Consider the following 72,089-nt stretch of genomic DNA (forward strand, 5'->3'; position numbering starts at 1 on the left):
CTGGGGGGCGAGTTACCTTGATAAAATCAGTACTAGCATCCATCCCCAACTACTACATGACATGTTTCTTATGGCCCAAGCAGTCCATAGAAAAGTTGGAACAAATTTTAAGAGGCTTCCTTTGGCAAGGAAAAAACTCAACAAAAGAGGGGCACTGCTTGGTTGCATGGGACACAGTGATTACGCCCAGGTTGAATGGAGGCTTGGGAATTAGGGACCTCACGACACATAACATGGCAATGATTTGCAAGCTCACGTCTAACATTCTGCAACACAACGAAGTTCCATGCTTTACTTGGTTCGTCACACAGTATTGCCAGAAGGAGATCTCAGCTCTCCGGCGTAGCAGAGATACTACCATGTGCAAATGTTTGAAATCATCACCGCACCTCATTCTTCCCTCAACACAATGTAAGCTAGGTGATGGCAGTCGGATCTCCTTCTGGTTTGACCATTGGCTTCAATGCGGCAGGCTGAAGTTTCCTTTTCCTATGCTTTTCTCCTCCGCTTCTTACAAGCACTGCACAGTGGTTTCGGAATTCAGGGAAGGGTAGTGGTCTCTTCATATGCACCCCAATTTATCCAGCACAACCTCAGTAGAGCTTGAAACTTTGCTTGGCTTCCTGCTCTCCGTGCAAGCAGACTTATATAGAGGAGATACCAAGACACCTACGGCAATGAATGGAAGGCTTTCGACCAAATACTTCTTAGATCTTCTTGCCTTCAGAGGAGTGGAGTGCCCACTGGCCACAAGCATTTGGGATCCTATCATCCCCCGTAAGAACAGAGTGTTCTTATGGATCGCTCTTAGAGGCAAACTGAACACCAGGGATAATATGATGAACAAGCATTGGACGGCCATTGCGCCACATAATGGTTGTGATGTCTGCCCAACAGTGGAAAGCATTGATCATATCATCCTACGATGTAAGCTTGCGGACAAAGTTTGGGGCAAGATGGGGCTTCTTGCGACTGCCACTACATCATCTTCAATGAAGGATTTCCTAAGCTACCGTGCTTCAGCTGATTCTTATGGGAAGCTTTGGAACGTTTTGCTCGCGGCGGGTGCTGTTGGATTATGGAGAGCACGGAACGAACGGGTTTTCGATAAGGAAAGCTGGCATACTGCACGTGCACTCCATGAGATTTCTGAGCTTCTTAGGCTTTGGAGCTCGCATGCCAGAGTGGCTGATGATCGCTGCATGATTTTAGGACGGGTTGACTTTCTTGTAACTCCTTAACACTACTCCCCCCAATCTCTCCTCCCCCTTTATTGTAGTCTCTTCCTAAACGGCTCGGTGGTGGCCTGCTGCACTCTTAGTGCACGTTTACATCACCTTCATGTAATTGGCCTTTGGCCTCTCGGGTTTACCCCGTTTTGAATGCATAAAGTAGACTATCTCTACCTTTTCTTTCAAAAAAAAAAGAAATACGGAGTATCTAGGAGGGGAACATGCATCATCAGATGGTTTGGACCCACACCTCATGGGCGGGCTTCGCTCGATCTATAAAGCTGTTCAGTGTACGTGTGGGCCGGCGCATCCAGACCAGATATTGGAGTGTATTGAAGGAAATATGCCCTAGAGGCAATAATAAAGTTATTATTTATTTCCTTATATCATGATAAATGTTTATTATTCATGCTAAAATTGTATTAACCGGAAACATAATACATGTGTGAATACATAGACAAACAGAGTGTCACTAGTATGCCTCTACTTGACTAGCTCGTTAATCAAAGATGGTTATGTTTCCTAACCATGGACAAATAGTTGTTATTTGATTAACGGGATCACATCATTAGTTGAATGATCTGATTGACATGACCCATTTCATTAGCTTAGCACCCGATCATTTAGTATGTTGCTATTGCTTTCTTCATGACTTATACATTGATTCCTATGACTATGAGATTATGCAACTCCCGTTTGCCGGAGGAACACTTTGTGTGCTACCAAACGTCACAACGTAACTGGGTGATTATAAAGGAGCTCTAAAGGTGTCTCCAAAGGTACATGTTGGGTTGGCGTATTTCGAGATTAGGATTTGTCACTCCGATTGTCGGAGAGGTATCTCTGGGCCCTCTCGGTAATGCACATCACTTAAGCCTTGCAAGCATTGCAACTAATGAGTTAGTTGCGGGATGATGTATTACGGAACGAGTAAAGAGACTTGCCGGTAACGAGATTGAACTAGGTATTGGATACCGACGATCGAATCTCGGGCAAGTAACATACCGATGACAAAGAGAACAACGTATGTTGTTATGCGGTCTGACCGATAAAGATCTTCGTAGAATATGTGGGAGCCAATATGAGAATCCAGGTTCCACTATTGGTTATTAACCGGAGATGTGTCTCAGTCATGTGTACATAGTTCTCGAACCCGTAGGGTCCGCACGCTTAACATTACGATGACAGTTATATTATGAGTTTATATGTTTTGATGTACCGAAGGTTGTTTGGAGTCCCGGATATGATCACGGACATGACGAGGAGTCTCGAAATGGTCAAGAGATGAATATTGATATATTGGAAGCCTATGTTTGGATATCGGAAGTGTTCCGGGTGAAATCAGGATTTTACCGGAGTACCGGGAGGTTACCGGAACCCCCCCAGGGACATAATGGGCCTTAGTGGGCCTTGGTGGAAGAGAGAGGAGGCGGCCAGGGCAAGGGTCATGCCCCCTCCCCCCTAGCCCAAATAGGACAAGGAGAGGGGGGCGGCGCCCCCCTTCCTTCTTCTCCTCCACCTCTTTCCCCTCTCAATCCTAGTCCAACAAGGAAAAGGGGGGAGTCTTACTCCCGGTAGAAGTAGCACTCCTCCTGGCACGCCCTCTCCCTTGGCCGGCCGCACCCCCTTGCTCCTTTATATACAGGGGCAGGGGGCACCCCAGAGACACAATAATTGATCTGTTTGATCTTTTAGCCGTGTGCGGTGCCCCCCTCCACCATAGTCCACCTCGATAATACTGTAGTAGTGCTTAGGCGAAGCCCTGCGTCGGTAGAACATCAACATCGTCACCACGCCGTCGTGCTAACAAAACACTCCCTCAACACTCGGCTTGATCGGAGTTCGAGGGACGTCATCGGGCTGAACGTGTGCTGAACTCGGAGGTGCCGTGCGTTCGGTACTTGATCGGTCGGATCGTGAAGACGTACGACTACATCAACCGTGTTGTGCTAACACTTCCGCTTTCGGTCTACGAGGGTACGTGGACAACACTCTTCCCTCTTGTTGCTATGCATCACCATGATCTTGCGTGTGTGTAGGAATTTTTTTGAAATTACTACATTCCCCAACAGTGGCATCCGAGCCATGTTTTATGCGTAGATGTCATATGCACGAGTAGAACACAAGTGAGTTGTGGGCGATATAAGTCATACTTCTTACCAGCATGTCATACTTTGGTTCGGCGGTATTGTTGGATGAAGCGACCCGGACCGGCATTACATGTACGCTTACGCGAGACTAGTTCTACCGACGTGCTTTGCACACAGGTGGCTGGCGGGTGTCAGTTTCTCCAACTTTAGTTGAACCGAGTGTGGCTACGCCCGGTCCTTGCGAAGGTTAAAACAGCATCAACTTGACAAACTATCGTTGTGGTTTTGATGCGTAGGTAAGAACGGTTCTTGCTAAGCCCGTAGCAGCCACGTAAAACTTGCAACAACAAAGTAGAGGACGTCTTACTTGTTTTTGCAGGGCATGTTGTGATGTGATATGGTCAAGACATGATGCTAAATTTTATTGTATGAGATGATCATGTTTTGTAACCAAGTTATCGGCAACCGGCAGGAGCCATATGGTTGTCGCTTTATTGTATGCAATGCAATCGCCCTTTAATGTTTTACTTTATCACTAAGCGGTAATGATAGTTGTAGAAGCATAAGATTGGCGAAACGACAACGATGCTACGATGGAGATCAAGGTGTCGCACCGGTGACAATGGTGATCATGACGGTGCTTCGGAGATGGAGATCACAAGCACAAGATGATGATGGCCATATCGTATCACTTATATTGATTGCATGTGATGTTTATCTTTTATGCATCTTATCTTGCTTTGATTGACGGTAGCATTATAAGATGATCTCTCACTAAATTTCAAGATAATAGTGTTCTTCCTGAGTATGCACCATTGCCAAAGTTCGTCGTGCCCAGACACCACGTGATGATCGGATGTGATAAGCTCTATGTCCATCTACAACGGGCGCAAGCGAGTTTTGCACACGCAGAATACTCGGGTTAAACTTGATGAGCCTAGCATATGCAGATATGGCCTCGGAACACTGAGACCGAAAGATCGAGCGTGAATCATATAGTAGATATGATCAACATAGTGATGTTCACCATTGAAAACTACTCCATTTCACGTGATGATCGGTTATGGTTAAGTTGATTTGGATCACGTGATCACTTAGAAGATTAGAGGGATGTCTTTCTAAGTGGGAGTTCTTAAGTAATATGATTAATTGAACTTAAATTTATCATGAACTTAGTCCTGTTAGTATTTTGCAAATTATGTTGTAGATCAATAGCTCGCGTTGTTGCTTCCCTATGTTTATTTTGATATGTTCCTAGAGAAAACTATGTTGAAAGATGTTAGTAGCAATGATGCGGATTGGATCCATGATCTGAGCATTATCCTCATTGCTGCACAGAAGAATTATGTCCTTGATGCACCGCTAGGTGACAGACCTATTGCAGGAGCAAATGTAGACGTTATGAACATTTGGCTATCTCAATATGATGACTACTTGATAGTTTAGTGCACAATGCTTAACGTCTTAGAATCGGGACTTCAAAGACGTTTTGAACGTCATGGACCATATGAGATGTTCCAGGAGTTGAAGTTAATATTTCAAGCAAATACCCGAGTTGAGAGATATAAAATCTCCAACAAGTTCTATAGCTAAAAGATGCAGTGAGCATGTGCTCAGATTGTCTGGGTACTACAATCGCTTGAATCAAGTGAGAGTTAATCTTCCAGATAAAATAGTGATTGATAGAATTCTCTAGTCACCATCACCAAGTTAGTAGAACTTCGTGATGAACTATAGTATGCAAGGGATGATGAAAACAATTCCCAAGCTCTTCGCAATGTTAAAATCGGCGAAGGTAGAAATCAAGAAAACCATCAAGTGTTGATGGTTGACAAGACCACTAGTTTCAAGAAAAGGGGCAAAGGGAAGAAGGGGAACTTCAAGAAGAATGACAAGCAAGTTGCTGCTCAAGTGAAGAAGCCCAAGTATGGACCTAAGCCTGAGACTAAGTGCTTCTGCTGCAAAGGAACTGGTCACTGGAAGCGGAACTACCCCAAGTATTTGGTGGATAAGAAGGATGGCAAAGTGAACAAAGGTATATTTGATATACAGATTATTGATGTGTATTTTACTAGTGTTCATAGAAACCCCTCCGTATTTGATACTGGTTCAGTTGCTAAGAGTAGTAACTCAAAACAGGAGTTGCAGAATGAACAGAAACTAGTTAAGGGTGAAGTGATGATGTGTGTTGGAAGTAGTTCCAAGATTGATATGATCACCATCACATAGTCCCTATACTTTCGGGATTAGTGTTGAACCTAAATAAGTGTTATTTGGTGTTTGCGTTGAGAATGAATATGATTTGATCTTGTTTATTGCAATACAGTTATTCATTTAAGTTACAGAATAATTGTTGTTGTGTTTACATGAATAAAACCTTATATGGTTACACACCCAATGAAAATGGTTCGTTGGATCTCGATCGTAGTGATACACATATTCATAATATTGAAGCCAAAAGATGCAAAGTTAATAATAATAGTGCAACTTATTTGTGGCACTGCCGTTTAGATCATATTGGTGTAAAGCGCACGAAGAAACTCCATGTTGATAGAATTTTGGAATCACTTGATTATGAATCACTTGATGCTTGCGAACCATGCCTCATGGGGAAAGATGACTAATAATCCGTTCTCCGAAATAATGGAGCAAGCAACTGACTTATTGGAAATAATACATACTGATGTATGAGGTCCGATGAGTGTTAAAGCTTGCGACAAGTATCGTTATTTTCTGACCTTCACAGATGATTTGAGCAGATATGGGTATATCTACTTGATGAAACACAAGTCTGAAACATTTGAAAAGTTCAAAGAATTTCAGAGTGAAGTGGAGAATCATCATAACAAGAAAATAATAGTTTCTACGATATGATCGCAGAGGTAAAATATTTGAGTTACGAGTTTGACCTTCAGTTAAAACAATGTGGAATAGTTTCGCAACTCACTCCACCTGGAACACCACAGCGTAATGGTGTGTCCGGACGTCATAACCGTACTTTATTAGATATGGTGAGATTTATGATGTTTCTTACCAATCTACCACTATCGTTTTGGGGTTATGCATTAGAGACAACTACATTCACGTTAAAAAGGGCACCATCTAAATCCATTGAGATGACACCTTACGAACTATGGTTTGGTAAGAAACCAAAGTTGTCGTTTCTTAAAATTTGGGGTTGTGAAGCTTATGTGAAAAAGTTTCAACATGATAAACTTGAACCCAAATCGGAGAAATGCGTCTTCATAGGATACCCAAAAGTTACTATTGGGTACACCTTCTATCACAGATCCGAAGGCAAGATATTCATTGCTGAGAATGGATCCTTTCTAGAGAAGGAGTTTCTCTCGAAGGAAGTGAGTGGGAGGAAAGTAGAACTTGATGAGGTAACTGTACCTAATCCCTTATTGGAAAGTAGTTCATCATAGAAATCTGTTTCTGTGACTCCTACACCAATTAGTGAGGAAGTTAATGATGATGATCATGTAACTTCAGATCAAGTTACTACCGAACCTCCTAGGTCAACCAGAGTGAGATCCGCACCAGATTGATACGGTAATCCTGTTCTGGAGGTCATGTTAATTGACCATGACGAACTATGAGGAAGTGATGATGAGCCCAGATTCCGCAAAATGGTTTGAGGCCATGAAATCTGAGATGGGATCCATGTATGAGAACAAAGTATGGACTTTGATTGACTTGCCCAAATAACCAGCGAGCCATTGAGATTAAATGGATCTTCAAGAGGAAGACGGACGCTGATAGTAGTGTTACTATCTACAAAGCTAGAATTGTCGCAAAAGGTTTTCGACAAGTTCAAGGTGTTGACTATGATGAGAGTTTCTCACTAGTATCTATGATTAAGTCTGTCCGAATCATATTAGCAATTGCCGCATTTTATGAAATCTGGAAAATGGATAAACAAAACTGCATTCCTTAATGGATTTATTAAAGAAGAGTTGTATATGATGCAACCAGAAGGTTTTGTCGATCCTAAAGGTGTTTACAAAATGTGCAAGATCCAGCGGTCCATCTATGGACTGGTGCAAGCATCTCGAAGTTGGAATATACGCTTTGATGAGTTGATCAAAGCATATAGTTTTATACAGACTTGCGGCGAAGCCTGTATTTACAAGAAAGTGAGTGGGAGCACTACAACATTTCTGATAAGTATATGTGAATGACATATTGTTGATCAGAAATAATGTAGAATTATTCTGCAAAGCATAAAGGAGTGTTTGAAAGGAGTTTCTTTTCAAAGAAAGACCTTGGTGAAGCTGCTTACATATTGAGCATCAAAATCTATAGAGATAGATCAAGACGCTTGATAAGTTTTTTCAATGAGTGCATACCTTAACAAGATTTTGAAGTAGTTCCAAATGGAACACTCAAAGAAAGAGTTCTTGCCTGTGTTACAAGGTGTCAAATTGAGTAAGATTCAAAGCCCGAGCACGACAGAAGATAGAAACAGAATGAAAGTCATTCCCTATGCCTCAGCCATAGGTTCTACAAAGTATGTCATGCTGTGTACCAGATCTATTGTATACCCTACCACTGAGTTTGGCAAGGGATTACAATAGTGATCTAGGAGTAGATCACTGGACAACGGTCAAAATTATCCTTAGTGGAATAAGGATATGTTTCTCGATTATGGAGGTGACAAAAGGTTCATCGTAAAGGGTTACGTTGATGCAAGTTTTGACACTGATCCGGATGACTCTAAGTCTCAATCTGGATACATATTGAAAGTGGGAGCAATTAGCTAAAGTAGCTCCATGCAGAGCATTGTAGACATAGAATTTGCAAACTACTTACGTATCTGAATGTGACAGATCCGTTGACTAAAATTATCTCACAAGCAAAACATGATCATACCTTAGTACTCTTTGGGTGTTAATCACATAGCGATGTGAACTATATTATTGAATCTAGTAAACCTTTTGGGTGTTGGTCACATGACGATGTGAACTATGGGTGTTAATCACATGGTGATGTGAATTATTGGTGTTAAATCACATGGCGATGTGAACTAGATTATTGACTCTAGTGCAAGTGGGAGACTGAAGGAAATATGCCCTAGAGGCAATAATAAAGTTATTATTTATTTCCTTATATCATGATAAATGTTTATTATTAATGCTACAATTGTATAAACCGGAAACATAATACATGTGTGAATACATAGACAAACAGAGTGTCACTAGTATGGCTCTACTTAACTAGCTTGTTGATCAAAGATGGTTAAGTTTCCTAGCCATTGACATGGGTTGTCATTTGATTAACATGATCACTTCATTAGGAGAATGATGTGATTGACATGACCCATTCCGTTAGCTTAGCACACGATCGTTTAGTATGTTGCTATTGCTTTCTTCATGACTTATACATGTTTCTATGACTATGAGATTATGCAACTCCCGTTTACCGGAGGAACACTTTGTGTGCTACCAAACGTCACAACGTAACTTGGTGATTATAAAGGTTCTCTATAGGTGTCTCCAAAGGTACTTGTTGGGTTGGCGTATTTCAAGATTAGGATTTGTCACTCCGATTGTCGGAGAGGTATCTCTGGGCCCTCTCGGTAATGCACATCACTTAAGCCTTGCAGGCATTTCAACTAATGAGTTAGTTGCCGGATGATGTATTACGGAACGAGTAAAGAAACTTGCCGGTAACGAGATTGAACTAGGTATTGAGATACCAACGATCGAATCTCGGGCAAGTAACGTACCGATGACAAAGGGAACAACGTATGTTGTTATGCAGTCTGACCGATAAAGATCTTCGTAGAATATGTGGGAGCCAATATGAGCATCCAGGTTCCTCTATTGGTTATTGACCGGAGACGTGTCTCGGTCATGTCTACATAGTTCTCGAACCCGTAGGATCCGCACGCTTAACGTTATGATGACAGTTATATTATGAGTTTATATGTTTTGATGTACCGAAGGTTGTTCGGAATCCCGGATGTGATCACGGACATAATGGGGAGTCTCGAAATGGTCGAGACATGAAGATTGATATATTGGAAGCCTATGTTTGGATATCGGAAATGTTCCGGGTGATATATTGATACATGAAGATTTTACCGGAGTACCGGGAGGTTACCGTGTAACGCCCTCGATGCGGCTATATCTCCCACGTGTCGAAGCACGACTTAGAGGCATAACCGCATTGAAAGCAATGTCGCAAGTGAAGTAATCTTCACACAACCCATGTAATACAATAGGGAAAAAAGATACATAGGTGGCTTACAATCGCCACTTCACACAATTACATGAATAAAGCATTACATCATCCAAATACAATCAAGGTCCGACTATGGAACCAAAATAAAAGAAAACTACCCCAAAAGCTACACAGATCCCCGATCGACCCCAACTAGGCTTCACTACTGATCAACTAGAAAGAAACAACATCAAGGATAAGATCTTCAACGAGCTCCTCCTTGAACTTGGTTGCGTCACCTGCTTTGTAACATCGGCACCTGGAAACTGGTTTTGGAAGTATCTGTGAGTCACGGGGACTCAACAATCTCACACCCTCGCGATCAAGACTATTTAAGCTTATGGGTAAGGTAAAGGTATGAGGTGGAGCTGCAGCAAGCGACTAGCATATATGGTGTCTAACATATTCGCAAAAGAGAGCGAGAAGAAAAGGCAAAAGCACAGTCGATGAACTATGATCAAGAAGTGATCCTAAAACAACCTACGTCAAGCATAACTCCAACACCGTGTTCACTTCCCGGACCCCGCCGAGAAGAGACCATCACGGTAACACACGCGGTTGGTGCATTTTAATTAAGGTCAACTTCAAGTTTTTCTACAACCGGACATTAACAAATTCCCATCTTCCCATAACCGCGGGCACGGCTTTCGAAAGTTCAAATCCCTGCAGGGGTGTCCCAACTTAGCCCATGTAGCGACCAGACCTCAAACGGTCTAATCTCTGTGCTCCGGTGTCATCCCTGGATCAGTAATGCTGACACCACACAGTACTCGGAGGATTTAGAGCAGAGTAGCAATCACACACTTATTACATCGAGTGTCTCAAAAGAGAACTTATTACAATAAATATGGCTTAAGGCCATCTAATAACGATAACAGCGGAAGGCTTGGAAGATAAGTGAGTCCATCAACTCCAACGGCATCACTGAGTATAGAACCACGACCTAAAAACTCCTTAATCATCGTCTGAAAAGTCTGCAACATTAACGTTGCAGCCCGAAACGGGTCAGCACATGGAATATGCTGGCAATGTAACACATAGAGAGTAATGGAAAGAAACAGCTATACTATATGCAAATTTGGTTGGTGGAAAGCTCTATGGTTACAGTTTTTGCGTAAAGCCAATTTTTCTACTTCAAAGGAATAAATTTATTTAACTATCATGGTAGCGGTTAAACATTGAGAATGGTTGACAGCATTCTCAATCCCAATTAAGCATCATCATTAAACATAATCCAACAAAATTAATTTAGAGTAACATGTTGAGATTCACATGAAAATCCAAGTACTAGATACTCAAGATGTCCATAACCGGGGACATGGCTAATCATGATTAGTTTATTACACTCTGCAGAGGTTTGCGCACTTTTCCGCACAAGACTCGATCGCCTCCGTTTGGTTTCTCGCACTACACGGTGTTTGAGAAGACGGATGACCGAGACATAGTCTTTCAGAAGCGCTAGCACCTTACGATCGGGTAGACCGTACCACCTACATCCCCTACATCTGCTAGTCTATCACTGTAAGAGTTCGCACAACTTAGTCAACTATGCTAGAGCCCATAATAGCTTGTGGCTGCACACGGAAGTTTCTAGTATGAATAGTCTCATGATCCCTTTGAGCCTGGGTGGCGGTCCAAAAGAAAACAGGCAAGTCCTGGAATACCCAGGTGCCTCAATCCACCCAGATGTGTGTTTAAGTTGCCACCTTAGATAAACCATTAATTAACAATCTCACATCTGTCATGGATATCACTCACCCAATCCACGTCTACTAGCATAGCATGGCATAATAAGCAAACGTAGAAGTAACTCCCAAAGGTTTGATAATAACAGGTAATAGGTACTACCTCAACTACTTCCCATCCCACAATTTAATTAGATCCTAATCATGCAATGTGTGAGGATTGATCTAATGCAATAAAACTGGGTAGTAGAAAAGGTATGATCAAAGTGTTACTTGCCTTGCTGATGATCCGCGAAACCTAACGATTCGAAGTAACAAGCGGCGCACTCCGGGTATTCTATCGCAGACAAACAAACAAGCATACAATAAGCACTCATCTAATGCACAGGTAAAACTCAAATAAGAGATCTAACCAAAAGGTTCAACTTAAGAACTCCGGTTGGCAAAAGAATCAAATCGAACGAAGCAACGAAAGTCAAACGGCGAAAGAAAACAACTTCGTTCTAGTAATCTAGATCTAGGGAAAATTTTACAGTAGCAAAATCTTGTTTAAGTTGGTTAAACGGATAGAGGGTTTCGAGACGAAACTCTAGGCGCTTGAATCGCCTGATTCCGAAAAATGAGCGAAAAGTTAGACTAAAACGAAAATCGGATCAGGAATCGCGATCAGAAAAATTGCGGATTTAATCCGAGAAAAAGAAAAATGACGAATGCTTGCTAGAACGAACGAACGGACAACCGCTCGCTAATTAAATAAACCGTAAAAACCGATCTATTTAAAAAAACCGAAACAAAAAAAATCGATGAAAACCGATTTTTTTTCTAAAAAAACCGTTGGCATGGAAGTCGAGGCGGCGGCGAACCTCGGCGGTGGAATCCGGCGGGCGGTGGCGGGCAGCGGTGGCATCGGCGCGGGTGGCGGCTGGGGCGGGGTCGGGTGGCTGGGCTAGGGTTTCCCCTGGGTGGGCTGCCCCGGCTTATATACCCTAGTCGGGCCGGAGTCCTAGTCGGACACGGCCCGTTAGGTCGGTTCGTTTTTTTAATAATTCCGCTCGGAAGAAAAATAAAAAGAAATACTAAACGGACTCCAAAAATTCCAAAATAAATTTTCACGGGCTCTAAAATCAAGCCGCACAAGGTGAACATTTATTTGGGACCTAAATGCAATTTTGAAAAATGCACATTTTTCCTAAATTCAAATAAAACACCGAAAAACTCCGAAATAAAATCTTATTTGATTTTATTATTAAATCCTCAATATTTCTGTATTTTTGGAAAGTCATTTTATTCCCTCTCTCATATTTTTGTAATAGAAATAATTGATGATAAAATAAATAAAATCAAATGATCCTATTCTCAAAATTTGAGAAAACTCAAATATGAAAATAACAAAATCCCCAACTCTCTCCGTGGGTCATTGAGTTGCGTAGAATTTCTAGGATCAACCAAAATGCAAAATAAAATATGATATGCATTGATGATCTGATGTATAACATTCCAAATTGAAAATTTGGGATGTTACAAACCTACCCCCCTTAAGATGAATCTCAGCCTCGAGATTGGGGTTGGCTAGAAAATAGGTGATGGTGGTCTTTGAGCAAGTATTCCTCTCGCTCCCAGGTGGCTTCATCCTCTGTGTGGTGGCTCCACTGAACTTTGCAAAACTTGATAACCTTGTTGCGGGTAACTCGGCTGGCAAATTCGAGGATCTTAACTGGTTTCTCCTCGTAGGTCAAATTGTTATCCAACTGAATTGTTTCCAATGGCACCATGTCTCTCGAAGGTATGTCAGCCATCTTCGTGTGACACTTCTTTAACTGAGAAACGTGGAACACATCATGAACTCCTGACAATCCTTCGGGCAATTCCAACTTGTAGGCCACTTCTCCCATACGTTCCAAAACTCGATATGGTCCTACAAATTGTGGCGCTAACTTCCCTTTAACTCCAAAACACTTTGTTCCTCGAAGTGGAGATACTCGAAGATAAGCTCTATCTCCAACTTCATAAACTGTCTCCTTACGTTTAGAATCTGCATAACTTTTCTGTCTGGACTGGGCTATCTTGAGCCTATCGCAAATCAACTTCACCTTCTGTTCAGACTCTTTAATCAAGTCAGGACCAAACAACTGGCGGTCTCCAACTTCGTCCCATGATAACGGTGTCCTGCACCTTCTTCCGTACAAGGCTTCGAAAGGGGCCATCTTTAAACTGGTTTGGTAACTGTTGTTGTACTGCATATGGCAAATTATCGTCCCAACTAGATCTGTAATCTAGCGCACAAGCTCTCAGCATATCCTCCAAAATTTGATTGACTCTCTCGGTCTGTCCATCTATCTGTGGATGAAAAGTTGTACTGAATTCTAGCCTGGTACCCAAAGTTTCGTGCAACTGCTTCTAGAACTTTGAGGTAAACTGGGTTCCTCTATCTGATACGATACTCCTCGGAACTCCATGCAAACATACGATCCTGGTCATGTATATCTTTGCCAACTTAGCACTGGTGTAAGTGGTCTTTACTAGGATGAAATGAGCTACTTTCGTCAATCGATCGACTACAACCCAAATCGAGTCATAGCCTGAACGAGTCCTGGGCAATCCCGTGATAAAATCCATACCTAACTTATCCCACTTCCATTCAGGTATCGGCAATGGTTGTAACAATCCCGCTGGCTTCTGATGCTCTGCCTTTACTCTCTGACATACATCACAAACTGCTACATACTCCACAATATCCTTCTTCATTCCGAGCCACCAGAAAATATCCTTCAAATCCAAATACATCTTGGTATTTCCTGGGTGAATCGAATATGGTGAATCGTGTGCCTCTTGCAAAATCAACTTCCTGATCTCCAAGTCATTGGGCACCTAAACGCGGTCTTCAAACCATAGGGTGTCGTGCTCATCCTCACGAAATCCTTTAGCTTTTCCTTTGCTCAGTTTCTCCTTTATAGTGGCAATCTCTTTGTCAGTTTTCTGAGCTTGTCTGATTCTATCCATCAAAGTTGACTGAATCTCCAATGCTGCTACATAGCCTCTCAGAACTATTTCCAAACATAGTTCACGAAGATTTCCTGCTAACTCCTTGGGTATTTCTCCCGTCATTACCGTATTGACATGGCTCTTACGGCTTAATGCGTCAGCTACTACATTAGCCTTTCCGGGGTGATAATGCAATTTCATGCCATAATCCTTGATAAGCTCCAACCATCTCCTTTGTCTGAGATTCAACTCCTTCTGTGTGAAAATGTACTTCAAACTCTTATGATCCGTGTACACCTCACAATGATTTCCAATGAGGAAATGTCTCCATATTTTCAATGCATGCACTACTGCTGCTAATTCCAAGTCATGCGTGGCATAATTCAACTCATGAGGCTTCAGTTGTCTTGAGGCATATGAAACAACTCTCCCTTCCTGCATAAGCACTGCTCCAAGTCCTCGACGTGAAGCGTCGCAATACACCTCATAATCTTTTGTCTGGTCTGGCAAAATCAATACTGGTGAGGTAACTAAGCGTTTCTTCAACTCGTGGAAACTAGCCTCACATTCCTCTGTTCATATGAACTTGGTATCTTTCTTCAGCAACTCCGTCATAGGCTTCGCAATCCTTGAGAAATTCTCAATAAATCTCCGGTAGTATCCTGCGAGTGCAAGAAAACTCCGGATCTCTCCAATGGTAGTTGGTGCTTCCCACTTGGTCACGGTATCAACTTTAGTGGGATCAACTGCTATACCTTCTCCAGATATAACGTGTCCGAGGAATCCTACTTCCTTCAACCAAAACTCATATTTGCTGAACTTGGCATACAACTGATGTTCTCTGAGCTTCTCAAGTACTAGTCGCAAATGTTCCTTATGCTCCTCTTCATTCTTCGAGTAAACCAGGATATCATCAATGAACACCACGACGAACTTATCCAAAAACTCCATAAATACTTTGTTCATCATGTTCATAAAATAGGCAGGTGCATTAGTCAGACCAAAAATGACATAACGATATATTCGTACAGCCCATACCTGGTGGTAAAAGCTGTCTTCGGAATATCCTGTTCCTGAATCTTCAACTGGTGGTATCCTGATCGCAGATCGATCTTGGAAAATACCTTAGCTCCTTGCAATCGATCAAACAGATTGTTGATCATTGGTAGTGGGTACTTGTTCTTGATCGTTACTTCATTCAATCCTCGATAATCAACAACCATCCTTAACGATCCATCCTTCTTCTCCACTAGTAGTACTGGCGATCCTCAAGGCAAAGAACTTGGGCGAATATATCCCTTATCTAGTAACTCCTTAATTTGTTTCTTAATTTCCACCAAATCCTTTGCTGGCATCCTATATGATCTCTTTGATATTGGCCCTGTGCCTGGCAATAGCTCAATCAAAAACTCAATATCTCTATCGGGTGGCATGCCTAGCAACTCCTCTGGAAATACATCAGGGAAATCCCTTACCACTGGTACTTCCTCCTGCACAACTCCTGTTAAGCAATTTACTTGAGTCCTCTTTGGCACATGCCGGGATACATACTTGATCCTTCTCCCTTCTGGGGTGGTAAGCAAAATTGACTTACTAGCACATTCTATATTCCCTTCATACTTTGATAACCAATCCATGCCTAATATCACATCCAATCCTTGGGATTCCAATACTATTAGGTCCGAGGGAAAAACATAGTTACCAATCCTTAATGGTAACCGATCACACCATAGACTAGCCACATACTCTGCTCCGGGCGAGGTTACTAACATGGGTGACCTAAGGGCTTGGGTTGGTAGGTTATACTTATCCACAAATCCCCTTGAGATGTATGAATGCGATGCACCAGTATCAAAAAGAACGAGTGCAGTAAATGACTTAACCAAAAACTTACCTATTACTGCATCGGGCTGAGCTTCAACCTCCTCCATGCTAACGTGGTTCACCTGTCCCCTATTGAAAGGGTTTGGCTTCTTCCCAGAACTTCCATTGCCATTTTGGCCTTCAGGACATTCATTGGCATAATGTCCGGTCTTCTGACACTTAAAGCAAGTGACTTGACTCAAGTCCTTCTTGGCTGGGGTTGATGGGTTGGTCGGTTCTGGCCGTTGCTTCCTCCATTGCCATTACCATTCTTGGTGCCATTGTGATTGTGCGAGCTACCTCCTCCATGGGTATGCTGAAAATGTCCTCCCGGTCTAGGGGTAAAACGTGGCTTCTGCTGAGCTCCTGAATTGTACTTTCCTTGTCCATACTTCCTCTTGCGGTTCTCAATCTGCTGTTGCTTCCCTTCAATCATAAGAGCACGATCTACCAACTCCTGGTAGTTGTTGAAGGTTGCTACCATCAACTGCATGCTCAACTCATCATTCAGTCCTTCCAGAAACTTCTCCTGCTTAGCTGCATCCGTAGCGATGTCATCTGGTGCATAACGTGCTAACTTACTAAAATCCTCCACATACTGGCCAACTGTCCGTCCTCCTTAGCACAAGTTGCGAAACTCACGCTTCTTCATGGCCATAGCTCCTGCTGAAACATGGGCAGTATGAAAAGCCTACTGAAACTGGTCCCATGTGACAGTGTCAACAGGGAAAGTGGCGGTGAAATTCTCCCACCATGATGCTGCGGGTCCTTCTAGCTAATGTGCAGCAAACTTCACCTTCTCCGCATCTGTGCATCTTGTTGTTGTCAACTCCCTAGCTGTCTTGCGGAGCCAATCATCTGCTACTATCGGCTCGGTGCTACTGGAAAACACCGGCGGATTCAGCCTAAGAAAACGGGCTAAGTGGTCAACAGGTGGTGGTGGTGGTGGTGGGTTGTTGTTGTTGTTCCCTTGATTCTGATTCTGGACTAGCAACTGCATCAATGTGTTCTGCTGCTGGATCAACTGGGTGAGCTCCGGTGGAAAGGCAAATCCGGGGTCATGTCTCAGAGGCATCTGAGGGTTTAGAAAATATGAGATATAAGAATGGAGGGGGTCTAAAGAGAAAACACTACCCATATGCACATGAGGCAAAAGCAAACAATTCACTTCAATCAATCAAACAAAGGCATACAATCGATCTAACTATCGCAAAAATGCTCGGACTACTATATTTACATGGTGGACTACTACTACTAATGGGGTGGTCTACTAGAAATATTCTTCGGTTGCAGACTCCATGATATCTACTCCAGCTTCATCAACATAGTCATCATCGCTACTATCTGGTTCCGAGTCGGTGCCGTTGATGATGATGTAGTCTTCCGGGCTAATTTCCTTGGGTTCTTCGTCTTCATCTACTGTCATAGGGCCTCCCATAAATATTCCAATCTTCTTGATCAGGTCGTCATTCTTCTCCACCAATACTTCAATTTCCTCTTCATAATCTTCACATGTTGCCTTTAGTTCTTCCTCCAGTTCCTTGATTCTTGTCTTAGCCTTCTTTAGATCTATCATGTCGACGCACATCTGGTTCTCCTGTCGTCGAATGTGCTGGTTTAACTCCTGGATAAAAGCTGCGATTGATCTATCCTTCCTGGTGCTGATCATCTCCCAGTGCTCATCTCGGCGCCCACAAATCTGGTAGATAGTATCCTTGAGATCCTTGCGGTAGACTTCTCCAATGCGTCCCATGGCAATGTGAGCTGCCATGCTCTTTCCTAGACTCCAAGTTGGTGCATCAAAAGAAAACTCTATGGGCTCAGTGACTGGCATGAACGTCCTTCCTGGAACTTGAACTTGAATCATCCAGCGCTCTTCTTCAGGTAAAGTGGCGTTGTAGGTTCCCGTGAAGCTTGGTACTCCTATGTTCAGGTATCTAGTGACTTCCTTCATGTGTCGTCTAAAGGGTGTATCTTCATCCGGTTGTGTGAACTTGTTCCTTGCATCCGCCATCCTAAAGAGTAAAAAAGATGAGAAGTCAGAAGAGAAGAGAGTGAATAGTGATCTAGGTCTCTAACTTAGTGGTCGTGTCCTACAGTCAGCGTGTGCTCTGATACCATCTCTGTAGCGACCAGACCTCAAACGGTCTGATCACTGTGCTCCGGTGTCATCCCTGGATCAGTAATGCTGACACCACACAGTACTCGGAGGATTTATAGCAGAGTAGCAATCACACACTTATTACATCGAGTGTCTCAAAAGAGAACTTATTACAATAAATATGGCTTAAGGCCATCTAATAACGATAACAGCGGAAGGCTTGGAAGATAAGTGAGTCCATCAACTCCAACGGCATCACTGAGTATAGAACCACGACCTAAAAACTCCTTAATCGTCGTCTGAAAAGTCTGCAACATTAACGTTGCAGCCCGAAACGGGTCAGCACATGGAATATGCTGGCAATGTAACACATAGAGAGTAATGGAATGAAACAGCTATACTATATGCATATTTGGCTGGTGGAAAGCTCTATGGTTACAGTTTTGCGTAAAGCCAATTTTTCCCTACTTCAAAGGAATAAATTTATTTAACTATCATGGTAGTTGTTAAACATTGAGAATGGTTGACAGCATTCTCAATCCCAATTAAGCATCATCATTAAACATAACCCAACAAAATTAATTTAGAGTAACATGTTGAGATTCACATGATAATCCAAGTACTAGATACTCAAGATGTCCATAACCGGGGACACGGCTAACCATGATTAGTTTATTACACTCTGCAGAGGTTTGCGCACTTTTCCCCACAAGACTCGATCGCCTCCGTTTGGTTTCTCGCACTACATGGTGTTTGAGAAGACGGATGACCGAGACATAGTCTTTCAGAAGCGCTAGCACCTTACGATCGGGTAGACCGTACCACCTACATCCCCTACATCTGCTAGTCTACCACTGTAAGAGTTCGCACAACTTAGTCAACTATGCTAGAGCCCATAATAGCTTGTGGCTGCACACGGAAGTTTCTAGTATGAATAGTCTCATGATCCCTTTGAGCTGGGGTGGCGGTCCAAAAGAAAACATGCAAGTCCTGGAATACCCAGGTGCCTCAATCCACCCAGATGTGTGTTTAAGTTTCCACCTTAGATAAACCATTAATTAACAATCTCACATCCGTCATGGATATCACTCACCCAATCCACGTCTACTAGCATAGCATGGCATAATAAGCAAACGTAGAACTAACTCCCAAAGGTTTGATAATAACAGGTAATAGATACTACCTCAACTACTTCCGATCCCACAATTTAATTAGATCCTAATAATGCAATGTGTGAGGATTGATCTAATGCAATAAAACTAGGTAGTAGAAAAGGTATGATCAAAGTGTTACTTGCCTTGCTGATGATCCGCGAAACCTAACGATTCGAAGTAACAGGCGGCGCACTCCGGGTATTCTATCGCAGACAAACAAACAAGCATACAACAAGCACTCATCTAATGCACAGGTAAAAGTCAAATAAGAGATCTAACCAGAAGGTTCAACTTAAGAACTCCAGTTGGCAAAAGAATCAAATCGAACGAAGCAACGAAAGTCAAACGGCGAAAGAAAACAACTTTGTTCTAGTAATCTGGATCTAGGGCAAATTTTACAGTAGCAAAATCTTGTTTAAGTTGGTTAAACGGATAGAGGGTTTTGAGACGAAACTCTAGGCGCTTGAATCGCCTGATTCTGATAAACGAGCGAAAAGTTAGACTAAAACGAAAATCGGATCAGGAATCGCGATCAGAAAAATCACGGATTTAATCCGAGAAAAAGAAAAACGACGAATGCTCGCTAGAACGAACGAATGGACGAACGCTCGCTAATTAAATAAACCGGAAAAACCCGATCTATTTAAAAAAACCGAAACTAAAAAAACTGATGAAAACCGATTTTTTTTCTTAAAAAAACCGTTGGCACGGAAGTAGAGGCGGCGGCGAACCTCGGCGGCAGAATCCGGCGGGTGGCGGCGGCAGTGGCGGCGGCGCGGGTGGCGGCTGGGGCAGGGTCGGGTGGCTGGGCTAGGGTTTCCCCCGGGTGGGCTGCCCCGACTTATATACCCTAGTCGGGCCGGAGTCCTAGTCAGACACGACCCGTTAGGTCGGTTCGTTTTTTTAATAATTCCACTCGGAAGAAAAATAAAAAGAAATACTAAACGGACTCCAAAAATTCTGAAATAAATTTTCACGGGCTTCTAAAATCAAGCCGCACAAGGTGAACATTTATTTGGGACCTAAATGCAATTTTGAAAAACGCACATTTTTCCTAAATTCAAATAAAACACAAAAAACTGTGAAATAAAATCTTATTTGATTTTATTATTAAATCCTCAATATTTCTTTATTTTTGGAAAGTCATTTTATTCCCTCTCTCATATTTTTTGTAATAGAAATAATTGATGATAAAATAAATAAAATCAAATGATCCTATTCTCAAAATTTGAGAAAACTCAAATATGAAAATAACGAAATCCCCAACTCTCTTCGTGGGTCATTGAGTTGCGTAGAATTTCTAGAATCAACCAAAATGCAAAATAAAATATGTTATGCATTGATGATCTATTGTATAACATTCCAAATTGAAAATTTGGGATGTTACAGCCCATCACAAGCTCTCACGGTCAACGAAGGATATTCCTTCTAGCGGGAAGACCCGATCAGACTCGGCATCCCGGTTACAAAACATTTCGACAATGGTAAAACAAGACCAGCAAAGCCACCCGAATGTGCCGACAAATCACGATAGGAGCTGCACATATCTCGTTCTCAGGGCACACCGGATTATCCAAACTTCCGGTAAGCCAGCCCAGAGTTGCCCCTGGTGGCCACCGGTGGCTGACAAGGTGGACCAACACTCAGAGGAGCACTGGCCCGGGGGGGTTAAAATAATGATGACCCTTGACAGCGCGACTCCCAAGGGAAAAGAAAAGGCTAGGTGGCGAATGGTAAAATCAAAGTTGGGCCTTGCTGAAGGAGTTTTATTCAAAGCGAACTGTCAAGGGGTTCCCATTATAACCCAACCACGTAAGAAACGCAAAATCCGGGAACATAACACCGATATGACGGAAACTAGGTAGGCAAGAGTGGAACAAAACACCAGGCATAAGACCGAGCCTTCCACCCTTTACCAAGTATAGATGCATTAATTAAATAAGATATATTGTGATATCCCAACAAGTAAACATGTTCCAACAAGGAACAACATCTCCATGTTCCAACAAGGAACAAATTTCAATCTTCACCTGCAACTAACAACGCTATAAGAGGGGCTCGGTAACATAGCCAAACAACGGTTTGCTAGGACAAGATGGGTTAGAGGCTTGGTTCAACAATATGGGAGGCATGATAAGCAAGTGGTAGGTATTGCATCATAGGCATAGCAATAGAGCGAGCAACTAGCAAGCAAAGATAGAAGTGATTTCGAGGGTATGGTCATCTTGCCTGAAATTCCGCAAGGAAGAAGAACGAGTCCATGAAGAAGACAAACGGACGTAGACGAACAGGTCCTCACAAACGCGACATTACCGGAACCAACCCGAAGAAGCAACACCGGAAAGAAGCACACAACATAGTAAACAAACCACACATGAACATGGTATGATATGCAGGATGCGGTATACGGTGCATATGCATGATTTGCAAAGGAATGATTGAACCTGCCTCAACTTCAAAATCCAAGAGTGCCACTGTAAAGAGGAGGTGATTTCGGTTGAAATCGATATAAAGATCACCGGAATCGGATGCACGGTTTGGAAATGGCAAGCAAAACAAATATGGCACCGGCTGCGATAATCAGCAAGTGACCAACTAAATGCATCAAGATAAATAAGCTACTGCACTCAAACATGGCAACAAAATACATGGCAGGGGTCCACTCCAGATGCTTGACAAAAGATGAACACTGAGCTACGGCTAATTCATCCATTAACATGTTCAAACAAGCATGACAAAAGTGCAAATGATAACAGGTTACAGAGTTAGTGAAATTAACACAAGTCTGGAATTTATCATCAGGAATCACACTTTAGAGCATTAAAACTACAAGCTACAGGAACTTGACATGGCAAGGCAAGGCATGGCATGAAGCTACTCAAAGCACTTAACAAAAGTCCCTTAGTGACCTTGAGCCAAAAGGGATCAGAAAATACAATTGCAAGCATGTGAATATGGCAAAAACATAATCAGATTTCAGACTTAGAAAAAAACTAGAGCATGCAAATCAGTTAACGAGTAGGCATGTTTACGAGCTCGAGGCACTCACTACAGAGCATGGCATGACAAACTAAGCATACACCCATCAAGAATACATGGCATAGAAGCTAGACATGGCAAGAACAACATCATAGCATGCACGGATCAATAGCAACATCCTCGGCAAAATCGCTAACAAGTCAACAATCTGCCAGGATTCACGAAATAGTAAAAGTAGAGCTCGATTGACTCAAGCTAGGGTGCTCCATAAATGCAAACAAATACATTAATGGATAGAGCACCACAATATTAACAAAACATCCCTACTGATCATCCTCAAAAGAGGCACGGATCACTAGAAAACAACATGAACATATGGCATAACGACAAAATCAGGACAAAGACTTAGTGAAATTCTAAGTCCCTGAAATCAGCATTACCGAGTATGCTACTTTGCAAGCTTGTGCTAGTCACCACACATATCATAAAAATACGTGGTAAGCACCTCTGTAAAGATGGCATGGCATATAACAAAACACATGTAGATCTCAGGATCATAGCATGCACACATTAATCATGGCAAAAATGACAAAATGCCATTTGCTGAAACAGATCTGACAAATTACTCACATAGCCCTCTTCCAATATCATTTCGGGCATTAAGATGAGCTCAAATGAAAATGATGCAATGAGATGAAATGATTTACTTGTCGAGACAAACATTTTGATATGCTACACGCGCAAAACGAAGCTACAAATGCAAAGTTATGACATGATGAACTTGGGCATATGAATTTGGAAATTTCGGGGACTTAGTGAAATTTTACCCTCGCAAAAAAATACAACGGGCCGGGGAAGTGGGCCGGCGGGGACAGATCTGGGCCACGAGGAGGGAGACACCGGGCCATGGCGAGGTCGACCCAGGAGGAGGTCAACGGAGCCGAGCGGCGGAAACGGTTGGATCGGGCTCCTCCCGATCCATGGCGGCGGCGCTGTAGGACTCCGGCGAAGAGCAAGCTCCGACGAGGCGCGGTGGTGCACGCGAGGACCGGGGCGCGGCGCGCAGAGCAGTGTGGTGGCGGCGGGCGACGACCGGGCGCCGGCGAGGCAGGCGACGAGCGAAGCGGGCGCGCTGCGGTGGGGAGCTTCCGGCAAGGACCGGTTCTGGCGAGCGCGGTGGTCGGCGCCGGCGTACTGCGAGGCCGCGGCGCAGGTGAAGGGCGGCAGCTGGGCGCCGGAGAGGTGACAGGCAGGCGGAGGCACGGGATCTGGCCCGATTCGGCCCCGCGCGGGCCGGATCTGGGCCGGCGGGTGGCGCGATGAAGTGGGGAGTGGGGAGGTGAGGTGGCGGCTCCGGATTGGATAGCGGCGGCGGCGGGGATGACGTGGCGAGCTCCGATTCATCGGAGTGAGGTGGCGGTGGCGGTGGACATTGTCCGGCGCGGAGGAGGAAGTTAGGGTTCCATCTGCGCGAAAAATCTGGGAGGGACACATATTTATAGGTAGAGGGAGCTAGGAGAGTTCAAATGAGGTGCGTTTTGTGGCCACGCGATCGTGATCGAACGACCGAGATGATAGAACAGGTTTAGGTGGGTTTTGGGCCAGCTAGAGAGGGTGTTGGGCTGCAACACACACGAGGCCTTTTCGGTCCATCGGTTAACCGTTGGAGTATCAAATGAAATCCAAATGGCATGAAACTTGACAGGCGGTCTACCGATAGTAAACCAAGGCCGCATGACAAGTCTAGGTCCAATCCGAAAACGTTTTAAAACCCGCACACGAAAAGAGGTAGAAAGAGACACCGAATGACATAGGAGCGCCGATTACAAAACGGACAACAGGGAAAATGCTTGGATGCATGAGACGAACATGTATGCAAATGAAATGCACATAATGACATGATATACAAAGCATGACACGCAAGCAAAGACAATACAACAACAACGAATAACTGGAGGACACCTGACACATCGGTCTCGGGACGTTACATACCGGAACCCCCCGGGGACATAATGTGCCTTAGTGGGCCTTAGTGAAAAAGAGAGGAGGCGGCCAGGGCAAGGGCCGCGCCCCCTCCCCCTAGTCCGAATAGGACAAGGAGAGGGGGGGGCGGCGCCCCCACCTTCCTTCTTCTCCTCCACCTCTTTCCCCTCTCTCTCCTAGTCCAACAAGAAAAAGGGGGGAGTCCTACTCCTACCGGGAGTAGGACTCCTCCTGGCGTGCCCTCTCCCTTGGCCGGCCGCACCCCGCTTGCTCCTTTATATACAGGGGCAGGGGGGCATCCCAGAGACACAGCAATTGATCTGTTTGATCTTTTAGCCGTGTGCGGTGCCCCCCTCCACCATAGTCCACCTCGATAATATTGTAGCAGTGCTTAGGCGAAGCCCTGCGTCGGTAGAACATCAACATCGTCACCACGCCGTCGTGCTGATGAAACTCTCCCTCAACACTCGGCTGGATCGGAGTTCGAGGGACGTCATCAGGCTGAACATGTGCTGAACTCGAAGGTGCCGTGCGTTCGGTACTTGATCGGTCGGATCATAAAGACATACGACTACATCAAACGCGTTGTGCTAACGCTTCCGCTTTCGGTCTACGAGGGTACGTGGACAACACTCTCCCCTCTCGTTGCTATGCATCATCATGATCTTGCGTGTGCGTAGGAATTTTTTTGAAATTACTACGTTCCCCAACATGTATCTCTACTACTATTAAACAAGCGGACTTTTCTCTTTCCTAAGCGCACCTCGCCTAATGTACACAGAGTAAAACAAAGCACTTAGAGCCTCACGATTAGGCCCAGTGATTCACATCTAATCGTCAATTATAACTAATGGCCTCATGAAAAGTAGGTTTAGCAATTTGTGGAGGCGGACGAAAATTCTGTCCTCCGCATCGTACCTGTTCAGCTAAAAAAGTCACCCTGCCCTATGCGCACGACGAATCTTTCTCAATCTTCTTCGCCCATCGTGCAGCCGTTGTCGCCGGCACCTCCTCCGCCCACTCAGCTCTCCAGGAGCTCAGCCCGGGCTCCGACCACGGGATGGTCGACTCCTCTCGCGCCCTCATCGTAGCCGTTGTTGCTGCTGGCCGTCCTCATCGGATCACTAAGGAGCACCTCGAGGAGTACCGCATGGCGATGCATTGGTGTGCATGCCAGCGAGGCCCGCCTCCTCCTGCGCCTCGCCCGCCCTCTCCCTCGGCTTCCGAGAGCCCAACCTCCCCGGCAATCCCATGCTTACGTACGACAGTGTCGTGCAGCTGCACGCCCTCAAGACCTTGGTCGTGCCGGAGCCCAAGACCAGCTACCACAACTGGGAGAACGAGGCGGCCTTCAATATCCACCAGATTCTTTAATCCTGGTCGTATGTGTCTCTTAGGTTCTCACCTGCCTGAGCAACCGGATCCAATCGAAGGAGTGGGTGGCGGCGGCCGATGATACTGGAGCAGATCTAGAAGCTGGTTGATCGAGGACCTACGGCTGATGGACCAGGACGATCTCCTGCGGCTCTAGAGCTAGCACGTGATACGGCCGTGCCTGAAGGCACTGACTCTTCCTTCTGTCTCCTATCCAGATCGATCCCTGCTGCACGCCGCGAACACCACGAGAGACATCAAGAAGCCGGTGCCGTGTGTCATCGGCTTCGAGGTGAACCCCAAAGGCGGGCTAAGGGCGCAAGAGATGGCCACGAGGCTGTACCATGTCCGGAGGCGCCGGAAGGCGAGGATCCCCACAAGATCGAGCTGCTGTAGGGCGGATCCAGTCTGGAAATTACCCGATGTCCATATGAAAGAACACATGCCTACATGTCAAACAATTAATGACCTACACACTAAATCAATGGATTATATTAAGCAAGTGCATATTGTACCCGGTGCCAGTGACACCGGCTAGCTGTACATAGCTTCGCCCTGCCTGTAGGCTTTTTCCAGTCCATGTAGGCGACCGTGCGGAGCTTCTTCTTCGTGTACCGGCAGGTCATGGCGGCGGTGTGTGGCATGGTGGAGGCGTCAGTCAACTGGGCGCTATTCGTGCCGGCGGAGGGGAGGGACCCCTTGTGGCAGATGTTCCTCCGCCCACACCAGCAAACGCCGCCCATCACTGTTAGACTATGTATAGCTTCTGTACTTATCTACGTATTGTAACACAACCATTATATATAATGAGATAAGCCATCCCTAGAGGGTTGTGCTGGTTCCCCAAAACTTATTGTCTTACATGGTATCACGCTAGGTTACGATCGCTTCCGCTTCTAAACCCTAATACCCGCACCGCCGCCGCAGCCGCCGCCGCCTTCACCGCAGCCGCCGCGCCACCGATCGCGACGCCGCCATGTCGAGCGCCGCCACCACCGGTTCCACTGCTGCGGGCTTCCTCCCGGCCTCTCTTGCGGCTCTGCTCAACCTCCCGCTCGATGCCGTCTCCGTTCCGGCTCCGATCGGGACAAGGAGCATCGGCTCCGTCTTCTCCACGCCGCCGGCGCCCTCGCTTGGGCGTGACCTCGTAGTCCACACCGCGGCGCCGCCGTCCGCTGCGGACTCCGCAGGCGTCGTCTCGCCGCTCCTGCCGCAAGCGGATCACACCGCCCCGCTGGCGGGGTTGGCGGCGTCCGCCCCGACCGCCAGCCTTGCGGCGTCCGAACCGGCCGCGAGCTTTGCGGCGCCCGCCCTGGCTGCGGTCCCGCCTCCTCCCGCATCGGCTTCGGTGCCTCTGGCTGCCTCCATGGTGTTTGCACCCCAGGCAGCCTCCTCGATGGGATCGTCTTCGCCGCCGCCGTTTCACTTCGGTCATCTCATCACCATCAAGCTCTCCGCCGACAACTACATCTTCTGGCGTGCGCAGGTTCTCCCGCTCTTGGGGAGTCACTACCTGCTAGGCTACGTCGACGGATCGCTTCCCTGCCCACCCGCGTTGGTAGACAGCGTGCACGGTCCGGTCTACAAACCGGCCCATCGCGTCTGGACGGGGCAGGACCAGGCGAACCTCTCCTCCATCCAGGGGTCGCTCTCGCCGGCAGTTGCCGGCCTTGTTGTCTTCGCGAAGACGTCTCATGAGGCCTAGACCATCCTTGAGTGCACCTTTGCAGCGCAGTCCCAGGCTCGTGTCTCTGCACTCCGTCGTCAGCTTGGAGAGTGTCAGAAGCTTGACTCCACTGCCACTGAGTTCTACAACAAGGTCAAGGGCCTCACCGACACATTGGCCTCCATTTGACAGCCCCTCACCGACTCCGAGTTCAACTCGTTTATTGTCAATGGTCTTGATGAGGAGTATGATGCCTTAGTCGAGATCATCAACGAGCGGGGCAACTCGACACCCATGCTGGCACACGAGGTTTTCTCTCGGCTCCTTCTCACTGAGCAACGGGTCGAGACTCGCCGCACCAGGGGCACTGGCTCCCTCTCGGCCAACGCCGCCACCAAGGGTGGCTGCTCTTCTTCATCACCCCGGTCTCCCTTGGGGCTGCCACCGTCGCCCGCCTCGGCCCCCCCACCTACTGCGACCTTACCGGGGGCTGGCGGTCCACGTGTGTGTCAGCTTTGTGGCCGCGATGGGCACTGGGCCTCCAAGTGTCATAAGCGCTTCCAGCAAAGCTTCCTTGGTCTTGGCAATGACGGCAAAGATACACGCAACAATGCCCGTCAGGTCGCCATGGCTGATCGTCCCGCGCCGCAGAAGCAACAGGGACACACTCAGTCCTACTCCATCGATCCACACTGGTACATGGACTCTGGGCGACAGAGCATCTGACCAGCGAGATGAGGAAGCTTCACACTCGTGAACCCTATCATGGCTCCGACAAGATCCACACCGCCAATGGAGCAGGTATGCACATCTCTCATATTGGTCAAGCATCTCTTCTCACTAGACATGCCAATAGGAATCTTCAGCTTCGCAATGTTCTTCGAGTTCCATCTGTGACCCGTAATCTTCTTTCAGTTCCTAAACTCACACGTGATAATAATGTGCTTTGTGAATTTCATCCTTTTGATCTTTTTATTAAGGATCGGGGCACGAGGGACATTCTTCTTAGTGGGCGGTTGTGCCAGGGCCTCTACCGTCTGGAGCATCCTGGCGTCGCTCGCGTTTTCAGTGGAGTTCGGGTCTCTCCGTCACAGTGGCATGCTCGTCTTGGTCACCCGGCCACACCTATTGTCCGTCATATTTTGCGTCGTCATGAGCTTCCTAGTTTGTCTAGTAATAAAGATGTAGCAGTGTGTGATGCTTGTCAGCAGGGGAAGAGTCATCAACTTCCTTTTTCGGAGTCCAGTCGTGAGGTGAAACATCCTTTAGAACTTGTGTTTTCAGATGTATGGGGTCCTGCTCAGACTTCTGTCAGTGGTCATAATTACTATATCAATTTCGTTGATGCTTATAGTCGCTTTACCTGGCTTTACCTTATTAAACGCAAATCTGATGTGTTTGATATTTTTGTTCAGTTTCAAAAACATGTTGAACGTCTTCTCAAGCACAAAATTGTTCATGTCCAGTCGGATTGGGGGGCGAGTATCGCAACCTCAACTCTTTCTTTCAGTCGCTTGGGATAGCTCATCGTTTAGCATGTCCACATACACATCAACAGAATGGTTCAGTCGAACGTAAGCATCGTCATATTGTTGAAGCTGGTCTTACTCTTTTGGCCCATGCATCTGTTCCGTTTCGGTTTTGGAGTGATGCTTTCACCACTGCATGCTTTCTCATCAACCGTACTCCTACTCGTGTTTTAAACATGAAGACTCCCATTGAGGTTCTCCTTAATGAACAACCTGATTATACCTTTCTCAAGGTATTTGGGTGTGCTTGCTGGCCGCATCTTCGTCCATATAACAAGCGCAAGCTTGAGTTTCGTTCTAAGAAGTGTGTTTTTCTTGGCTATAGCTCTCTTCATAAAGGTTACAAATGTCTTCATGTTCCCACTAATCGTGTCTATATATTTCGGGACGTCGTGTTTGATGAGCATGTTTTTCCCTTTGCCAACCTTCCTGTGTCTACTGTCGAACCACCATCCCTGCCTTCATCCTCTGTTGCTTCTGACCAATTTGATGATGTTGCATACTCTCCTTTGCTGTTACCTAACCATGGTGCAGGAACCGGACGTGGAGCTCGTTTGGAGCTATTGGAGGATTCACCATCATCATCGTCGTCTTCTGGTGGGCACGTCGATCGCCCTATGTTGCATGGCGTCGATTCGCGTGCTCATGCATGGTCACCCGACGAGCCCGTCGCGCCGAGCATCTCCACTGCTCGGTCCGCTACGCCAGCGATCGCCGAGTTTCCAGCGGCTCGGCCTTTTTCGCCAGCGGCCGCCGAGTCGCCCGCGGCTCGACCCGTCACGCCGTCTTCGCCTGCGGCTCGGCCCGTCACGCCGTCTTCGCCCGCGGCTTGGGTCCTCACGTCGCCTTCATCCGCGGATCGGCCCGCGACACCGGCCGCGCCACGACCCACTATGCCGAGCTCGCCAACGGCCCGGTCTGTGATGCCGGAGTCGCCAGCTGCTTCGTCTGCTCTGCCGGTTTCGCCGGTGGGCCGGCCTTCTTCGTCGACCGAGTCCGAGGCTACCGTGACTGGCTCCTCGTCACCGGCTGACTCGTCAACGTCGCCGTCCTCCAGCCCGTTGCAGGCTGCTCCGTCGACCTCGGTGGTTCCTGTGTCCCGACCACATACACGCAGTCACAGTGGCATTTTCAAACCTAAGGAACGTAAGGATGGTACGGTTGCTTGGTTGGCTGCTTGTTTGGCTGCTGCTGTTGCGGATCCATCTTCTGAGCCTCGCTCATATCAGGCTGCCCTGCGCATTCCACATTGGCGAGAGGCTATGGAGCAGGAGTTTCATTCTCTTCTTCGTAACAAGACATGGACTCTCGTTCCTCCACCACCACGGGTAAATGTTATTGACTCAAAATGGGTATTCAAAGTGAAGAAGCATTCGGATGGATCTATTGAGCGTTACAAAGCGCGACTTGTTGCTCGCGGTTTTCGGCAGCGTCATGGTCTTGACTATGAGGACACCTTCAGTCCTGTCGTCAAGCCTACCACTATTCGGCTTCTTCTCTCCATTGCTGTTTCTCGTGGTTGGTCACTTCGTCAACTTGATGTGCAGAATGCTTTTCTACATGGATTTTTGGAGGAAGAGGTTTATATGAAACAGCCGCCTGGTTTCTCTGATCCTGATCGTCCTGACTATATCTGTCGTCTTTCCAAAGCACTATATGGTTTGAAGCAAGCTCCTCGTGCCTGGCATGCCCGCCTTGCCTCTGCCCTTCGTGCTCATGGGTTTGTGCCGTCCACTGCTGACACTTCATTATTTCTTCTACAGAAGCCAGAAGTCACTATGTACCTTTTGGTATATGTCGATGATATTATCCTTATCAGCTCTTCTCAGTATGCTGCTAATGCTCTTGTCTGCTCTCTTGATGCTGATTTTGCGGTCAAAGATCTTGGGAAGCTTCACTACTTTCTTGGAGTTGAGGTCACTTCTCGTGCTACTGGTCTTGTCCTTACGCAGAAGAAGTACTCCTTGGAGTTGTTACAAAAAGCTGGCATGCTGAAGTGCAAACCGACCACCACACCCATGTCGTCTACCGACAAGATAACAGCTGTTGATGGTGAGCTTTGGTCTCCTGCGGATGCCACAGAGTACAGGAGCATTGTTGGTGGACTTCAGTACTTGACGATCACGAGACCAGATATCTCTTATGCTGTTAACAGGGTTTGTCGGTATCTTCAGGCTCCCAGAGATACTCATTGGGCTGCTGTTAAACGCATTCTTCGTTATGTTCAGTTCACCCTGACATTTGGTATGCATATTCGGCCGACTTCCTCTCGGGTCCTTTCGGCCTTCTCTGATGCAGATTGGGCTGGTAGCCCAGATGACAGGCGATCCAGCGGGGGGGTATGCAGTATTCTTTGGCTCTAATTTGATCGCCTGGAGTGCTCGGAAACAGGCTACTGTGTCACGTAGCAGTACTGAAGCTGAGTACAAGGCTGTGGCTAATACTACTGCAGAGATTATTTGGGTGCAGTCTTTGCTTCAGGAGTTGGGTTTGTCTCAACCATAGCCTCCTATTCTTTGGTGTGATAACATCGGTGCTACATACCTTTCTGCAAATCCAGTATTTCATGCCCGAACGAAACACATTGAAGTTGACTATCACTTTGTACGGGAACGTGTATCGCAGAAGCAACTCCAGATCAAGTTTATCTCATCTAAGGATCAACTTGCAGACATCTTCACTAAGCCTTTACCGCTGCCACAGTTTGAGGCTTGTAGGTGCAATCTTACCCTTCTCAGTTCTTTAGAAAGTGGCTAAGATTAAGGGAGGGTGTTAGACTATGTATAGCTTCTGTACTTATGTACGTATTGTAACACAACCATTATATATAATGAGATAAGCCACCCCTAGAGGGTTGTGCTGGTTCCCCAAAACTTATTGTCTTACAATCACTGCCGTCCCAAGCAGGTGTTGCCTCACCGTTTTCTGGCTCTTCTACCGTTTGGTTATGAACAGAAAACTGAGGCGAGTTGTGATTTTCTGAATCTGGGAAGGGAATTAGAAAAACTTCAAAGGAAGTAGGAGGCGTTGTTTAAGTATACTGCCTTCAACCTGGTCAATATGTTCCTCCTTGCATTTGCTCCATTACATGAAATGAAAATCCCGCAATGATGTAAAAGACGTAATTAGTAAACTTACGTGTTTTTCATTTGTAGATGCCTTTTGACTCCTATAAGTTTCATAAAATATATTTTCCATCAAACACTATGTTTCTTGTGCATGAAAAAAGATACGCAACTCTAGGGAGAAAGAGTGCACGTGATCGCTGGAGAGTGGAGACAGTGGATAAGGTGTGAACCACGTGATCATTGCAATGCTTTGCTACTTACCATTTGCATGTGGAGGATGCTCCCGCGTGATTGGCAATGCATGCTAATTAGTGTAGAAAATTATAAGATGATAATATTCGTTGTATTGATCTGACCCTTGTGTAGGGTATATATAGAAGTACATGTAAGGAAGAGAGACTTGGAGTAGAGGTCAAGTCATACATGATTTAATATATTGTATCTCTAACTCTTATCTCTATCTCAAAAACAATATACTTCTAACATTCCCCCTCTGTCGTAGCGGGAGTGAACCAGATGATTATGACTGAATTTGAAGCCTTGCGCTTTCGTCCTCTTCTTCGCTGTGCCATCATCAACCGCATCTCTGATGGGTCGACACTTAGGGCGGTGACTGCATCCCCTTCTGGTGCCTCCCTTGACTCGCCCTATTCCCTCCCGCAGTCATAGCGGGAGTGGGGTGGACGCTAGTGACGACGTGGACGTTGTTGACTAGAGTTATTGCCGATGAGTTGCTATAGATGTAGCCATTAATGTCGAGGTAGCCGATCATGGTGATGTAGCCGTGGTCGATATGGTGTGGTCGTCGTGGATGATGAAGCCGCACAAAGCCGGAGGCGCAAAAAAATGCGCTATGACGGAGCTGCAGACGTGGAAAATGCACCTTGCGGATGTCAGAGGGTGCCGTCGGTGATGAGTCCACCGGTTTTGCCAAGACTGGAGGAAGCCCATCGAGCACACATCGATTTTGCCAGAACCGTGTGGTCGTGTAAGGTTATCACTGTAGTGATGCTGTGTCGATGCAGTCATCTGTCATGGATGACGCGGTCATTGCCGTCGTCGAAGTCGTGTCTTGCAGAAAAGTCTGTCAGAGGACGCTAGGTGTCCATCTTGTGGACGAGGCAGCGGCGTGTTGACGAAGATGTTGGTGAAGACCAGGTTGATGAAGACCTTGACGATGAAGTGTCGGCAATGGCGTTGCAGCGGCGTGTCGACGATGATGTCGCTTGAAGGCGTCCCTCGTGGCGATGATGTGTCGATGTCATGTCACGCCGGAGAAGTCGATGAAGAATTTGCAGTCTTTTTCCACACTGGCTTGGCGTGTAGTTGGCGCTGTTGTCGCTTCTCGTGCTTGACGTTGATCTTGACTCGTAGTCTGTTATGGTCATACAACTTGATGTCGTGGTTCAGCCCGGTGTAGTTCGGCTTGATGCAGCGCAGATTGTTCAGTCGCTCGGTGCAGTTTGCCGGCTCAGTGGCCCGATGGTCGACAACGTGTCACAACCGAGGCTGGAGATGCGTGCCTGTCGCAGGTCAACGAAGGCTCGAAGGGCTTGATGTAGAGACTGGTGCTGAAGTCTATCGATGCATATATGCTCATGCATGTGGTGCTAGCTGCACGGGAACGTCATGAACTCCTACATGTGCATGAGGCCTAACCTTGCATGGATCCTGAAGCTGGCCGCTCGCCGTGTTGCACCTCGGTCGTCTAGATCGAAGGCAGCTGAAGTCTCTTGCCCAAGTCCATGGATCGCATGCGTCTGCACCTGTTGATGAAGATCTGCACGTGTGTGTATCTGCCTCTGATCCGCGGCAGGCTCGCCACACCTGGTCCACGCGAGGGTTGCTGTTCGATCTGCTTCGCAGCCGAGAAGGGCTCCACGCATAGCCGTCTCTGCGGCGCGTGGACATCATTGTTGGAGTAGATGCGACAAGGTGTCCCCTGTTGATGCCGAAGGAGCGCTGCTGCTGGACGGGCGTGTCGAGGTGTCGGCCGGGGATCCGCGTGCGAGAGCCTGCCCTCCCGTGATCGGGCCGGGCGTGATCTTGTCCGCTGTGGCTAGTTCGCCTCGTGGTCGTCTCATGCTGATGCAATCGTCAAGGATCGATCTGCACTGGTTTTCACCGGATAGAGGGTCGTCAGGTTTATTTGTGGCTAAGGAAAATACTGATCTACTGGATGGATTTGAGAAATTGGGAAATTGGAAACCTATATGATGTTGAAAATATGAGAAAAGTACTACAAGATTTAATTCAAATAAACAGAAGATAAATTATGAAAGCACTAGCAGAGATTAAACTAATCATGCGAACTAGTATAATAGATGAACAGATCATATCTACAACACATTCTAGAAATATGAATTCTACCACGATTTCAAACAAGAAGGAAAGAATCACATACGATGCAGCAGGAGCAACACCGCCGACATTGATGTTGTCACCCATGTCGTCGAGGATGAGGTTGCCGAGGTCGGGGAAGAAGTCGTCATTGGCGTAGTCGCCGCTGCCAGTAGTTGCGCGAGTGCGCTCCCCAAAAACCTGATCGCCCCTCTTCCGTACAGGATCACGAGAGGCGGGGTTCCGGAGGCCTGTTGTCCCTTCTCGCAGTTCACGCCAGAAGGAGGGATGGAGAAGTCTTGCGTGGCGGCGCAATGCTCTGGAACAGTGGTGCGAAACCATACGATGCGGCTGCAGCTAGGTAGACGTCTGCCTTACTATATAATGCGGACCGGGTAGGTCGTGGAGAAAACCCCACGTCCCAGTAACAGCCCCCTAATCCAAAAGGATCGGAAACGGCTGAGTAATTAATGCGTCCATTAATTATTAACTAATGACTTATTAATTATTCTCGAGCAGGAAAAATATATAATACATGCATAGCTTTGTCCTCGGTCCGGCTCATTCCCGCAACCCGCGGCGCGTCGCGTCGCATCGTGATGAGGCGTGGCGTGGCGAGGCGAGCGAGGAGAAGCAGTGCGCGTGTAGGTCTCCTCTTCTCATGCTCATACAAGTGATAAAAGAGCTCACCTTATAAAGAGGTGCAACTCTCTCTCAACTTATGGCGTGGAACTAAACTTTAGTCTCACTCACACCACTCACATGTGTGCATGAATGGGCCAAGAGAATTTTAGAATTTTAGTTGGGCTTTGGGCCAATAGCCCGCTAGCAAATTCAAACAATCCCCCACAAAGTCTCATTGTCACATATCATTGTTTAGTTCCAAATCATTGTTTATATACCGGTGCTCAGTGGAGACTGTTAATTTGAACTTCCACTTAGAGGTCTATGCTAGACTAGGTCACAACTTGAATAGTGAACTATGCCTTGAACTACAAGTTTTCTGCGAGACTAGTTTCACACAAATTCTTGACCGATACTGGGCTCCCGCAAGGCTTCCCCGCGGGTGGAGCGTATACGTCATACTCCAGGGCCTTTCATGAATTTATTAGAGAGCACCCAATTCTCATAGATTGCGACGTTAACAATCAAATTCATATAGGTGTGTTCCTCAGGAGATGCTCTGTAGGGCAACATCTCTGCTTACCCGAATAAGCCACTTGGAACACATTAAGATAAGTATCAACCTGCCATGTAGATCAGGAGAGTATTGCATCTTCACGGAGTGGGATAATTAACATAGGGATACTCTCCTCCCCGCTGACCAACAACTTGTCTCCCACTTCTACTTCACAGGATCTCCGATCACATAGAGTGGGCTACTGATACGTCTCCAATGTATCTATAATTTTTGATTGTTTCATACTATTATATTATCTGTTTTGGATGTTTAATGGGCTTTAATATGCTCATTATATTATTTTTGGGATTAACCTATTAACCGGAGGCCCGATGCTAGTTTCTGTTTTTTTGCCTATTTTAGAGTTTTGCAGAAAAGGAATACCAAACGGAGTCCAAATGGAATGAAACCTTCGAGATGATCTTTCTTGGACCGAAAGCAAACCAGGAGACTTGGAGTGGAAGTCTGGAACTCCGCGAGGCGACCACGAGGCAGGAGGGCGCGCCAAGGAGGGGGGGGGGGGTAGGCGCGCCCCCACCCTCGTGGGCCCCATGTAGCTCCATCGACATACTTTTTTCGCCTATATATATACTCTTATACCCTAGATCGATCGCAGAGAGCCATGAAACCACTTTTCCACCGCCGCAACCTTCTGTACCCGTGAGATCCCATCTTGGGGCCTTTTTCGGCGATCTGCCAGCGGGGGAATCGATCACAGAAGGCTTCTACATCAACACCATAGCCTCTCCGATGAAGCATGAGTAGTTTACCACAGAACTTCACGTCCATAGTTATTAGCTAGATGGCTTCTTCTCTCTCTTTGATTCTCAATACAAAGTTCTCCTCGATGTTCTTGGAGATCTATTCGATGTAATATTCTTTTGCGATGTGTTTGCCGAGATCCAAACGAATTGTGGGTTTATGAACAAGATTATCTATGAATATTATTTGGTTCTTCTCTGAATTCTTATATGCATGATTTGATATCTTTGCAAGTCTCTTCAAATTATTGGTTTAGTTTGTCCTACTAGATTGATCTTTCTTGCAATGGGAGAAGTGCTTAGCTTTGGGTTCAATCTTGTAGTGTCCTTTCTTAGTGACAGTAGGGGCAGCTAGGCACGTATTGTATTGTTGCCATCGATTATAAAAAGATGGGTTTTATATCATATTGTTTGAGTTTATCCCTCTACTTCATGTCATCTTGCTTAAAGCGTTACTCCGTTCTTATGAACGTAATACTCTAGATGCATGGTGGATAGTGGTCGATGTGTGGAGTAATACTAGTAGATGCAGAATCGTTTCGATCTACTTGACATGGACGTGATGCCTATATTCATGATCATTGCCTTAGATATTCTCATAACTATGCGCCTTTCTATCAATTGCTCGGCAATAATTTGTTCACCCACCATAATATATGCTATGTTGAGAGAAGACACTAGTGAAACCTATGCCCCCCGTGTCCCTTTCTTATTATATTGCATCTCTTTTATTTACATCGCATCTCGTTTACTATTTTGCAATCTTTACTTTGTAATCTATACATCAAAAATACCAAAAATATTTACTTTACTATCTTTATCAGATCTCACTTTTGCGAGTGAACGTGAATGGGTTGACAACCCTTTTATCGCGTTGGTTGCAAGGTTCTTGATTGTTTGTGCAGGTACTATATGACTTGTGCGTTGTCTCCTACTGGATTGATACCTTGGTTCTCAAAAACTGAGGGAAATACTTACACTACTTTGCTGCATCACCCTTTCCTCTTCAAGGGAAAACCAACACATGCTCAAGAGGTAGCGAGAAGGATTTTTGGCGCCGTTGCCGGGGAGATCTACGCCAAGTCAGGACATACCAAGTACCCATCATAAACTCTTCTCCCTCGCATTACATTATTTGCCATTCTCCTCTCGTTTTCCTCTCCCCCACTTCTAAAATGATTTTCGAAACCCTTTGCCTTTTCTTCGCCCTTGTTCTGTTCGTCCTTCCGTTTGCTCGTATTACCATGTGCCTTCTATTTGCTTGCATCCACGCTTGCTAAAAATCTATTGATATGGATCCTCATCCAGTTGCTAATATTTTTAAAAGATCCAATTATGATGAACCAGTTGCTAGTGAGTTGAGTGCACTAGATTATCTTTATGAGGTTTTGCTTGAAATTCATGAATCTAAAAACTTTGATGAAGTGTTGAAAGAAGAAAATTATAAAGTGATTCACGATAGCCCCTTGAATGAAAAGCATGATTGCAATGATGTTATTATAAATTCTATTAATATCAATTGTGCAAATAATATGCAAAACCCTAAGCTTGGGGATACTAATTTTGCGATGTCTGCTACTTTTTGCAATGATCATGATTGGGGTGATTCTTCTTATAATCTTAAAAGTTTATTTAAGCCCCATGATGAATATGAGATTGATAATAATGTTTGAAATATTGAAAGTGGGTTTGGAAGAGTGTCAACTTTAGATCCCACGTATTTGGAGAATGTTCAATCTTATGCAATTTTTGATAAAAGTGGGTTTGGAGAGGTCATGACTTTAGTTAATGTTAATCCCACTATTTTGGAAGAGTGTCAACTTCGCATGCATGTCTCATGTTGAGAATATATTATGTGATAGCTATTTTGTTGAATTTGCTTATGATCTTATATGTAATTATTATGAGAGAGGAAAATATGGTTGTAGAAATTTTCATGTTACTAAATTACCTCTCTTCATGTTGAGATTGCTATCGTCTCTTTCTTCTTCCTTGCATATGTTAGTTTTTGCTTGCCTTGATAATTTATTTTCGTATAAAATACCTATGCATAGGAAGTATGTTAGACTCAAGTGTGTTTGTTACATGTTTTATGATGCTCTCTTTGTGCTTAAATTCTTGTCTTTCATGTGAGCATCATTGAAATCTTTATGCCTAGCTAAGGGCGTTAAACGATAGCGCTTGTTGAGAGACAACCCAATTTTATTTTTGTTCTTTGCTTTTTGTTCCTGTTTAGTAATAAATAATTCATCTAGCCTCTGTTATGATTGTTTTTTATGTTTAATTAGTGTTTGTTCCAAGTAAAGCCTTTAGGATCTTCTTGGGTGATTGTTGTTTGATCTTGCTGATAAAAACAGAAAGTATGTGCTCACGAAATAATTATCAATTTTTACCAGAGAGCGATGAAATACAAATTCCAAATGCAGTAGATCAATATACTTTTTATCCTGGTATTCCTAATTTTTCAGACTTTTTGGAGTTACAGAAGTATTCGAAAGTTACAGATTGCTATAGACTGTTATGTTTTTGATAGATTTTGTTTTTCGCGTGTTGTTTGCTTATTTTGATGAATCTATGGCTAGTATCTGGGGGTATGAGCCATAGAGAAGTTGGAATACAGTAGGTTTAACACCAATATAAATAAATAATGAGTTCATTATAGTATATTAAAGTGCTGGTTTATTTTCTTATACTAACGGATCTCATGAGATTTTCTCTTGATGTTTTGTGTTGTGAAGTTTTCAAGTTTTTGGGTGAAGATTTGATGGATTTTGGAATAAGGAGTGGCAATAGCCTAAGCTTGGGGATGCCCAAGGCACCCCAAGGTAAAATTCAAGGACAACCAAAAGCCTAAGCTTGGGGATGCCCCGGAAGGCATCCCCTCTTTCGTCTTCGTCTATCACTAACTTCACTTGAGTCTATATTTTTATTCACCACATGATATGTGTTTTGCTTGGAGCATCTTGTATAATTTGATTCTTTGCTTTTTAGTTTACCACAATCATCCTTGATGTACACACCTTTTGGGAGAGACGCGCATGAATCAGAATTTATTAGAATACTCTATGTGCTTCACTTATATCTTTTGAGCTAGATAATTTTGCTCTAGTGCTTCACCTATATCTTTTTAGAGCACAGTGGTGGTTTTATTTTACAGAAATTATTGATCTCTCATGCTTCACTTATATTATTTTGAGAGGCTTTTAGAACATCATGGTAATTTGCTTTGGCTATAAAATTAGTCCTAATATGATGGGCATCCAAGATGGGTATAATAAAATCTTTCATATAAAGTGCGTTGAATACTATGAGCAGTTTGATTCCTTATGATTGTTTTGAGATATGAAGATGGTGATATTAGAGTCATGCTAGTCGAGTAGTTCTGAATTTGAGAGATACTTGTGTTAAAGTTTGTGATTCCCGTAGCATGCATGTATGGTGAACCATTATGTGATGAAGTCGGAGCATGATATTTTTTTTTTGATTTTCTTCTTTATGAGTGGCGGTCGGGGATGAGCGATGGTCTTTTCCTACCAATCTACCCCCCTAGGAGCATGCGCGTAGTACTTTGTTTCGATAACTAATAGATTTTTGCAATAAGTATGTGAGTTCTTTATGACTAATGTTGAGTCCATGGATTATACGCACTCTCACCCTTCCACCATTGCTAGCCTCTCTAGTACCTCACAACTTTCGCCGGTACCATAAACCGACCATTTACCTTCCTCAAAACAGCCACTATACCTACCTATTATGGCATTTCCATAGCCATTCCGAGATATATTGCCATGTAACTTTCCTCCATTCCATTTATTATGACACGCTTCATCATTGTCATATTGCTTTGCATTATCATGTAGTTGACATCATATTTGTGGCAAAGCCACCTTCATCATTTTTTCATACATGTCACTCTTGATTCATTGCACATCCCGGTACACCGCCGGAGGCATTCACCTAGAGTCATATTTTGTTCAAAGTATCAAGTTGTAATTCTTTAGTTGTAAGTAAATAAAAGTATGATGATCGTCATTATTAGAGCATTGTCCCATGTGAGGAAAGGATGATGGAGACTATGATTCCCCCATAATTCAGGATGAGACTCCGGACAAAAAAAAGAGGCCATAAAAAAGAAAGAGAAAGGCCCAAATAAAAAAAGAGAAAAATGGAGAAGGGGCAATGCTACTATCCTTTTTCCACACTTGTGCTTCAAAGTAGCACCATGATCTTCATGATAGAGAGTCCTATTTTTTCACTTTCATATACTAGTGGGAATTTTTCATTATACAACTTGGCTTGTATATTCCAGTGATGGGCTTCCTCAAAGTGCCCTAGGTCTTTGTGAGCAAGCGAGTTGGATGCACACCCACTTAGTTTCTTTTTGAGCTTTCATACACTTATAGCTCTAGTGCATCCGTTGCATGGAAATCCCTATTCACTCACATTGATATATATTGATGGGCATCTCCATAGCCCGTTGGTAAGCCTAGTTGATGTGAGACTATCTTCTCCATTTTGTCTTATCCACAACCACCATTTTGTTCCATCTATAGTGCTATGTCCATGGCTCACGCTCATGTATTGCGTGTAGATTGAAAAAGTTTGAGAACATCAAAAGTATGAAACAATTGCTTGGCATGTCATCGGGGTTGTGCATGATTTAAATATTTTGTGTGATGAAGATAGAGCATAGCCAGACTATATGTTTTGTAGGCATAGCTTTCTTTGGACATGTTATTTTGAGAAGACATGATTACTTTGTTAGTATGCTTGGAGTATTATTATTTTTATGTCAATATTAAACTTTTATTTTGAATTTTTCGGATCTGAACATTCATGCCATAATAAAGAAAAATTACATTGATAATTATGTTAGGTAGCATTCCACATCAAAAATTCTATTTTTATCATTTACCTACTCGAGGACTAGCAGGAATTAAGCTTGGGGATGCTTGATACATCTCCAACGTATCTATAATTTTTGATTGTTCCATGCTATTATATTATCTGTTCTGGATGTTTAATGGGCTTTAATATGCTCTTTTATATTATTTTTGGGATTAACCTATTAACCGGAGGCTGAGTGCTAGTTTCTATTTTTTTTTTGCCTATTTTAAAGTTTCATAGAAAAGGAATACCAAATGGAGTCCAAATGGAATGAAACCTTCGCGATGATCTTTCTTGGACCAAAAGCAAACCAGGAGACTTGGAGTGGAAGTCTGGAACTCCACGAGGCGGCCACGAGGCAGGAGGGCACGCCCAGGGGGGTAGGAGTGCCCCCCACCCTCATGGGCCCCACGTAGCTCCACCGATGTACTTCTTTCGCCTATATATACTCTTATACCCTAGATCGATCGCAGAGAGCCACGAAACCACATTTCCACCACCGCAACCTTCTGTACCCATGAGATCCCATCTTGGGGCCTTTTCCGGCGATCTGCCGGAGGGGGAATCGATCACGGAGGGCTTCTACATCAACACCATAGCCTCTTTGATGAAGCGTGAGTAGTTTACCACGGACCTTTGGGTCCATAGTTATTAGCTAGATGTCTCTCTCTCTTTGATTCTCAATACAAAGTTCTCCTCGATGTTCTTGGAGATCTATTCGATGTAATATTCTTTTGCGGTGTGTTTGCCGAGATCCGATGAATTGTGGGTTTATGAACAAGATTATCCATGAATATTATTTGGTTCTTCTCTGAATTCTTATATGCATGATTTGATATCTTTGCAAGTCTCTTCAAATTATCGATTTAGTTTGGCCTACTAGATTGATCTTTCTTGCAATGGGAGAAGTGCTTAGCTTGGGGTTCAATCTTGTGGTGTCCTTTCCCGGTGACAGTAGGGGCAGCTAGGCACGTATTGTATTGTTTCCATCGAGGATAAAAAGATGGGGTTTATATCATATTGTTTGAGTTTATCCCTCTACATCATGTCATCTTGCTTAAAGCGTCACTCTGTTCTTATGAACTAAATACTCTAGATGCATGGTAGATAGCGGTCGATGTGTGGAGTAATATTAGTAGATGCAGAATCGTTTCGATCTACTTGACACGAACGTTATACCTATATTCATGATCATTGCCTTAGATATTCTCATAACTATGCGCTTTTCTATCAATTGCTCGACAGTAATTTGTTCACCCACCGTAATACATGCTATCTTGAGAGAAGCCACTAGTGAAACCTATGGCCCCCGGGTCTCTTTCTTATTATATTGCATCTCTTTTATTTACATCGCATATCATTTACTATTTTGCAATCTTTACTTTCCAATCTATACAACAAAAATACCAAAAATATTTACTTTACTATCTTTATCAGATCTCACTTTTGCGAGTGACTGTGAAGGGGTTGACAACCCCTTTATCGCGTTGGTTGCAAGGTTCTTGATTGTTTGTGCAGGTACTAGGTTAGTTGTGCGTTGTCTCCTACTGGATTGATACCTTGGTTCTCAAAAACTGCGGGAAATACTTACGCTACTTTGCCGCATCGCCCTTTCCTCTTCAAGGGAAAACCAACTCATGCGGTGGGTCTCAAACCCATCTCCATTGATGCATTATCTATCACATTCCATGATAAACTCTTTGTGAAGGGATCTGCCAAGTTTTTCGACGTTTGGATATAATCTGACGTAATAACTCCGAAGTTCCTCAAATTTCTAACAGATTTTAGTCTCCTCTTCACATGCCTTGAGGACTTCATATTATCCTTAGAACTGTTTATCTTGACGATCATAGTTCATCAGGATAGGGGGTATTGGTTTTTCAACCATAGGTAAGTCCATCAAGAGTTCATGAAGCCACTTTGCTTCAACAGTGGCAGTGTCTAATGCTGTGAGTTCTGCTTCCATAGTTGACCTCGTTAAGATGGTCTGCTTGCAAGACTTCCAGGAAACAGCGCCACCACCAAGTGTAAAAACATAGTGGCCTTAATCTCATCAGCATTAGATATCCAGTTTGAGTCACTATAACCCTCCAGTACCCTTGTATACCCGGTGTAGTGAATCCCATAGCTCACAGTGCCTTTTAAGTAGCGCATAACTCTCTCAAGCGCACGCCAATGATCATCTCCCGGTTTTGACACAAACCGACTTAGCTTTCTCACAGCAAAAGAGATGTCAGGCCTCGTGGCACTCGCCAAATACATAAGCGAGCCAATAATCTGAGAATACCTCAGTCGATCTCTAGCAATCCATCGATTCTTTCAAAGCAACACACTAGCATCATATAGAGTTGGAGAAGGTGTGCAGTCGCTGTCGGTGTCAAAACCGGCGGATCTCGGGTAGGGGTCCCAAACTGTGCGTCTAAGGCGGATGGTAACATGAGGCAGGGGACACGATGTTTACCCAGGTTCGGGCCCTCTCGGTGGAGGTAATACCCTACGTCCTGCTTGATTGATCTTGATGATATGAGTATTACAAGAGTTGATCCACCACGAGATCGTAGAGGCTAAACCCTAGAAGCTAGCCTATGGTATGATTGTTGTTGTCCTAGGGACTAAACCCTCCGGTTTATATAGACACCGGAGGGGGCTAGGGTTACAAAGAGTCGGTTACAAGGGAGGGGATCTGCATATCCGTATTGCCAAGCTTGCCTTCCATGCCTAGGAAAGTCCCATCCGGACACGGGACGCAGTCTTCAACCTTGTATCTTCATAGTCCAACAGTCCGGCCAAAGGATATAGTCCGGCTGTCCGGAGACCCCCTAATCCAGGACTCCCTCAGTCGGTATACCCAAAACGAGTCAAGATCTTTTCCACATAGTGAGACTTAAGCAGTGTGATCCAACCATTCTCATCTCTTAACAGCTTGATGTTTAAGATAACATTAGCTACACCTAGATCCTTCATCTCAAAAGAGCGAGATAAGAAATCCTTAACCTCCTTGATTAGGTCAAGTTTGGTTCCAAAGATCAGTATGTCATCGACATATAGACAAAGAATAACTCCTTCACCCCCAGCATGGTGATAGTACACACACTTGTCACCATCATTTACCACAAAGCCGGCAACAGTTAATGTTCTTTCAAACTTCTCATGCCACTCCTTAGGAGCTTGTTTAAGACCATATAAAGACTTTAATAACTTGCACACTCTTTCGAACTCTTCACTATCCAACTAATCCAAGTACCGAACGTACGGCACCTCCGTGTTCTACACACGTTCAGCACGATGATGTCCCTTGAGCTCTTGATCCAATTGAGGACGAGGGAGAGTTCAATCAGCACGGTGATGATGAAGTTACCAGCGCAGGGCTTCAGCTAAGCACTACGACGATATGACCGAGGTGGTAAATAGTGGAGGGGGCACGGCACAAGGCTAAGAGATGTCTATTGTGCCTTTGGGGTGCCCCCGCCTCCGTATATAAAGGGGGAGGAGGAGGTGGCCGGCCTAAGGGGTGCTCCATAAGGGGGGAGTCCTACTTGGACTCCTAGTCCAAGTAGGATTCGCCCCCTCTCCTTCCTTCCACCAGAGAGGGAAAATGGGAAGGGAGAGAGAGGGAGAAGGAAAGAGGGGGGCGGTCCCCTCCCCTAGAACAATTTGGTTCGGGCAAGGGGGGTGCCCCTCTCACATGGCCTTCCTCCTCTCCTCCAATAAGGCCCAATAGGCCCAATACTTCTCCCGGGGGGGGGGGGGGGGGTTCCGGTAACCTCCCGGTACTCCGGAAAAATGCCCGAACCACTCGGAACCATTCCGATGTCCAAATGCAACCGTCCAATATATGAATATTTACCTCTCGACCATTTCGAGACTCTTTGTCATGTCTGTGATCTCATCCGAAACTCCGAACAAAATTCGGTCATCAAATCACATAACTCATAATACAAATCGTCATCGAACATTAAGCGTGCGGACCCTACGGGTTCGAGACCTATGTATACATGACCGAGACACATCTCCGGTCAATAACCAATAGCGGAGCCTGGATGCTCATATTGGCTCCTACATATTCTACGAAGATCTTTATCGGTCAAACCGCATAACAACATACGTCATTCCCTTTGTCATCTGTATGTTACTTGCCCGAGACTCGATCGTGGGTATCATCATACCTAGTTCAATCTTGTTACCGGCAAGTCTCTTTACTCATTCCGTAATGCATCATCCCGCAACTAACTCATTAGTCACATTGCTTGCAAGGCTTATAGTGATGTGCATTTCCGAAAGGGCGTAGAGATACCTCTCCGATACACAGAGAGACAAATCCTAATCTTGATCTATGCCAACTCAACAAACACCATCGGAGACACATGTAGAGCATCTTTATAACCACCCAGTTACATTGTGACATTTGATAGCACACAAGGAGTTCCTCTGGTATTCGGGAGTTGCATAATCTCATAGTCAAAGGAACATGTATAAGTCATGAAGAAAGCAATAGCAATAAAACTAAACGATTATAATGCTAAGCTAAAGGATGTGTCCTGTCCGTCACATCATTCTCTAATGATGTGATCCCATTCATCAAACGACAACACATGTCTATGGTCAGGAAACTTAACCATCTTTGATTAACGAACTAGTCAATTAGAGGCATACTAGGGACACTCTGTTTGTCTATGTATTCACACATGTATTAAGTTTCCAGTTAATACAATTCTAGCATGAATAATAAAAATTTATCATGATATAAGGAAATATAAATAACAAGTTTATTATTGCCTCTAGGGCATATTTGCTTCAGTCTCCCACTTGCACTAGAGTCAATGATCTAGTTCACATCGTCATGTGATTTAACACCAATAGTTCACATCTTTATGTGATTAGTTCACATCTCCATGTGACTAATGCCCAAAAGGTTTACTAGAGTCAATAATCTAGTTCACGTCGCTATGTGATTAACACCCTTAGAGTGATCATGTTTTGCTTGTGAGAGAAGTTTAGTCAACGGGTCTGCCACATTCAGAGCCATATGTATTTTGCAAATTTTTCTATGTCTACAATGCTCTGCACGGAGCTACTCTAGCTTATCGCTCCCACTTTCAATATGTATCCATATTGAGACTTAGAGTCATCCGGATTAGTGTCAAAGCTTGCATCGACTTAACCCTTTACGATGAACTTTTTGTCCCCTCCATAACCGAGAAAACATGTCCTTATTCCACTAAGGATAATTTTGGCCGCTGTCCAGTGATCCACTCCTGGATCACTAATGTACCCTCTTGTCAAACTCATGGTGAGGTACACAATATAGAACCTATGAATGAGGCATAGGGAATGACTTTTCATTCTCTTTCTATTTTCTGCCGTGGTAGGGTTTTGAGTCTTTACTCAACTTCACACCTTACAACTCAGGCAAGAACTCCTTCTTTGACTGATCCATTTTCTACTCCTCCAAAATCTTATCAAGGTATGTACTCATCGAAAGTCTTATCAAGCATCTTGATCTATCTTTATAGATCTTGATGCCCAATATGTAAGTAGCTTCACGGAGGTCTTTCATTGAAAAATTCTTATTCAAGTATCATTTTATGCTATCCAGAAATTATGTAATATTTCCAATCAACAATATGTCATCCACATATAATATTAGAAATGCTACAGAGCTCCCACTCACATTCTTGTAAATACAGGCTTCTCCAAAAGTCTGTATAAAACCATATGCTTTTATCACACTATCAAAGCGTACATTCCAACTCCGAGATGCTTGCACCAGTCCATAAATGGATCACTGGAGCTTAAACACTTTGTTAGCACCATTCGGATTGACAAAACCTTATGGTTGCATCATATACAACCCTTCTTCAAGATATCCATTAAGGAATGCAATTTCGACATCCATTTGCCAAATTTCATAAAATGCGGCAATTGCTAACATGATTCGAATAGACTTTAAGCATAGATACGACTGAGAAACTCTCATCGTAGTTAACACCTTGAACTTGTCAAAAACCTTTTTGTGACAATTCGAGCTTTTTAGATAGTGACACTACTATCAGCTTCCGTCTTCCTCTTGAAGATCCACTTAACCTCAATGGCTCTCCAATCATTGGGCAAGTCAATCAAAGTCCATACTTTGTTCTCATACATGGATGCCATCTCAGATTTAATGGCCTCAAGCCATTTCGCGGAATCTGGGCTTGTTATCGCTTCCTCATAGTTCGTAGGTTCATCACGGTCTAGTAACATGACTTCCAGAAAGGATTACCGTACAACTATGGTGTGGACCATACTCTAGTTGACCTATGAGGTTCGATAGTAACTTGATCTGAAGTTTGATGATCATCATCATTAGCTTCCTCACTAATTGGTGTAGGAATCACTGGAACTGATTTCTGTGATGAACTACTTTCCAATTCGGGAGAAGGTACAACTACCTCATCAAGTTCTACTTTCCTCCCACTCACTTCTTTCGAGAGAAACTCCTTCTCTAGAAAAGATCCATTCTTAGCAACAAAGATCTTGCCTTCGAATCTGTGATAGAAGGTGTACCCAACAGTTTCTTTTGGGTATCCTATGAAGACACACTTCTCCGATTTAGGTTCGAGCTTATCAGGCTGAAGCTTTTTCACATAAGCATCGCAACCTCAAACTTTAAGTAACGACAGCTTAGGTTTCTTGCCAAACCATAGTTCATACGGTGTCATCTCAACGGATTTAGATGGTGCCCTATTTAACGTGAATGCAGCTATCTCTAATGCATAACCCCAAAACGGTAGTGGTAAATCGGTAAGAGACATCATAGATCACACCATATCTAATAAAGTACGGTTACGACGTTCGGACATACCATTACGCTGTGGTGTTCCAGGTGGCATGAGTTGTGAAACTATTCCACATTATTTTTAAATGAAGGCCAAACTCGTAACTCAAATATTTGCCTCCGCGACTAGATCGTAGAAACTTTTATTTTCTTGTTATGATGATTCTCAACTTCATTCCTAATTTCTTTGAACTTTTCAAATGTTTCAGACTTGTGTTTCATTAAGTAGATATACCCATATCTACTTAAATCATCTGTGAAGGTCAGAAAATAACGATACCCGCCGTGAGCCTCAACACTCATCGGACCGCATACATCAGTATGTATTATTTCCAATAAGTCAGTGGCTCATTCCATTGTTCCGGAGAACGAAGTCTTAGTCATCTTGCCCATGAGGCATGGTTCACAAGCATCAAGTGATTCCAAAAGCCCATCATCATGGAGTTTCTTCATGCGCTTTACACCAATATGACATAAACGGCAGTGCCACAAATAAGTTGCACTATCATTATTAACTTTGCATCTTTTGGCATCAATATTATGTGTATCACTGTGATCGAGATTCAATAAACCATTTACATTGGATGTAAGACCATAGAAGGTTTTATTCATGTAAACAGAACAACAATTATTCTCTAACCTAAATGAATAACCGTATCGCAACAAACATGATCCAATCATATTTATGCTCGATGCAAACACCAAATAACATTTATTTTGTTGCAATACTAATCCCAAAGGTAGAGGGAGTATGTGCTACCTCTTGAGCACTGCGTTGGATTTCCTTGAAGAGGAAAGGATGATGCAGCAAAGTAGCGTAAGTATTTCCCTCAGTTTTTGAGAACCAAGGTATCAATCCAATAGGAGGCTAAACGCGAGTCCCTCGTACCCGCACAAAGCAAATAACTCCTCACAACCAACGCGATGAGGGGTTGTCAATCCCTTCACGATCACTTACGAGAGTGAGATCTGATAGATATGATAGGATAATATTTTTGTATTTTTGTGATAAAGATGCAAAGTAAAATAAAAGCAAAGTAAAAATAACTAAGTATTGGAAGATTAATATGATGAAGATAGACCCAGGGGCCATAGCTTTTACTAGTGGCTTCTCTCAAGAGCATAAGTATTTTATGGTGGGTGAACGAATTACTGTTGAGCAATTGATAGAATTGAGCATAGTTATGAGAATATCTAGGTATGATCATGTATATAGGCATCACGTCCGAGACAAGTAGACCGACTCCTGCCTGCATCTACTACTATACTCCACTCATCGACCGCTATCCAGCAGCATGCATCTAGAGTATCAAGTTCATGAAAACAGAGTAACGCCTTAAGCAAGATGACATGATGTAGAGGGATAAATTCATGCAATATGATAAAAACCAATCTTGTTATCCTCGATGGCAACAATACAATACGTGCCTTGTTGCCCCTATTGTCACTGGGAAAGGACACCGCAAGATTGAACCCAAAGCTAAGCACTTCTCCCATTGCAAGAAAGCTCAATCTAGTAGGCCAAACCAAACTAATAATTCAAAGAGACTTGCAAAGATAACCAATCGTACATAAAAGAATTCAGAGAAGTTTCAAATATTGTTCATAGATAATCTTGATCATAAACCCACAATTCATCGGTCTCAACAAACACACCGCAAAAAGAAGATTACATCGAATAGATCTCCACAAGAGAGGGGGAGAACATTGTATTGAGATACAAAAAGAGAGAAGAAGCCATCTAGCTAATAACTATGGACCCGAAGGTCTGAGGTAAACAACTCACACTTCATCGGAGAGGCTATGGTGTTGATGTAGAAGCCCTCCGTGATGGATGCCCCCTCCGGCGGAGCTCCGGAACAGGCCCCAAGATGCGATCTCGTGGATACAGAAAGTTACGGCGGTGGAATTAGGGTTTTGGCTCCGTTTCTAATCGTTTGGGGGTACGTAGGTATATATAGGAGGAAGGAGTACATCGGTGGAGCAACAGGGGGCCCACGAGGGTGGAGGGCGTGCCTTGGGGGGTAGGCGCGCCCCCTACCTCGTGGCTTCCTCCTTTATTTCTTGACGTAGGGTCCAAGTCTCCTGGATCATATTCAGTGAGAAAATCACGTTCCCGAAGGTTTCATTCCATTTGGACTCCGTTTGATATTCCTTTTCTGCAAAACTCTGAAATAGGCAAAAAAACAACAATTCTGGGCTGGGCCTCCGGTTAATAGGTTAGTCCCAAAAATAATATAGAAGTGGATAATAAAGCCCAACAATGTCCAAAACAGTAGATAATATAACATGGAGCAATCAAAAATGATAGATACGTTGGAGACGTATCAAGCATCCCCAAGCTTAATTCCTGCTCGTCCTCGAGTAGGTAAATGATAAAAAGATAATTTTGATGCGGAGTGCTACTTGGCATAATTTTAGTGTAATTCTTCTTAATTGTGGTATGAATATTCAGATCCGAAAGATTCAAGATAAAAGTTCATATTGACATAAAAATAATAATACTTCAAGCATACTAACTAAGAAATTATGTCTTCTCAAAATAACATGGCCAAAGAAAGTTCATCCCTACAAAATCATATAGTTTAGTCATACTCCATTTTCGTCACACAAGAATGCTCTCATCATGCACAACCCTGATGACAAGGCAAGCAATTGTTTCATACTTTAGCAATCTCAAACCTATAAACTTTCACGCAAAATATGAGCGCGAGCCATGGACATAGCACTATGGGTGGAATAGAATATGATGATGGGGGTTATGTGGAGAAGACAAAAAAAGGAGAAATTCTCACATCAACGAGGCTAATCAATGGGCTATGGAGATGCCCATCGATTGATGTTAATGCAAGCAGTAGGGATTGCCATGCAACAAATGCACTAGAGCTATAAATGTATGAAATCTCAACAAAAGAAACTAAGTGGGTGTGCATCCAACTTGCTTGCTCACAAATACCTAGGGCACTTGAGGAGGCCCATTGTTGGAATATACAAGCCAAGTTCTATAATAAAAAAATTCCCACTAGTATATGTAAGTGACAAAACAAAAGACTCTCTATCATGAATATTATGGTGCTACTTTGAAGCACAAGTGTGGCAAAGGATAGTAGCATTGTCCCTTCTCTCTTTTTCTCTCTTTTTTTATTCCTCACTTGGGACAATGCTCTACAAAATGATGATCATCACACTTCTATTTATTTACAACTCAATGATTACAACTCGATGCTAGAACAAAAGATGACTCTATATGAATGCCTCCGGCGGTGTACCGGGATATGCAATGAACAAAGAGTGACATGTATGAAAGAATTATGAATGGTGGCTTTGCCACAAATACTATGTCAACTACATGATCATGCTAAGCAATATGGCAATGATGAATGTGTCATGATAAATGGAATGGTGGAAAGTTGCATGGCAATATATCTCGGAATGGCTATGGAAATGCCATAATAGGTAGGTATGGTGGCTGTTTTGAGGAAGATATAAGGAGGTTTATGTGTGAAAGAGCGTATCATATCACGGGGTTTGGATGCACCGGCGAAGTTTGCACCAACTCTCAATGTGAGATAGGGCAATGCATGGTACCGAAGAGGCTAGCAATGATGGAAGGGTGAGAGTGCGTATAATCCATGGACTCAACATTAGTCATAAAGAACTCACATACTTATTGAAAAAATCTACAAGTCATCAAAAACCAAGCACTATGCACATGCTCCTAGGGGGATAGATTGGTAGGAAAAGACCATCGCTCATCCCCGACCGCCACTCATAAGGAGTACAATCAAAGAACACATCATGTTTCAAATTTGTTACATAACGTTTACCATACGTGCATGCTACGGGACTTGCAAACTTCAACACAGGCATTTCTCAAATTCACAACTACTCAACTAGCATGACTTCGATATTATTACCTCCATATCTCAAAACAATCATCAAGCATCAAACTTCTCTTAGTATTCAAAACACTCATAAGAAAAAAATTACTAATCTTGAATACCTAGCATATTAGGATTATTTAAGAAAATTAACATGCTATTTAAGACTATCAAAATAATCTAAGTGAAGCATGAGAGATCAATAGTTTCTATAAAACAAATCCACCACTGTGCTCTAAAAGATATAAGTGAAGTACTAGAGCAAAACTATATAGCTCAAATGATATAAGTGAAGTAGATAGAGTATTCTAACAAATTCCAAATCATGTATGGCTCTCTCAAAAGGTGTGTACAGCAAGGATGATTGTGGTAAACTAAAAAGCAAAGACTCAAATCATACAAGACACTCCAAGTAAGACACATATCACGTGGTGAATAAAAATATAGCTCCAAGTAAAGTTACCGATAGAAGTAGACGAAAGAGGGGGTGCCTTCCGGGGCATCCCCATGCTTTGGCTTTTAGGTGTCCTTAGATTATCTTGGGGGTTACATGGGCATCCCCAAGCTTAGGCTCTTGCCACTCCTTGTTCCATAATCCATCAAATCTTTACCCAAAACTTGAAAACTTCACAACACAAAACTTAAAGTAGAAAATCTCGTGAGCTCCGTTAGCGAAAGAAAAAAAAATACCACTTCAAGGTACTGTAATGAACTCACTATTTATTTATATTGGTGTTAAAGCTACTGTATTCCAACTTCTCTATGGTTTATAAACTATTTTACTATCCATAGATTCATCAAAATAAGCAAACAACACACGAAAAACAGAATCTGTCAAAAATGAGAACAGTATGTAGTAATCTGTAACTAGCTCAAGATCTGGAACCCCAAAAATTCTAAAATAAATTTCTGGATGTGAGGAATTTATCTATTAATCATCTGCAAAAATAATTAACTAAATAGAACTTTCCAAAAAAATGGCAGCAGTTCTCGTGAGCGCTAAAGTTTCTGTTTTTTACAGCAAGATATCAAGACTTTCCCCAAGTCTTCCCAACGGTTCTACTTGGCACAAACACTAATTGAACACAAAAAACACAACCAAAACAGACGCTAGGTAAATTATTTATTACTGAACAGGAGCAAAAATCAAGGAATAAAAATAAAATTGGGTTGCCTCCCAACAAGCGCTGTCGTTTAATGCCCCTAGCTAGGCATAAAAGCAAGGATAGATCTAGGTATTGCCATCTTTGGTTTTAGGGAAAAAGAGAGCAAACTTTTTATCTATGGAAGTAATCTTTCTATTTTGACAAAGTACATGTCCATTAATGTTAGAAGAAAGATTAAGAATGTTGCGGAAATTGGCATCTAGGCTAGCTTTTATCCCTTTGATAGATTCATTTTGGTAAGAGAGCAAAAGAGATGTAGCTTCAACTTTCTCATTCATGGGGAGCCCAAATATGGTTTTCATCTTCTCATAAGTGTCTACGGCATCTCCTTCAAGAAAGCCTTCTTCAAATATGGAATCTAAGACATGCTTAAAAGAAGAAGGAAGGGCAATATAAAAGCTTTTTTTAAGTAAATTTCAATTTGGTATTGAGGCACATAGCTAGCCCCGATCCTTAATAGTCTATACCAAGCATCATTCAAAGATTCATCAAGTAAATAATGAAAAATTCCGGAATCATCTTCATCAAAATTACTAAGGTTCGCATTGATAACTCCGGCAAGTTTTTCCATAGCATTCCGATTTATGAGTTTAGATAAGATAGCAGGATTGTCTAAAGCACTAGAACTTGGGAGTGAACCCCCAATTCTTTTTGGTTCCGACATGACGAGGGAAAAGAGAGCGAAAAGAGGAAAATAGAGAAAGAGAGGGAGGATAGATAGAGAGGGCGAATAAAACGGCAAGGGTGAAGTGGGGGAGAGGAAAACGAGAGGCAAATGGCAAATAATTTAATGCGGGAGATAAGGGTTGTGATGGGTACTTGGTATGTTGACTTTTGCGTAGACTCCCTGGCAACGGCGCCAGAAATGGCTCGTTGTCGGGAGCCAAATCTTGACTTGCGCGAACCTCCCCGGCAACGGCGCCAGAAATTCTTCTTGCTACCTCTTGAGCACTGCGTTGATTTCCTTGAAGAGGAAAGGATGCTGCTGCAAAGTAGCGTAAGTATTTCCCTCAGTTTTTGAGAACCAAGGTATCAATCCAGTAGGAGGCTACACGCGAGTCCCTCGTACCTGCACAAAGCAAATAACTCCTCGCAACCAACGCGATAAGGGGTTGTCAGTCCCTTCTCGGCCACTTACGAGAGTGAGATCTGATAGATATGATAGGATAATATTTTTGGTATTTTTGTGATAAAGATGAAAAGTAAAATAAAAGCAAAGTAAAAATAACTAAGTATTGGAAGATTAATATGATGAAGATAGACCCAGGGGCCATAGGTTTCACTAGTGGCTTCTCTCAAGAGCATAAGTATTTTACGGTGGGTGAACGAATTACTGTTGAGCAATTGACAGAATTGAGCATAGTTATGAGAATATCTAGGTATGATCATGTATATAGGCATCACGTCTGAGACTTGCAAAGATAACCAATCATACACAAAAGAATTCAGAGAAGATTCAAATATTATTCATAGATAATCTTAATCATAAACCCACAATTCATCGGTCTCAACAAACACACCGCAAAAAGGAGATTACATCGAATAGATCTCCACAAGAGAGGGGGAGAACATTGTATTGAGATCCAAAAAGAGAGAAGAAGCCATCTAGCTAATAACTATGGACCCGAAGGTCTGAGGTAAACTACTCACACTTCATCGGAGGGGCTATGGTGTTGATGTAGAAGCCCTCCGTGATGGATGCCCGGAGCTCCGGAACAGGCCCCAAGATGGGATCTCATGGATACAGAAAGTTACGGTGGTGGAATTAGGGTTTTGGCTCCGTTTCTGATCGTTTGGGGTACGTAGGTATATATAGGAGGAAGGAGTACGTCGATGGAGCAACAGGGGGCCCACGAGGGTGGAGGGCGTGCTTGGGGGGGGGGGGGGTAGGCGCGCCCCCTACCTCATGGCTTCCTCCTTTATTTTTTGACGTAGAGTCCAAGTCTCCTGGATCATATTGGGTGCGAAAATCACGTTCCCGAAGGTTTCATTCTGTTTGGACTCCATTTTATATTCCTTTTCTGCGAAACTCTGAAATAGGCAAAAAAACAGCAATTCTGGGCTGGGCCTCTGGTTAATAGGTTAATCCCAAAAATAATATAAAAGTGGATAATAAAGCCCAATAATGTCCAAAACAGTATATAATATAGCATGGAGCAATCAAAAATTATAGATATGTTGGAGACGTATTAGTATGCAATGGTGATCTTATCAACCTTGAAATCATTTCCCACACACATCGTCACCTCGCCGTCAACTAGTCTTTGTTTATTTTATAACTCCTGTTTCGAGTAACTAATCATATATAGCAACTGAACCGGTATCAAATACCCAGGGGCTAGTATGAACACTAGTAAAGTACACATCAATAACATGTATATCATATATACTTTTGTTCACTTTTCCATCCTTCTTATCCGCCAAGTATTTGGGGTAGTTCCCCTTCCAGTGACCATTTCCTTTGTAGTAGAAGCACTCAGTTTCAGGCTTGGGTCTAGCTTTGGGCTTCTTCATGGGAGTGGAAACTTGCTTGCCATTCTTCTTGAAGTTTCCTTTCTTTCCCTTGCTCTTTTACTTGAAACTAGTGGTCTTGTCAACCATCAACACTTGATGCTTTTCTTGATTTCTACCTTCGCTGATTTCAGCATCGCGAAGAGCTCGGGAATCAATTTACGTCATCCCTTGCATTTTATAGTTCATCACGAAGTTCCAGTAACTTGGTGATAGTGACTAGAGAACTCTGTCAATCACTATCTTATCTGGAAGATTAACTCCCACTTGATTCAAGCGATTGTAGTACCCAGACATTCTGAGCACATGCTCACTGGTTGAGCTATTCTCCTCCATCTTGTTGGCAAAAGAACTTGTCAGAGGTATCATACCTCTCGACTCGGGCACGAGTGTAAAATACCAATTTCAGCTCTTGGAACATCTTATATGCTTCGTGGAGTTCAAAATGTTTTTGTAGTCCTAGTTTTAAGCCGTAAATCATGCGGCACTAAACTATCAAGTAGTCATCATATCGAGCTTGCCAAACATTCATAATGTCTGCATCTGCTCCTGCAATAGGTCCGTCACCTAGCGGTGGATCAAGGACATAATTCTTCTGTGCAGCAATGAAGATAATCCTCAGATCACGGACCCAGTCCGCATCATTGCTACTATTATCTTTCAACTTGTTTTTCTGTAGGAACATATCAAAAAAAGGGGACCTACATCGCAAGCTATTGATATACAACATAGGTATGCAAATACTATTAGGACTAAGTTCATGATAAATTAAAGTTCAATTAATCATATTACTCAAGAATTCCCACTTAGATAGACAACCCTCTAGTAATCTAAATGATCACGTGATCCATATCAACTAAACCATGTTCGATCATCAGGCAAGATGGAGTAGTTTTCAATGGTGAACATCACTATGTTGATCATATCTACTATATGATTCACGTTCAACCTTTCGGTCTCAGTGTTCTGAGGCCATATCTGCATATGCTAGGCTCGTCAAGTTTAACCCGAGTATTCTGCATGTGCAAAATTGGCTTGCACCCATTGTATGTGAACGTAGAGCTTATCACACCCGATCATCACGTGGTGTCTCGGCACGACGAACTGTAGCAACCGTGCATACTCAGGGAGAACACTTATACATTGAAATTCAGGGAGGGATCATCTTATAATGCTACCGCCGTACTAAGTAAAATAAGATGCATAGAGGATAAACATCACATGCAATCAAAATATGTGACAAGATATGGCCATCATCATCTTGTGCCTTTGATCTCCATCTCCAAAGCACCGTCATGATCTCAATCGTCACTAGCTTGACACCTTGATCTCCATCGTAGCGTCGTTGTCGTCTCGCCAACTATTGCTTCCACGACTATCGCTACCACTTAGTGATAAAGTAAAGCAATTACATGGCGACTGCATTTCATACAATAATAAAACAACCATAAGGCTCCTGCCAGTTGCCGATATCTTTTACAAAACATGATCATCTCATACAACAATTTATATCTCATCACATTTTGACCATATCACATCACAACATGCCATGCACAAACAAGTTAGACGTCCTCTACTTTGTTGTTGCAAGTTTTACGTGGCTGCTACGGGCTTCTAGCAAGAACCGTTCTTACGTACGCACCAAAACCACAATGTGTACTGTTTTAACCTTCAACAAAGACCGGCTGTAGTCAAACTTGATTCAACTAAAGTTGGAGAAACAGACACCCGCCAGCCACCTGTGTGCAAAGCATGTCGGTAGAACCAGTCTCATGAACGCGGTCATGTAATGTCGGTCCGGGCCACTTCATCCAACAATACTGCCGAATCAAAGTAAGACATTGGTGGTAAGCAGTATGACTATTATCGCCCACAACTCTTTGTGTTCTACTCGTGCATATAACATCTACGCATAGACCTAGCTCAGATGCCACTGTTGGGGAATGTAGTAATTCCAAAAATTTCCTACTATCACGCAAGATCTAACTAGGACATGCATAGCAATGAGAGGGGAGGGTGTGTCTACGTACCCTCGTAGACCGAAAGCGGAAGCGTTTAGTAACGCGGTTGATGTAGTCGAACGTCGTCACGATCTAACTGACCCAAGTACTGAACGTACGACACCTTCGTGTTCTGCACACGTTTAGCACGATGACGTCCCTCGAGCTCTTGATCCAGTTGAGAACGAGGGATAGTTCCATCATCGCGATGGCATGGCGACGGTGATGATGAAGTTACCGGCGCAGGGCATCGCCCAAGCACTACGACGATATGACCAAGGTGGTAAACTGTGGAGGGGGGCACCACACATGGCTAAGATATGTCTGTTGTATTGACACTGCTAAGCTCATGCATGTAGGCTAGTTTGTTTTCTGTTAGAATAAGCATGCATGGCAGTCGGATGTGATGCGCCCATGCAGCTAGCTTGTGGGACGGTGCTACATGCACAAACCCATTTTGTTTTTCCTTCTTTGTAAACTCCCGGACGTGGTCTACGCTGTGTGAGGCAATCGCGGGATGGCGCGGTAGCTGCGGATGATGGCAAAGCGTCCGGGAGAAGTAGTTAGCTTTTGAGGCTTGTACTGAGATAAGGAAACTAATGAGAAAACTGAAAACGCTGCGACAGTTTTGGTAGCACAAAATCTCTCTCGTTCGTCTACGTCCGTCTCTCTTACTCCACCTCATATGATCACTCTCGCTAAGTCCAGCAACGACAATTGGCATCAGAGCCGTGGTTTTCGATCCACTCTCCGGTGGCCGGCGGTGTCCGATCCACGGCGTACCATGTCGGATAGCGAGGAGGAGAAGAAGAACAAGAGCGGCACGAAGTCGTCGCTGAAGACGCCTTCATCCAAGGTGCCGCTCGTGCGCCTCACCGGCAGCGGCAGCGGCGAGTACCGCGTAGTGGAGCGCGTGGTGCGAGAGGAGTCAGGGGCGTCCATGATGCTCACGGTCATGAACTACTAGGAGTGGGCACTTGTGATGCAAGTCAAGTTGCAGGCCACCCGCGTCTGGTCCGCGGTGACCGACGACGCCGCTGACGAGAATGACGACCGGCGCGTGCTGCAGATTATCCTCACCGGCGTTCTGCCGGAGATGCTGCGTGTGCTGGTCACAAAGGACACGACGAAGAAGGCGTGGGAGACAATCAGGACCATGCGGATGGGCATCGAGAGCGCCTGTGAGGCCAAGGTGCAGGTGCACCGGCGGGAGTTCGAGGATCTCCATTTCAAGGACGGGGAGTCCATCGAGGACTTTGGGCTGCGGCTCTCTGCCCTAGTCGCCGATCTAGAGCTGTACGACGACCCCGTCACCGAGCACAAGGCAGTCCAAAAGTTTCTCCGTGTGGTGCCACGCCGGTACCGACTGATGGCCATGGCGATCGAGTCTTTGATCGATCTGAAACCCATGTCGATTGAAGAGTTGGTCGGATGCCTCTCTACCTGCAAGGATCACTATGATCTCGACGACGGCTCACAGTCCACCGAGCGCCTGCTGCTCACTCACGAGGAGTGGCTGGCCCGTGAAAAACTGGGCAGCGGTGGCGGCAGCGGCGACAAGAACAAATCTCCCGTGAAGCACAAGCCCCAAGGAGGGGGCAAACCTGCGCCGGGCAGCAGCGGCGCTGGTGGATCGGGTGGTTCTAGAGGCAAGAAAAAGGGATAGTGCCACTACTGTAATAAACCTGGCCATTGGAAAAAGGACTGTTGGAATAGGATCAAGGCAGAGGAGCAGCAAGGCAAGAAGGAACAGGTCAATCTTGTCCGCGACGACGAGCATGATCAAGGCTTGTTCATGGCAATGGTCACCAACGTGGTCACCACAGAGATCGCTGCACCCCAAGTTGTCTTCCTCAACAAGGAGAAGGTGATCCCCGTACCCTCGCCCAAAGGTGCCTGGTTCTTCGATACCGGGGCTAGCAGTCACATGACTGGTGAGAGGAGCATGTTTGCAGTCCTAGATGAGACTGTCCAGGGGACAGTGAGATTTGGAGACAGATCCAAGGTGGCCATTCGTGGGCGAGGTTTAGTAGTTTTCCGGTGCAAGGACAGTGAGCAAAGAGCTTTGACTGATGTCTTTTATATCCCAAGTCTCAGAAGCAACATCATCTCACTTGGATAGTTGGATGAGGCTAGGTGTCACATTCAGATCAAGGACGGAGTAATGTCGGTCCTAGACCCATGCGGTCATGTCCTTGCTCGGATCAAACGGATGGACAACAGACTGTACACTAGCTTTCTGTCAGTAGACAACCCAGTGTGCTTGCTACCACTTGGAGATGATCAAACCTAGAGATGGCATGCTAGGATGGGGCACCTCCACTTTCGTGCTCTCAGGGCCATGTCAAGCAAACAAATGGTGAGAGGGATGCCACCCATAGATCACGTGCAAGAATATTGTGATGGGTGTGCGCTCGGCAAGCAACACAGGGCGTCCTTTCCACGGGACACCGCGTACCACGCGGAACAAGGGCTCGAGCTGGTGCATACGGATCTATGCGGCCCAATCACGCCGACCACACCTAGTGGGAACAAATATTTTCTTCTGATTGTGGATGATCACAGCAGGTATATGTGGTTAGAGCTGCTCAAGACAAAAGATGAAGCATTCGTTCGTTTCAGAAAAATTCAGGCCATGGCCGAGGCCGAGGGTCAGTGCAAGCTACGGGCACTCTATTCAGATCGAGGCGGCGAGTTCAATTCAGTGGAATTCAAGGAATATTGCGAAGGGCTCAGAGTCAAGCACTACACCACAGCACCACATTCACCCCAACAAAATGGTGTGGTGGAGCGGCGAAATCAAACCGTGGTCGAGATGGCCCGGTGTCTTCTGAAGAGCATGGGCGTACCCGCATACTTCTGGGGAGAAGTGGTGAAAACCGCAGTTTATCTGTTGAACAGAGCTCCCACCAGAAGCTTGAAGGGTGTGACGCCGCATGAGGCCTGGCATGGTCGTAAACCAAGTGTACAACACCTGCGAACTTTTGGGTGTATGGCACATGTGAAAAAGGTTGGACCGGGCATCACCAAGCTCTCGGATCGCTCCACTCCCATGATCTTTGTGGGATATGAAGAAGGATTCAAAGCCTACCGTGTCTATGATCCAGTGTCGAAGAAGGTTCAGGTGACGCGCGATGTGATATTTGAGGAGAGCAGGCCTTGGTCATGGAGCTCTCCAAGCGCGTCGTACCGGACAGTGCACACGCCGCGACCACAACCTTCACCGTGGTGTACACCACGGGCCACGGCATGCACGAACTGGACACGGGAGGGGCCGTGGTCACCACACCACGAAGCGCCGAGAAGGCGCCCGCTACCCTGACATCTGGGGCGTCACCTCCCAGTTCTGAGACGCCTCGGACTGAGCCACGTTCTGCTGGGATCGATGGGGCGATCCGCTGGGCCACGCCTCTCTCCCATGACGAGGCGCGCCGGGACACAGACTTTGGTCCACTCCGCTACCGGCATGTCTTTGATATTCTGGATGAGACAGAGGGAGAGGCAGTGCGCAAGCAGATGCAGCGGTGCCTACTCACTGCAGAGGAGCCTCACAATGTTGATGAAGCCTTGGATGACATTGTGTGGAAGGCGGCCATGAATGAAGAAATGAAGTGCATCGCTGACAACCAGACCTGGGAGATCACCTCTCTCCCTCACGGTCACAAGGCCATTGTACTAAAATGGGTTTACAAGGTGAAGAGAGATCCAACAGGCAACATTGTCAAGTACAAAGCACGGCTTGTCGCAAAGGGCTATGCTCAGAAGGAGGGAGTGGACTTTGAAGAAGTTTTCGCTCCGATGGCGCGCATGGAAACAGTGCTCCTTCTTCTAGCTCTTGCATCTCATTCACGTTGGGAGGTGCATCACATGGATGTCAAATCAGCATTTCTCAATGGTGAACTGACGGAGGAGGTATATGTGACGCAGCCGCCGGGGTATGTCACTGCAGGCCGTGAAGAGGACGTTCTCAGATTGAAGAAAGCTCTGTACGGCTTGCGTCAAGCTCCACGGGCATGGTACTCTAAACTTGACGAAACACTACTTGATCTTGGCTTTGCGGGGAGTCCACTTGAACATGCAGTTTATCGGCGCGGGAACAGTGAGTCATATCTATTGGTGGGAGTATACGTTGACGACCTCATCATCACTGGCACCGATATAGCTTCAATTCAAGAGTTCAAGGGGCAAATGAAACAGCTCTTCAAAATGAGTGACCTTGGCCTACTAAGCTACTACCTTGGAATTGAGGTGGTACAGAAAGAGGGGGAGATCACTCTCAACCAGCGTAGTTATGCTGAAAATATTCTTGAGCAAGCTGGGATGAGTGAGTGCAACACCTACAACACTCCTATGGAATGCAGACTGAAATTGAGGAAGGAAGATGGGTCCAAACCATTTGATGCTACTCTCTACAGAAGCGTGATTGGCAGCTTACGCTATCTGGTTCATACTTGACCAGATATTGCTCATGCCGTCGGTATCGTCAGCCGGTTCATGGAGAATCCAAGCACTGATCATTGGGCAGCTGTGAAGCAAATCCTAAGGTACATACAAGGCACTAAAACAGTACGGGTGCAGCTACAAGGCGGGCAATGGCAGTGCGGTGCTGCGTGGTTACAGTGATAGTGATCATGCCAACGACCTGGGTGACCGAAAGAGCACTTCTGGACATGTATTCTTCCTTGGTCAGAATCCGATCAGCTGGACATCTCAGAAATAGAAGGTTGCGGCCCTCAATTCATGCGAAGCGGAGTACGTCGCTGCTGCAGCGGCGACCTGTCAGGGCATCTGGCCGAGCCGCTTCCTCGCTGATCTGCTCGGACAAGAGCCGGAGAAGTTCACACTTTTGGTGGATAACAAGTCTGCAATTGCCTTGGCCAAGAATCCTGTTTTTCATGATCGGAGCAAACATATAGATGTGAAGTTCCATTTTATTCGAGACTGCGCTGAAGAAAGAATTCTCGAGCTTGAGCATGTTGGGACTCACAATCAGCTGGCTGACATTCTGACGAAGGCGTTGGGCAGAGTGCATTTCATTGAGATGCGTCAGAAGCTGGGGATCATGGAGAGCAGCCGGAACACATGAGCTTAAGGGGGAGAAATGACATTGCTAAGCTCATGCATGTAGGCTAGTTTGTTTTCTGTTTGAATAAGCATGCATGGTAGTCGAATGTGACACGCCCATGCAGCTAGCCTGTGGGACGGTGCTACATGCACGAACATGTTTTGTTTTTCCTTCTTTGTAAACTCCTGGACGTGCTCTACGCTGTGTGAGGCAATCGCGGGATGGCGCGGTAGCTGCGGATCATGTCGAAGGGTCCGGGAGAAGTAGTTAGCTTTTGAGGCTTGTACTGAGATAAGGAAAGCAATGAGAAAAAAGAAAATGCCGCGACATTTTTGGAAGCACAAAATCTCTCTCGTTCGTCTACCTCCGTCTCTCTCGCTCCACCTCATCTGATCGCTCTCACTAAGTCCGGCAACGACATGTTGTGCCATTGGGGTGCCCCCTGCCTTCGTATATAAAGGGGGGAGGAGGAGGTGGCCAGCCTAAGGGGGCGCGCCATAAGGGGGAGTCCTACTTGGACTCCTAGTCCAAGTAGGATTCGGCCCCCCTCCTTCCTTCCATCGGAGAGGGAAAAGGGGAAGGGAGAGAGAGGGAGAAGGAAAGAGGGGGGCCAGCACCCTCCCCTAGTCCAATTTGGTTTAGGCAAGGGGGGGGGGGGCTCTCACGTGGCCTTTCTCCTCTCCTCCAATAAGGCCCAATAGGCCCAACACTTCTCCCAGGGGGTTTCGGTAACCTCCCGGTACACCGGAAAAATGCCCGAACCACTCGGAACCATTCCGATGTCCAAATGCAACCTTCCAATATATGAATTTTTACATCTCGACCATTTCGAGACTCCTCGTCATGTCCGTGATCTCATTCGGGACTCAGAACAAACTTAGGTCATCAAATCACATTACTCATAATACAAATCGTCATCGAACGTTAAGCGTGCGGACCCTACGGGTTCGAGAACTATGTAGACATGACCGAGAAACATCTCTGGTCAATAACCAATAGCAGAACCTGGATGCTCATATTGGCTCCTACATATTCTTTGAAGATCTTTATCGGTCAAACCACATAACAACATATGTCATTTCCTTTATCATCGGCATGCTACTTGCCCGAGATTCGATCGTTGGTATCATCATACCTAGTTCAATCTCATTACCGGCAAGTCTCTTTACTCGTTCCGTAATGCATCATCCCGCAACTAACTCATTAGTCACATTGCTTGCAAGGCTTATAGTGATGTGCATTACCGAGAGGGCCCAGAGATACCTCTCCGACAATCGGAGTGACAAATCCTAATCTCGATCTATGCCAACTCAACAAGCACCATTGGACACACCTGTAGAGCACCTGTATAAGCACCCAGTTACATTGTGACGTTTGGTAGGACACAAAGTGTTCCTTCGATACTCGGGGGTTGCATAATCTCATAGTCATAGGAACATGTATAAGTCATGAAGAAAGTAATAGCAACAAACTAAACGATCATCGTGCTAAGCTAACGGCATGGGTCAAGTCAATCACATCATTCTCTAATGATGTGATCCCGTTAATCAAATGAAAACTCATGTCTATGGCTAGGAAACTTAACCATCTTTGATTCAACGAGTTAGTCAAGTAGAGGCATACTAGTGACACTATGTTTGTCTATGTATTCACACATGTACTAAGTTTCTGGTTAATACAACTCTAGCATGAATAATAAACATTTATCATGATATAAGGAAATAAATAATAACTTTATTATTGCCTCTAGGGCATATTTCCTTCAGTCTCCCAGTTGCACTAGACTCAATAATCCAGGTCACATCTTTATGTGATTAGTTCACATCTCTATGTGACTAATACCCAAAGGGTTTACTAGAGTCAGTAATCTAGTTCACATCTCTATGTTAATAACACCCAAAGAGTGATCATGTTTTGCTTGTGAAAGAAGTTTAGTCTGCGGGTCTGCAATATTCAGATTGGTATGTATTTCGCAAATTTCTATGTCTACAATGCTCTACATGGAGCTACTCTAGCAAATTGCTCCCACTTTCAATATGTATCCAGATCGAGACTTAGAGTCATCTAGATCGATGTAAAAAGCTTGCACCTACGTAACTCTTTACGACAAACTCTTTTATCACCTCCATAACCGAGAAATATTTCCTTAGTCCACTAAGGATATTTTTGATCGCTGTCTAGTGATCCACTCCTGGATCACTATTGTACCCTCTTGCCATACTTATGGCGAGGTACACAATAGGTCTGGTACACAGCATATCATACCTTATAGAACATATGACTGAGGCATAGGGAATGACTTTTCATTCTCTTTTTATTTTTCTACCATGGTCGGGTTTTGAGTCTTTACTCAACTTCACAACTTGCAACACATGCAAGGACTCCTTCTTTGACTGCTCTATTTTGAACTACTTCAAAATCTTGTCAAGGTATGTACTCATTGAAAATATATCAAGCGTCTTGATCTATCTCTATAGATCTTGATACTCAATATGTAAGTAGCTTCGCCGAGGTCTTTCTTTTAAAAAATCCTTTCAAACACTCCTTTATGCTTTCCAGAAAAATTCTACATCATTTCCGATCAACAATATGTCATCCACATATACTTATCAGAAAGGCTGTAGTGCTCCCACTCACTTTCTTGTAAATACAGGCTTCACCGCAAGTCTGCATATATTCCAACTACGAGATGCTTGCACCAGTCCATAGATGGATCGCTGGAGCTTGCTCACTTTGTTAGCACCTTTAGGATCGACAAAACCTTCTGGTTGCATCATATACAACTCTTCTTTTAAGAAATCCATGAAGGAATACAGTTTTGACATCCATTTGCCAGATTTCATAAAATGCGGCAACTGCTAACATGATTCGGATAGACTTTTAAGCATCGACACGAGTGAGAAAATCTCATCGTAGTCAACACCTTGAACTTGTCGAAAACATTTTGCGACAATTCGAGCTTTGTAGATAGTAACACTACTATCAGCGTCCGTCTTCCTCTTGAAGATCCATTTATTCTTAATGACTCGCCGATCATCGGGCAAGTCAATCAAAGTCCATACTTTGTTCTCATCCATGGATCCCATCTGAGATTTCATGGCCTCAAGCCATTTTCCGAAATCTGGGCTCATCATCGGCTCCTCATAGTTCGTAGGTTCGTCATGGTCAAGTAACATGACATCCAGAACAGGATTACCGTAAAACTCTGGTGCGGATCTCACTCTGGTTAACCTACAAGGTTCGGTAGTAACTTGATCTGAAGTTACATGATCATCATCATTAGCTTCCTCACTAGTTGGTGTAGGAGTCACATGAACAGATATGTGTGATGAACTACTTTCCAATAAGAGAGCAAGTACAGTTACCTCATCAAGTTCTACTTTCCTCCCACTCACTTCTTTCGAGAGAAACTCCTTGTCTAGAAAGTATCCATTCTTAGCAACGAATGTCTTGCCTTCGGATCTATGATAGAAGGTGTACCCAACTGTCTCCTTTGGGTATCCTATGAACACACATTTCTCCGATTTGGGATTGAGCTTATCAGGATGAAACCTTTTCACATAAGCATCGCAACCCCAAACTTTAAGAAATGACAACTTTGGTTTCTTGCGAAACCATAGTTCATACGGTGTCATCTCAACGGATTTAGATGGTGCCCTATTTAATGTGAATGCAGCTGTCTCTAATGAATAACCCCAAAACGATAGTGGTAAATCGGTAAGAGACATCATAGATTGCACCATACCTAATAAAGTACGGTTACGATGTTCTGACACACCATTACGCTGTGGTGTTCCAGGTGGCGTGAGTTGTGAAACTATTCCACACTGTTTCAAAGAAGACCAAACTCGTAACTCAAGTATTCTCCTCCACGATCAGATCGTAGAAACTTTATTTTTTTGTTACGATGATTTTCCACTTCACTCTAAAATTATTTGAGCTTTTCAAATGTTTCAGACTTATGTTTCATCAAGTAGATATGCCCATATCTGCTCAAATCATCTGTGAAGGTCAGAAAATAACTGTCGGTGTCAAAACCGGCAGATCTCGGGTAGGGGGTCCCGAACTGTGCGTCTAGGCCGGATGGTAACAGGAGGCAGGGGACACGATGTTTTACCCAGGTTCGGGCCCTCTTGATGGAGGTAAAACCCTACGTCCTGCTTGATTGATATTGATGATATGGGTAGTATAAGAGTAGATCTACCACGAGATCAGAGAGGCTAAACCCTAGAAGCTAGCCTATGGTATGATTGTATGTTGTGATTGTTGTCCTACGAACTAAAACCCTTCGGTTTATATAGACACCGAAGAGGGTTAGGGTTACACAAGGTCGGTTACAAAGGAGGAGATATCCATATCCGTATTGCCTAGCTTTCCTTCCACGCCAAGTAGAGTCCCCACCCGGACACGAGTCGAAGTCTTCAATCTTGTATCTTCATAGTCTAATAGTCCGGCCAATGGAGATAGTCCGGCTGTCCGGAGACCCCCTAATCCAGGACTCCCTCAGTAGCCCCTGAACCAGACTTCAATGACGATGAGTCCGGCGCGCAGTATTGTCTTCGGCATTGCAAGGCGGGTTCCTTCTCCGAATACATCACAGAAGAATTTGAATACGAGGATAGTGGCCGACCCTGCAAAATAAGTTCCACATTCCACCATAGAGAGAATAATATTTTTGCAGATCTAATTTGCTGGCTTGTTTTGGCAGCACGATGTTACGTTATGGCTCGGTGATTATTCGAACCGTTTCTTTTAACCAGCCCCGCACATAACGCGGGGCAGTTTTTCGACACGTCTTGTCAAAGCAGAGATCGTGTCCCCTTATTACGGGATTCTCATCAATACGGGCGTGGGTAACCCAACTGCGCCATCAATTGTGGTGCTTGGGGGATAAGCGAGTTTTACCACGCAAGTTGGGATGCTTAGCTATGACTGCCCATATAAAGGGATAAGGATTCACCTTTCTGTCCACGCCTTCTTCCTCCTTTGCTCATCCGTTTTCGCACACTCGAGCTCTAGCGCCCAAGTCTGCACTTCCCACCTCGACCTTCTCCAATCATGTCCGGAGCGGGAGGCAAGTGGATGGTCTCCTCCGTCACAGAGGGAGACATTAAGAAACTGAGGAGAGCCGGATACCTGCATGACGACATCGCGCACCGGCCCCCAGATGAGGGGCAGCTCATCCCCACCCCCAGGCCCCATGAGAGGGTAGTATTCCTCACCCATTTTCTCCGTGGACTGGGATTCCCTCTCCATCCCTTCGTCCGGGGGCTCATGTTTTATTATGTCCTGGATTTCCATGATCTGACCCCAAACTTCATCCTCAACATCTCGGCGTTTATCGTCATGTGCGAGGCCTTCCTCAGCATCAAGCTCCACTTCTGCTTATGGTTGAAGACCTTCAATGTCAAGCCGAAGGTGGTGGGCGGCCGCCAGGGGGAGTGCGGAGGCGCCATGGTGGGCAAGATGCCCAACGTAACATGGCTCGAGGGCTCCTTTGTGGAAACCATAAAGGGGTGGCAATCGGGGTGGTTCTATATCACCGAGCCGCGTGACCCTACATGGGCAGCGGCTCCCGAGTTCCGATCTGGCATCCCCACGCGGCTCACCTCCTGGAAAGAGAAGGGCCTGTCCTGGGGTAATTCGAAAGAGCTAACCGGACTCCAAACATGTATTCAAAACATGGTGGACAAGAAGCTCGAGCTTGTCAACATAGTCCAAGTTATGCTCATCTGCCGGATACTCCCGTGCCAACAACAGGAGTTCAGCTTGTGGGAGTTCAATCCGGCGCATCACCGAACTCTGAAAAGGCTCTTCGACACGACTCATGAAGATGCTTGGAGGGTGCTGTTCAAAAGCGCCGAGCCCCCCCCCCCTATTACTGAGGATCGCGGATTCAGCGCGAAGCGCCAAGCCAGTGCGGTAAGCTGCGACAGGATACTTATTTTATATAGATTGACTCTATGCGGGATCTCAACTCCCGTACCTTTGACAGGACTGGCAGAAGATGGCCGGACAGATCGACTGTCCGGCTCCTTTGCCCAAAGGCCCTGCAGACACTCTTCTGGCGAAGATGTTGACTCCGGCCCCTTATACGGTGCCGGAGAAGACCAAGAAGGCCAAGGGAACTCCAAAGATTTCCCGACGCCAGGCGTCGTCGGACTCACTGTCCGATGACTCTGCGGCGCACTCTTCCCCCGAAGACGAGGAAGAAGAAGAAGAAGATGCTCCCCCACCGACTGGGGGAGACAGGAAAAGGAAGGCCGCCCCAACCGGGGAGGCCGGAGGGTCCAAGAAGGGAAGGACTCTCCTTCCGGACGGTTCCACCGCCGCCGGTGAAGGCGAAGACGAGTGGTTGCCCAGGGTCAAGGCCCCGGGAAGATCATAAGTATTCAGATACCAGAGTAACTCATAGGATTCCTTTGTCGCACTGCTTTCTCTAACGTCGAATGCAATTATGCAGGCCGCCACGAGCCAACATTGATGTTTCATCGGATGGTTCCTTGGGCTTGTCGGAAATGGATAGTGATCCAGTCGCGACCGCCACCTCCCTTCATACTGCCGACGACGCTGAGGTGTTATCTCAAGAGGCAATGGATCGAGGGGAGACAGCCCTGGAGGCGCCTCAAGGCGACCTTCCGGACTCCGGGAGCCGAGGGGACGGGGCCCCTGAGAACTCCGAGTTCGGCCCTCAGCCGAACACCACGCCGGAACCTCCAGCGGTTCCGGGCTCGGGCAGGCGGCCTGCCTCTAAGAGGGGCAAGACGCTTGTGCCGATGACCTCTGTCCATTCTGAGGCGTTGGACAGTCTGCTGGAAGCGCTTCGCAGCGCTTCCATCGACGAGGAGCACCGCGCTATCATGAGTGCGGTGATCCAGAAGGTTCAGTCCGCCAAGAGCGGATTGACTGAAGCCTGTGCCAGCCTTCTAACAGGCTTCGAGGTAAGTGTTTTAAAATGTAGTAGAAATATTACCGCATAGACAGTAGCCCCTGATGCTTTGTTCGGTGTTCACAAAGAAAAGCCGAACAGAGGATCAAATAATATCGCAGGAGTCTAATATAAGTATGTCAATATGCGCATGCAGGCTTCGCTACTGGCGTCCGCCGCACTGACTGCGGAGGTCGCCGTACTGAAGCGGGCACTCGAGGGGTCCCGGAAAGAGCTCGGCCTTGCCAAGAGGCAGCTCAAGGAGAACAAGGGTAAGTAATACCCTGTCTATAGATGTGTATATATAAAAAAGGAAGCAATTGCAAAATGACACGATCATTGTATGTTTGCCAGGGGCCACGACTGAGGTGGCGACCCTGAAGCAAGCGCTAACCGAGGCCGAAGATAAAGCGGCCCAGGAGCGCACCGAGCGAGAGAAGCACGAGGCTCGGGTGGGTGAGGTGCAGCAAGAGCTCCAGGCTCTCGTGACGAAGCACGAGGCGTTGGAGCTTGACTCGAAGACGCGAGAGTCTGGGCTTGCCGCGGCCCTTGAGAGCGCAAAGAGTGCCAAGGCCGAGGCCCAAAATGCCCTCCAAGAGATCGACACGATGAAGAAGATAGCAGCGGGTAAGGCTTTCTATATGCAAAGCGAGCATGTAAAAGTAAATTACCGATTACTTACCCGGATCCAGAGCTCTTCAGGAGCATTCGCAGATTTGCCCCGCAGTGTGTCCGATGCCGCACAATTTTACCAGGCCGAGGACGGAAGCTCGGCGAAGAAGCTGTTCTGGTCTCAGTATGCTGAGGCCAAACATCTGGTGCCAATGAGCGACCAGCTGAAGCAGATGGTCGAGCTACATAAGGCGGCCGATCAGGCCATGAAGAGCTTTATAGTCCGGCTGTGGCCTGGCGACGCCCTTCCAAACAGCTTCTTCGGCCTGGTGAGGCGGCTTGTGGATGCCTGCCCGCGGCTGGAGGTCGTCAAGCGATCTGTCTGCATTGAATGTGCATGCCGGGCTTGCAGTGGGTCAAGCTAGACACCGTGAAGCTGATCAAGGAGGGGCCGCCAAAGGGCAAGGAGCACTGCCACCCCGAGATGTACTACGAGGATGTTCTGCCGGGTGCCCGTCTCATCGCGGATGAGTGCTCAAAAGATGTAATATTTGAATGAGACTTGCTCGTGTGATCCTGTATGATGAAAACTTGTTTCATATGCGCTATGCAACGCTTGTGTGAATTTAAAATATTACCTTATCTTTGGCCGTTTACCCAATCTGAGAGATGGCTAGTCCTCGGCTTTTGCCCCCATGCCATGAGTGCTGGGGTGTTCGGGATAAACCTGAGCACTCTTGTTCCCCTGTTTGGGTCCTTCGAGGGAGGTGCTCAGCACAACGAACAAGGCAACCGGACTAATAATGCTTTATCACTCTCACTTAGCCATAGAATTCTATAATTTTAAATTTCGGCGAAGCCCCTGGAATTCGGAAGGCCGAATTCGGGGCGCGATACACGCCTGTAAGCCGGACAGGGCCAGCCCCTCGCCCTAAGCGGCATAAGTCTTTAAGGACTCGAAAAACCTTGCCGAACAACGACCAGTCTCTCACCTTATCATGACAGTCAGTTTTAGCTTTCTCTACTGAGGTGCTCAGCCCGGCAGAACCGGGGCACAATCGCAGTAGTTCTCCTAGCACTACCTTAGCTGATAGAGCGGAATGTAAGGTACCAAAACATAGGAGCCGGGCAAACCCAACATTTGACCAAAGACATGATTCGGAGCTGATGCATATAATGCTATAAGTTCGGGGTGCCGCACTTGTGAAAGTGTTCAGACTTTTCACACCGCATTGTGGGGTATGTAAGCCCCTGGTGTATTGGTTGTACCATAGTGTATGGTTGCAAGGCGTCATTGATGGACACACACACACATATATATATATAACAAGAATGCAATAATAGTCGTAATGTCATGCATTATTTATTAAAAAATTGCGTTAAAGCAGAGTGATACAGATAGTGCGATAAGCAAAGAGTAGGACTATGTCCCTTCCAAGGGCAAGCTGAGGAATGATATTAAATTGAATATTTCACTCGTCACTGTAATCAACCTGGGAATTCCGTGATATAACATAGATGTCTGCCTTCTTGGTTGCTGCATCATGTGTTCGGCAATAGTGCTGCCGGACAGTGTTTCCAGAGATTAAGGTCCTGAAAGAAAAGAAAAATAACCTAATGGGAAGCCCCTAGTGCGGTTTAGGCTGCGTCTTGGGGCGTGCCGTAGTTGTGCCCCCCTCCCCACCTGTGCCCATGGTATTTTTAACGCGTAATTATGTACGCGCGGAACAAGTTTCGCCGCTGGGCTAGGATTGTAATAACTCCGCGAGGTCCTGGCATCTTGAGCTTGAGGTATGCATAATGCGGTACCGCATTGAATCTAGCAAATGCGGTTCGCCCGAGCAGCGCGTGATAACCACTGCGAAACGTGACTATATCGAAGATTAACTCTTCGCTTCAGAAGTTATCCGGGGATCCGAAGACCACTTCCAGTGTAATTGAGCTTGTGCAATGGGCCTCTACACCTGGAATGACGCCCTTAAAGGTCGTTTTTGTGGGTTTCATCCT

At 45.1% G+C, this 72,089-nt stretch overlaps 1 pseudogene; it reads left to right on the forward strand.

The window, feature by feature from the left end:
• The first annotated feature begins 25,291 nt into the window (after window positions 1-25,291).
• Window positions 25,292-58,444, forward strand: LOC123101166 (nematode resistance protein-like HSPRO1; annotated as a pseudogene).
• Window positions 58,445-72,089: the final 13,645 nt, after the last annotated feature.

This window comes from Triticum aestivum, chromosome 5A (genome assembly GCF_018294505.1).
Source record: "Triticum aestivum cultivar Chinese Spring chromosome 5A, IWGSC CS RefSeq v2.1, whole genome shotgun sequence".
NCBI classification, from domain to species: domain Eukaryota; kingdom Viridiplantae; phylum Streptophyta; class Magnoliopsida; order Poales; family Poaceae; genus Triticum; species Triticum aestivum.